At 44.5% G+C, this 61,024-nt stretch overlaps 1 protein-coding gene, 1 long non-coding RNA gene and 1 pseudogene across 2 annotated transcripts; 1 reads left to right on the top strand and 2 right to left on the bottom strand.

Moving 5' to 3' along the window:
• Positions 1-12,789: 12,789 nt before the first annotated feature.
• Positions 12,790-44,276, bottom strand: LOC145823797 (uncharacterized). The gene is made up of 6 exons (XM_082923318.1): positions 44,250-44,276; positions 43,547-43,708; positions 42,866-43,453; positions 42,691-42,784; positions 13,614-14,278; positions 12,790-13,522 (listed from the first exon to the last, which is right to left on the bottom strand). Exons 1-6 carry the CDS (start codon positions 44,274-44,276, stop codon positions 12,899-12,901), a joined length of 2,160 nt encoding a protein of 719 aa, XP_082779444.1. The 3' UTR covers positions 12,790-12,898.
• Positions 44,277-53,844: 9,568 nt separating this feature from the next.
• On the top strand, positions 53,845-54,636 carry LOC114301209 (class V chitinase CHIT5a pseudogene; annotated as a pseudogene).
• A 1,220-nt stretch (positions 54,637-55,856) lies between these two features.
• LOC114255754 (uncharacterized) lies at positions 55,857-58,576 on the bottom strand. The gene is made up of 5 exons (XR_014366629.1): positions 58,543-58,576; positions 58,175-58,349; positions 57,042-57,946; positions 56,212-56,450; positions 55,857-56,117 (listed from the first exon to the last, which is right to left on the bottom strand). It is a non-coding gene; the product is annotated as an uncharacterized LOC114255754 (long non-coding RNA).
• Positions 58,577-61,024: the final 2,448 nt, after the last annotated feature.

Below are 61,024 nucleotides of genomic sequence, written 5' to 3'. Positions count from 1 at the left end.
TCATTTGCATGCATGTGAAGCTTGTTTGAGAGTGCATTCAATAGACTTTGCTATGTGTTTGTAGGACTTGGACTCTTACTTTGACCCCGACGCTTGAAGAACTATGTGAGTGGTATCTTTGATAAAACTATGTTATAATGTTTTGATAAGCCTTGTTTTGCTTTGTTTTGAAAAGTATTTAATCAAGCATGAATGATTATCCCTATTTTGTGTGCCAAGTATAAGTTTTGTTTTGAATGACAACCTTTGAAAGTCCGTACGTGCCAGGAGACTATAAGCACTTGTGGCACTAGTCCATACGTGCTAGGGGACTATAAGCATTTGTAGCACAACCTTTGGAAGTCTGTACGTGCCAGGGGACTATAAGCATTTGTGGCATTAGTCCGTACGTGCTAGGGGACTATAAGCATTTGTAGCACAAGTCCTTACGTGCTAGAGGACTCTAAGCTTTTGTAGCACCTTTGTTAATGTCACCCCTTGAAACTTGAGAGCCTTGAAAGACTTTTGTTGATGAAGCTTGAAAGACTTGTTAGATGAACTTGTTTTGTCTTTGATTTTGTGCAAGATATAATGTGTGTCGCTTTGATAAAGATCTCGGATATTATTCATACAAACCCTTTATTACTTGTACCATTCACTGAGTATCCAAGCTCACCCTCTCTATATATATGTAGGTGATGAGCAGGACGGCGGTGACGCCTAGATGTGCTTTGCAACTTGTTTTGGACTCGCATTTTGTAGCATCTTGAAGATCATGCTTCTTAGCTTGTAGTTCATTGTGTTTTGTATATGATGGCTTGAGGAGCCTTTTGGTCAAGATGTATTTTGTATTTCATTTTATTGTATCCCAGTTGTAAGACCTTGATAAGATGCATGACATTTCATTCGATCTATGCACAGCTCTTATGGACTAATTAGATTTAAATTTATTGCTTCCGCACATGTTAGCCCCATATGTATACTCTGATTGTGTGTGAATCCTTGTAAGTTGGCCTTTGGTAATCTCGGATTACTGGCCATCATGGCACCATTCTAATAGGGGCGGAATGGGGTCGTGATAGATTGGTATCAGAGCACAAGTTTCCTTATAGTACGTTTATTCACACACTTTGAGTCCTACAGAGCATAGGATGTCCCTTAGAATGATGTTAGGATTGCATCATATTGCTTGCTACTTGACAAGGTGTGCATCATCTCGGCATAATGGTTTGTTACTTGCATACATGTTTATTTGCTCATTTTGTTTTAAAGCCATATTTTGCATACTCCTAGCATCATGAGAAGGGGTAGACCTCCAGTTGGCCGAGATCATTCTGAAGACAGATTAGACAGACTAGAAAGGTTGGTCGAAGGCTTGGTCCGCGAGTTGAGACAACCTAGACCACAGGATGCTAGTACTATCTCTACCCAAGCCGAGTAGACAAACGGCCGACAGCAAGCTTTATATGGAGACGGTACCATAGCCTTGATCAGAGAGTTCAAAAAGATGAAACCGCCGAGGTTCCAAGGGGGTATAGAGCCGATAAAGGCCGAGGCATGGGTTTTGGAAATGGAGAAGTTATTCAAGATTTTTCCCAGCACCGACGCCCAGAAGGTGTCATTGGCAGCATTTACGTTAGATGACGATGCACGAAGATGGTGGATGATGACCCGAGAAAGCAATCCAAGTTTGACTTGGCCTAGATTTTTGGAGTTGTTCTACAACAAGCATTTTCCCCTTAGCCTATATTTTTGGAGTTGTTCTACAACAAGCATTTTCCCCTTAGTGTCAGAGACCGCAAGACCACAGAGTTCCAGACTTTGACACAAGGCAACAAGACAGTGGCAGAATATGACCGTGCTTTTACCGAGTTGGCGAGATATGCGCCTCACATGGTCGATGACGAATATAGAAAAGCTAGGAAGTTTGAAAATGGACTGTGTGGACCGATACAGGATCGAGTTAACATGCTCAACATGCCGACTTACGCCGGAGTGTTAGACAAGGCCATCCTGGCAGAAGCTAACTTAAACCGATACCAGAGTTCAGGAGAGAGCCAGAGGAAGAGGCAGAATTATGATAATCGCCGAGTCCCGTTCAATGCCAAGAAGAAGCCGAATATGGGCGTTTCCAGCAACTCAAATCAGGGAGGAGATACTAAGCCGATGTGTGCAAGTTGTGGGAAATCGCATTCTGGAGTTTGTCGTTGGGCGTCAGGGGCTTGCTTCCAGTGTGGCGAGATGGGTCATCGTGTGAAAGACTGTCCGAAGACAAAGGCTCATGATGGTAAGAAGGATGGGAGCACTTCAGGCTCTGCACAGAGAAATAATGTCGGAAGGGCACAGGCGAGGCAGGGCAGAGTTTTTGCATTAGTGCCAGAAGACACCCAGAGTGCCGAGACAGTAGTGTCAGGTACTCTTCCAGTTTGCTCTCAAGATGCATATATATTGATTGATTCGGGTTCTACGCATTCATTTGTATCTGCTAAATTTGCCGAGAAGTTAAATAGAGAACTAGAACCCCTTGATTATGTGTTATCTGTATCTACTCCATCTGGGAGAACCATGACTGTTTCATCCGTTTATAAGGCATGTGTTGTCGTGATTGAAGATGTAGAATTATTTGTTGATTTAATGCCATTGAACATAACCCACTTTGATGTCATATTGGGAATGGATTGGCTAGTAGGGAATCATGCATCCATTAACTGCGTCTCCAAAAGTGTCACATTGAGACCCCCAAACCAAGCCGAGGTTACGTTTCAGGGTAAAGGAGTAGTATCCCCACCTTACTTGGTCTCATCCATGAAGGCCTATAAATTGATTCAAAAAGGGTGTCAAGGTTATTTGTGTAGTATACTAAACAATCTGAGTGGAAATGTTGAATTGGCCGGCATCCCGATTGTTAAGGAATTCCCCGACGTCTTTCCAAATGACTTGTCTGGCTGCTTTGTCGATAGAGAAATAGAGTTCACTGTCGACGTCATTTCGGGAACCCAGCCTATCTCTAAAACACCTTATAGAATGGCCCCAGCCGAGCTTAAGGAGTTGAAGCTACAGTTACAAGAGTTGCTAGATAAGGGCTTCATTAGGCTGAGCACTTCACCTTGGGGAGCACCAGTCCTATTTGTTAAGAAAAAGGATGGTACACTTCGTCTTTGTATCGATTACCGAGAACTGAACAAGGTGACCATTAAGAACAAGTATCCATTGCCGAGGATTGATGATCTGCTTGATCAATTACAAGGAGCGCGAGTTTTTTCAAAAATTGATCTCAGGTCGGGCTACCATCAGCTGAAGGTTAAGGCCGAGCACGTTGAGAAAACTGTTTTTCGGACAAGATATGGGCACTATGAATTTTTGGTTATGCCCTTTGGAGTAACTAATGCTCCTGCAGCATTTATGGATCTGATGAATAGGGTCTTCAAACCGTACCTAGACGAGTTCGTGGTTGTTTTCATCGACGATATATTGATCTATTCCAGGAGTGAAGTTGAACACGAGAAGCATCTGAGACTTGCCTTACAGATTTTGAGAGATAGGAAGTTGTATGCCAAGCTTAGCAAGTGTGACTTTTGGCTTTCCAGCATTTTATTTTTGGGGCATGTGATTAATGAAGAGGGTATCTCAGTTGATCCCAGTAAGATCGAAGCTATTGTGAATTGGCCGACGCCGACCACCGTGTCCGAGGTTCGTAGCTTTCTAGGTTTGGCAGGATATTACAGAAAGTTTGTGAAGGACTTTTCAAGAATTGCAGTGCCATTGACACAATTGACTCAGAAAGAAGTGGCATACGAATGGACCGAGGATAGGGAATCAACCTTTCAAGAGCTAAAGACGAGGTTAGTCACAGCACCAGTTCTTGTACTGCCAACAAGTAATGAGGAATTTCAGATTTATAGTGATGCTTCTTATAAGGGTTTGGGATGTGTGTTAATGTAAGGGGGTAAAGTCATAGCATATGCATCGCGTCAATTGAAACCTCATGAAAAGAATTATCCTACCCATGATTTAGAACTAGCAGCCGTAGTGTTTGCTTTGAAGATTTGGCGTTATTACTTGTATGGGGCTTCTTGCCAAGTTTTTACAGACCACAAGAGTTTGAAGTACTTGTTCACCCAGAAGGAATTAAATATGAGTCAGAGAAGGTGGCTTGAATTATTGAAAGATTACGACATGCAAATTCAGTATCATCTAGGTAAAGCAAACTCAGTGGCCGACACGTTAAGCAGGAAGTTAGTGGGGAATTCAGCTTATTTGTCAATGATTTCAGTGGAGACGACTATCATTGAGGAAGTGACGACCAGACAGATGGAAGACAGATTCCTCAGAAAGGTGATTGATGAGATTGTCACTAAGCCGAGGTTAGGGTATACCATTAAGTAGGGGTGTGCGCGGTGCGGGTCGGTGCGGTTTGAGAGAAAAATAGAAACCGTATGGCGGGTGGCGGATTGATAAAAGTGTCACTAGAATTTGCCATTTTCCTTATCAAAAACCGGCAATTCGGTTGGCAAATAATGGCGGATTTGCCTTGGCGGTTCGAGCGGATTGGCGGTTTATAAAAAATATAATTCAAATTACAAAACTTAAATCAAAGAGTAAAAAAAAGACCAGAGATACCGTAATGTTAAGCATCTTGCGAAGCTTTCTTCTGATGCAGCAAGTGTAGCAACAACATGATAATATCAACGACTATGCCATCAGTTCATTACAAGCATCTGTGGAAGCTATAATGATCATATACAATACATATAATTAATATCATTCAGGGTTTACAATATATTGAAAATATTTACTGTTGAAAAGTATTTAGATTGAAAAGTGAGCTGATGCAAGTTTGCAACATGGCCAGAAAAAAAAAAAAAAGATTGAAAAGTGAATTGCAATCCAACTTTATTTTGGATTACTGACATCTTGAATTCCCCTCGAGCAGTAATGTAATACTATATTCTAAGGTATAGAACAACAAGCAAACTTAAGCAAAAAAGAATTTTTAGAATCTTATAAAACATGATTTAATAGCGGGGTGGGTCGGTGCGATTTGGAAGAAAAATAGAAACCGGCGGATTGATAAAAGTGTCACTAGAATTTGCCATTTTTTTTACCAAAAACCGGCGGTTCGATTGGCAAATAATAACGAATTTGCCGTGGCGGTGTGGTTCGGGGCGGTTTCGGCGGTATTATGCACACCCCTACCATTGAGAATCAGGTACTCAAGTTTGAAGGAAGATTGTGCGTAGCCGACGTACCAGAGTTGAAAAAGAAGATTTTACAGGAGGCCCATGGTTCCAAGTTTGTCGTTCATCCAGGAAATACCAAGATGTACCAAGACGTGAAACAAACCTTCTGGTGGCCAAGAATGAAAAGAGAAATAGTCGAGTTCGTATCTCAATGCCTATATTGTCAACAAGTGAAAGCAGAACATCAGAGACCAGCAGGACTTCTTCAACCTTTGTCAATTCCTGAGTGGAATGCCGAGGACGCAAAAGGTTATGGATTCGATTTAGATTATAGTTGATAGATTAACCAAGTCAGCACACTTTTTGCCTGTTAAGACTACATTTAATGCCGATCGACTTGCTTCATTGTATATGAACGAGATTGTTAGACTTCACGGAGTGCCAATATCCATTGTTTCAGACCGAGATCCGAAGTTCGTTTCCAGATTATGGCAGAGTCTACAAGTAGCTTTGGGAACCGAATTGAGGTTTAGCACAGCTTTTCACCCCTAGACCGATGGGCAAACAGAGAGGACAATTCAGACGCTTGAAGATATGCTCAAACTATGTGTGTTGGACTTCAAGGGAAGTTGGGAAGTGCATCTCCCATTGGTAGAATTTGCTTACAACAACAGTTATCAAGCTAGCACTGGCATGGCGCCGTATGAAGCTCTGTATGGAAGGAAGTGCAGATCGCCGATATGTTGGACCGAAGTAGGAGACAAAGCTTTAATCGGTCCCGAACTAATTCAAGAGACAACTGAGAAGATTAAACTTATCCGACAAAGAATTAGGACTGCTCAGAGTCGACAAAAGAGTTACACCGACCAGAGGAGAAGAGAGTTAGAATTTGAAGTTGGGGATCATGTATTTCTGAAAATTTTGCCGACGAAAGGAGTTTCAAGGTTTGGGAAGAAAGGTAAGTTAGCACCTCGTTATATTGGACCGTTTGAAATCCTTAAAAGAGTTAACTTAGTTGCTGAGAGGGTGCAGAAAAGTCTAGCGCGCAAGACAGCACTTACAAACCCTCACGTCCGGCGACGACGTCGAGGTACTCTTATTCTGCTCAGTCAGAGGATCTACGGGCAGTGTTAAGGGAGCGGGCTCGCCGGCGCGAAGCTCAGAGAATACCTGCTTTCCAGCGGCTCTCCTACGGGGTTCACGGCAGCGAGGAGGTCGGAATGCCTCCACCCCGCCCAGCAATGCCAATATTCGAAGATACAGACTTGGCAAGGCTGAGTGCCACTCCTTTTTCCCTGGAAATAGAAACAACGCCACTTCCGGCAGGCTTCCACCAGCCTAAGTTCACACTTTACGACGGAAAAACCGATCCGTACATGCATGTGAGCCACTTCCGACAGGTTATGGCCGGACATCGGCGCAACGACGGACTTATGTGCCTAATCTTCCCGTCAAGTTTAGGCGAGCTGGGCCTAAAGTGGTTCGAGAGGTTGCCGGAAGGGAGCATACAAAGGTGGCATCAGTTGGCCGAGGCGTTTGTTACGCGCTTCAAAACCAACACAAAAACACCAAAGGAAGTCGATCACTTGTTAAGTGTCAAGATGGAACCGTGCGACACACTGAAGGCGTACAATTCAAGGTACTGGGAAACCTTCAACGAGATCTTAGACTGCCCGGTCAACCTTGCTATCACGCAATATAAGCGCGGTCTCCCGGTCGGACATAGACTGCGGGACTCGCTTACCATGCACCAACCGACCTCCATGGGCCAGCTCATGCAGCACATCAATGAGCACATCCGAGTAGAGGATGATGCGTCGGCTTCCACCGTGAAGGCCACTCCGGTCGGAATAGACAAGAAGACAGCAGGCAAAGTGCACGCAGTTGGGCAAGAGTCCAGCCGCTCAAATGACCGAGCAGAGGAATCAGACCGAGGTTCAAATCGTAAAAACCGGGGTAGAGGACGTCGGAATGACCGGGATGACTACCCCCGTGATGACGTTGAGGACGCAAACAGGAGAATGAAGGCAAGGACTGGCATAACCACGGTCTTCAAGATTCCAATCTATCGCATACTTAGCGAAATCCGAGACGAGGAGTATGTCCGGTTTCCTGCTAAGTTGGGCGATGGACAAAAGGGGTACAATCCGCGGTATCGTTGTACGTTTCACCGGGAGAGGGGCCACCGGACTGAGGATTGTTTGCCTTTGCGACAACATTTGGAGGAATTGGTTGCGGCCGGGCATCTGGACCTTTACATTGATGGCGGCGTGAAACCAAATCAGGCTCCGGCCGATCCCAGGGGACAGGATGACCGAGATGCGCCACCACAAGGAGTTATTAATGTCATCCACGGTATCGTGGAACCGGAGCGCGTTTGTGAACTCCGGGGCATGATCAAGAAGGCAGAGCATATGAGGGAAGTTTTGTCAGTGCAACCTGCCATCAAGAGGGGGAAGACAGAAGAAAAAGACGTGATAAGTTTCACCTCAAGAGATTTAGAGCGTATCCAGACGCCGCACAACGATGCTCTTGTAGTAACACTACGCGTCAAAGAATTTGATGTTAGACGGATCTTGATCGATCAGGGAAGCTCGGTCGAGATCATGTATTATGATGCGTTCAAACAGCTCAAACTCCGTGAGACAGACTTGGCTCCGGCCACTTCGCCACTGATTGGATTTAACTCGCAGCCGGAGTGGCCATTGGGAAAGATTATCCTGCCGGTCAAAGCGGGATCCGTGGTCAAGCAAGTGGAGTTTTGGGTGCTACAAGTCCCTTCAACGTACAACCTTATCCTTGGAAGAGGATGGCTTCACGCCATGCAAGCCGTAGCATCGACCTACCACCAGGTGATGAGATTCCCCTCGGCTACGGGGGCAATCGAGGAGATTTGGGGTGATCAGGTCATGTCCAAGCAATGCTTCGTGGCGGTCAACGGGAGCCGGGCTGCCAAAGGATTCGTTCAAATGATCGAGGGACCGGAGGACCAGAGTGTCCTGGATGATGTTGGCACCAAAGCCGAGGACAAGGCTGTTGAAGAATTGGTTGAGATGCGGATTGATGCCGAGCAGCCGGACAGATTCTTCTTGCTCGGTTCAAGTCTCTCGGCCATGGAGAGAACCGAGATGATTGAGTTTTTGATGGCAAATATCGAAGTCTTTGCATGGTCGCCCTACGACATGCCCGGCCTTGACCCAAGTTTTATCTGCCATCACCTCAATGTCTTCCCTGGCGCAAAGCCAGTCATCCAGCGAACAAGGAGGTCGGCGCTGCATCACGCCGAGGTAGTAGCAGAGGAGGTAAAAAACTTGCTTGAAGCACGAGCAATACAGGAAGTGCACTACCCTCGGTGGATTTCCAACACGGTGGTGGTGCCCAAGAAGAATGGAAAGTGGCGAGTTTGTGTTGACTACAAGACAGTCAACCGAGCTTGTCCAAAAGACAGCTTCCCTTTGCCGCGCATTGACCAGCTAGTGGATTTGACGGCTGGACACAATCGGCTCAGTTTCTTGGATGCGTACCGCGGCTATCACCAGATTGCCATGCATGGGCCTGACCAAGAGATCACCTCCTTCACGACTCCAAGGGGACTCTTTTGCTATCGAGTTATGCCCTTTGGTTTGAAAAACGCCGGGGCAACCTTTCAGAGGATGGTGACCAAAATGTTCGCTCCTTTGCTCGGCCGGACAATGGAAGCTTACATCGATGATATGGTGGTAAAGAGCCGACATGAGGCACACCATTTGTCTGACTTAGCCGAGATGTTCGCCATTCTAAAGAAGCACAAGCTGCGCTTGAACGCCTCGAAGTGTGCCTTCGGAGTGGGATCCGGGAAATTTTTGGGATTCTTAGTCACGAACCGAGGCATCGAAGCAGACCCTACTCAGATCAGAGCCGTGCAAGAATTGAAACAACCCAGCTCGGCTAAGGACGTGCAGCATCTGGCTGGGATGGCCGCCGCGCTTAATCGATTCATAAGCCGGTCATCAGATCGCTGCCGCCCTTTCTTTCAAGCCTTGAAGTCAAAGTTCTCATGGGATGACGAGTGTGACCAAGCTTTGACCGAGCTCAAGAATTATTTGTCTTCTCCGCCACTGTTGGTTACACCAGAGCCCGGTGAGGAACTCTACCTTTACCTTGCCGTCTCCCAGCACGCAGTAAGTGCGGTGTTAGTCCGGGCTGAAGGGATCAAGCACCTCCCAATTTTTTACGTCAGTAAGACCTTGCTGCCGGCTGAGACGAGGTACTTGCCTTTGGAAAAGCTTGCGTTGGCACTAATGATGGCTTCGAGGAAATTGGCACATTATTTTCACGCCCATACCATAGTCGTACTGACCGAGTTCCCCCTCAAGGCCTTGTTTGAGCGCGCAGACTTTTCCAGCCGAATATTAAAATGGGCGGTCGAGTTGGGACAGTTCGATGTGAAGTTCCAGCCGCGCACCGCAATCAAAGCCCAAACCTTGGCCGATTTTGTTGCCGAGTTCTCACCTGGCACTCATCCGGTATGCCCGGTCGACATTGCCGGGGCAGATGATGAGACGCCCACAATGCCAACCGAGGAACTACCCGCTGCAGAAGGTCGCGCCGCGGAGTTAGCGCGCACCATCGAAATTCCCTCAGTTTGCACGGTACTACCTCCCGGTGCTGCGATGACGGAGTTGTGTATCACCAACAAATCCTCTCTGTCCGGTACCGCATCGCCAAGGGGGGAAGGAATGTTTCCACACAGCTCAGAACTTGATGATTCGCCTACGGACTTGGGCATTCTGAACCAACTTGCCGAGTCCGGTGCCGAATCCTCAAGGGGGGAAGGAATGGTTCCAGGCATCTCAGAACCTGCGGCCGGCTTCACACCGCAACCTGGTGTTTCGCCTACGGACTTGGGCATTACGGACCAACTTGCTGAGTCCGGTGTCGAATCACCAAGGGGCACTGACTTTGAACCGGTCAACACCAAACAGCCGAGCAGTTGTGATCCCATTGCCCTTCGCAACTCTCAAGACCCATCTGACTGCTGGAAGCTTTTTGTGGGAGACATGTGGAAGCTTTTTGTTGATGGAGCGTCCAACCGCCATGGTGCCGGCCTAGGTATTGTTCTTATATCCCCGGACGGCCTAACCATTGAGCATTCTATCACACTTGGCTTCCCGGCGTCTAACAACGAGGCTGAATACGAGGCGCTTCTTGCTGGGCTCAAGAGCGCAATTCAAATGAAGGCTGCCGAGCTTCTGGTATATAGTGATTCCCAGCTTGTGGTTAACCAAGTTTCAGGGATTTATGAAGCAAAGGACGACAGGATGGCGAAGTACCAAGCTCTGGTCAGAGACCATATCAAGCAGTTTGAGGCAATCAGAGTCCAACGGATTGACCGAGAAGAAAACAGCCGGGCTGATGAACTCGCCGGCCTCGCTTCCATGATCGATAGTACGTCTCCAAACCCTCTGTTGATTGACTTTCTTCCGCGGCCGAGCATTGAAAACGCCGGGCAGACGGATGTACTCTGCGCCGAGCTAGGTCCTTCATGGATGGACCCCTTGATCTTGTTCCTCCGAGACCGGATTCTTCCAGCGGCCAAGAAAGAAGCACACAAAATCCGGGTGAAGTCAGAGCGGTTTTGGCTCTCTCCATCAGGGGCGTTGTATAAGAAGTCCTTCACCGGTCCGTATCTCAAGTGCGTGCACCCGAACAGTGTGGAGGCCTTCTTGTTTGAAATTCATGAAGGCATTTGTGGCAGCCACATCGGGGGCAGGTCCTTGGCATACCGAGCTATTTCGCAGGGATACTGGTGGCCGTGCATGCAGGCTGACGCGCAAAAATATGTCCGCAAGTGCGAGAAATGCCAGAAATTCGCCCATCAGATCCACCAGCCTGCCAGGGAACTTCTTCCCCTCACCAGTCCTTGGCCTTTCGCCATGTGGGGGCTAGATATAGTGGGACCATTGCCAACAGCACCGGGCAACCGGAAATTCTTCATCGCGGCCACAGATTACTTCACAAAGTGGGTTGAAGCTGAGCCCTTGGCAACCATCAAAGAAAAAGACGTGAAGCGATTTGTCTGGCAGAACATTGTCACGCGATTTGGCGTCCCCAAGATTTTGATCTCTGACAACGGCACCCAGTTTGACGGTCGCCTATTTAGAGGATTTTGTGAAGATCTGAAGATAGAATTCTACAACTCCACCCCGGCCTACCCGCAGTCCAATGGTCAAGCCGAAGCATCAAACAAGACTATATTGGATGGGTTGAAGAAACGGTTGGAAAAGGCTAAGGGCAAGTGGGCTGAAGAATTACCGAGCGTCCTTTGGGCATACCGAACAACCCCGCGACGTTCGACCGGGGAAACTCCATTTGCTTTGGCTTATGGCATGGAGGCGGTCATACCCTTGGAAGTTGAAATGCCCACCCTCAGAACTGAGAGTTTTGAGCCCGAGCTAAATGCCGAGGCTATTGCCTTGGAGTTGGATCTAGCGGAAGAGCGCCGGGAGAAAGCCCTCATCCATGTTGCCGCTTACCAACAAGAGCTCTCCAAGAAGTATAACAAGACAGTGCACCCCAGACCGTTCAAAGTTGGGGATTGGGTTTTGAGGAAGATTCTGGGCAACACCCTAGTGCCAGGAGAAGGCAAACTAGGGGCAAATTGGGAAGGACCCTACAAGATCACTGGTCTGGCAGGCAAGGGGGCTTACCACTTGGAGGATCTAGAGGGAAGAGCCATACCCCGGCCATGGAATGCGGCCAACTTGAAATTGTATTATTTTTAAGCTTTTTACTTTCCTCTTTTTGTAAAGCAATTTTTTGGCTTGAAAAGCAGAACGTAATTCTTTTTGTCAAATTATAGAAGTCATTTTGCATTAGCACTTGGATTGTTCTTTCAATGTTTAAAACCGAGATGATGTACTCCGGTTGGAAGAGTTGGTGTTTTGTCCAACTTCGGATCCCCAACCGAGATGATTTACTCCGGTTGGAAGAGTTGGTGTTCTGTCCAGCTTAGGATTCCCAACCGAGATGGTGTACTCCGGTTGGAAGAGTTGGTGTCTTGTCCAACTTTGGCTTCCCAACCGAGATGGTGTATTCCGGTTGGAAGAGTTGGTGTCTTGTCCAACTTAGGCTTCCCAACCGAGATGGTGTACTCCGGCTGGAAGAGTTGGTGTTCTGTCCAACTTTGGATCCCCAACCGGGATGATGTACTCCGGTTGGAAGAGTTGGTGATGTATCCAACTTAAAATTCCCAACCGAGATGGTGTATTCCGGTTGGAAGAGTTGGTGTTTTGTCCAACTTAGGATCCCCAACCGAGATGATGTACTCCGGTTGGAAGAGTTGGTGATTTGTCCAACTTAAAATTCCCAACCGAGATGGTGTATTCCGGTTGGAAGAGTAGTTGTTCTGTCCAACTTGGGATTCCCAACCGTGATGAAGTACTCCGGTTGGAAGAGTTGGCGTCTTGTCCAACATGGTATCTTGTCCAAACTTAGCAACAACCGAGATGGGTATTTCGGTGCATGAATTTGTTTTGTTATGCTCAAGTGCTTCGACCATGTTATGGACTCCGGTCGACCAAGTGTTCAAATGATAAGTCATACCGAGATAGTTTGCTGAAGACAGAATTAATTACTACCGGGCAAACACTTGGCGAAAATTCAAAATTTTTCATTGATAAAGAAATTCATTACAAGAGGTGGGGACAGAGCCCGGTTACATCTAAAGTATTGAAAGCAAAAATGCAAAGAAAAGAAAACTAAATCAGGGGGGATAGATTGGTGAATTCATCCTCGGCAGTCTCAAGGTTGGTGGTTGGGCTCGCTTCTTGGGCACCGGGCTCAACTTGACCGGGCTGCACTTCCACTACGGCGTCTTCAGCCTCCGAATCTGTCTCATCACTCCCTTCTTCAAGCCCCTCCTCGGCCTCCGCTTGAAGCGCACTGAATACATCATTTGCATATGGCACGAGGTAGACCGGTAGTGAAGCTTTGGGAGGATTGGCAAAAACGTCGGTGTCAGAGCCCTGGCCGAGCTGTTCGCAAGCGGATTTCCAGCCAGCCTTGTAGTATATGTCTTGTGTTGCAAAGACTTGCTTCTTGTAATTCATCTCGGCCTCGTTGAAACCCGCATTGTTGGCAGCCCGGCAAGCCTTCTTCTTCGCCTTCTTCAAAGTGTCAACCTCGGCCTGGAGCTCGATTTGTTTTTTCTCGGCTGCATTCAGTTGACCGAGCAGCCTATTATTGTCATGGTTGGCCATCTCGAGAGAAGCTTTAGCCCGGCCGAGCTCGGCTTGAAGGCTTTCAACATGGCTGGCAGTGTCGTTGGCTTTCTGCCTAAGCCGGTGGATGCGCTCCAAGACCAAATGTTGTTTTTGAATGGCCTGCACAAAGAAGCAAAGTACATCAGAAAGGGGACCGAGCAAGAAGGACCGAGCAAACACTTGTTAAATGTTAAAAAGAACGCCGACTTACCCTGGCCATCGACTTCACGGAAGATTTTACCAGCCGGGTGTCAGGGACGTGGTCACTGCCTACCACGTCGCCCGGTAGGAGAAACGCTTTGGAGAGATCGAAGGCAAGCAAATGTTCTTTGTCTGCCTTGATCGATGCAGTCGCCGGGATGTCCTGCCCCCGGTGCTTCAGCTGAGGACGCCAAGCGGGCACGGGAGCCGGAGTTTCAGCAGGATGTTCGGTTGTCAGCTCGGTGACAAGCTCGGCGGAGGGATCTGCCCTTGGTCTTTTTCCAGCCCGGCGCGCTTCTCTGGCGGATTGCACGGCAGCTGGAGCTGGAGAAGCAAGGGCTACGACGGCTGCACTCGATTGACCGGCAGCCGGGGAACGGGTGGTGACGCTCGGTATCTCGGCTGAGGTTGCGGTTAGAAGGTTTTTGATCCGAGATCTTTTGGCCATTTCTTGCTCGTCGGTTAACCGGATTAATGGGACGTCTGGTAGGGTTGGATCTGGAGGTGGCGAAGGAGCTCTGAGGAAGTCAGTTACTCTACTCCGGCGCGGAGCAGAATATCTGTAAGTCGGTGTGTAGCCGAGCAATTCGTTGCAGTCTCGGTGACGGTACCTAAGCACGGCCCGAATTGCCTCGACGTTGGGGAATTGGTAGTTGGCTTGCAAGGTTTGGATAGCTGCAAAAGAAACAGGGAAACCGGTTAGTAAAACTAAAGAATAAAGTTAACCGAGCAAGTTTGAGTGGCTTACATGAAGAACCGAAGTCCTTGCTTATGAACCAGCCCGCCACCTCGGCTGTTTCGTAGTTGCCGGACACCCAGAAGAAATCATCATCGTGCATATCTTTGTCCGGGGTGCCGGTTACGATTTTTTCCTTGCCCAGTCTTATTTTCAAGTAGTAAGCCAGGCCGTCACCGGTGTGGCCCATTGTGTATTGCCTTAATATCTCGGCTAGGCCTAAGTTGGTGCCTAGCCGTTGGTTCAATTCGTGTACGCCGTTGATTATTCTATATGTGTTGGTGGACACCTGTGTGGGTGCCAGCCCGGTTCGGCGGAGGAACTCGGTTATGAGAGGGTTGAGTGGGAAACGAAGACCCCCTTCAACGATGGATAGCACGGTGAAGGGGCATTCCTCCCTACCCCAAGGCGTGGTCTCTTCTTCGGCCAGCTCGAGATGGACGTCGGCCGGGACGCCGTAGTCCTCTCTGAAAGCGGCTAGCGCGGCCGGAGTATCCACAAGGAAGCGGAACTTCCCCATTTGTGGCCGACTTACTATAGCCCGGTTGATGGGTTGGGCACGGTGATAAATTGCTGCAGCTCGGTCCTGAGAGGTTCAGGAATGACAGGGGTCCCCTTGGACTCTGCAGGAAAAGGATGGTAAGTGTAAGTGTGTGGTTTCGCTAAGAGAGCTAGACTTCAGCTCGGTCGGTAAGGGGGCCAAACTACCTCGGTTGTCTGATTAAGGAGCTCGGTCGCCCAAGCAGACCTGATGTTAGCCCGGTTAAGCGACCAAGTCCTTTGGTTATCTCGGTTTTTGCCATGATTGGAACAAACACGTTGTTTGCCCGGTTTGGCTAACTTTTCGGATCAAAAGAAGGCCCAGAGCCCGGTTCACCCCAGTTCTTCGATGTTCTTCAGGAAGACGAAGAACACCAAGAACAGTGGGAGGTTTAGGACGTTTTCTATGGTCTAAGCCCTAAAAGCTACGTTTTTGGGTCCTAATGTGTGCAAAATAAGAGCAAATAGCAACATAAGAGAGATTAGGTATCTTACCTGTGAAGGGCTGAAGGTGTTCTTCCCAAACACGAAGAATGGCAGGATGGCAGTCGAGCTTGGGCTTGAGAATCGACAGAGATGGAGGCAGCAGTAGGGAAAAAATGGAACGATGGAGGGCGAGTTTGTACAGGCGAAAGAGACCGCCCAAATTTAAAATCTGACAAGAACGGCGGGTTGCTTCTCGATAACCAATGGGAGCACGCCACGTGTCCCCATTTATGGCTTTGGCAGGACTGAAGCGACGGGTTGAAAAGACGAAGAGCCAACCGAGCTACTTTCAATAAGAATAGGTCAGCCGAGGAATATAACCGGTCAAATCTGCGGACGATTACGTCAACTAGCTCGGTCGAGTCTTGGCATCTTGACGACCGGAGAAACGTTATCTCGGACGAGGTGAATAATCCCAGTCACGCTTCCGCGGACGGAATTAAGGGGCAATTGAGAGGGTGATTTATGCTCCGGCGTTGGGCCGAGGTATAAACCGAACAGGTTGAGGGCCCAGCAGAGCATTGGGCCGAGATGATCGACTGTTCACCCGGAGATGGGCTACCAGAACTTGGGCTGGGCAGAGTTTGGACTGTGTGCTGCCCCGAACCGTGCAGAAGATGCTCGGCCAGGAAGTGACCGGTCAGACCGGGATGCTCGGTCCGAGGATTGTCGAGACCAGACAGACCGAGAGGCAGGCGCTCGGAAAGGCGCGGTCAGCCGAGGTAGTTGACTGACCGGCGAGAAGACCGACCAAAGGAGGAGCCCGGGCTAAGCTTTGCCGAGATGCCGCCTAGCCCGGTCCTTCATTCTGTTATCCGGTCAGGCGCTTAAGGTATGAAGCATGGTATGACCGAGGTAGGGCAGCTCGGCTGCCGAGCTCCAGCTATGCTGGCAGGCAGTTGAGAGCAGGTGATGAACAGCATGGTTTATGCTGACAGATGGGATAGCAGAGCCACGTGTCAGGAGATGACAGGGAGTGGATATGGGGCACAGAAGGTATATAAGCATGTCTGCGCCCCCCATACGCGACACACGAACATCTCTGTAAGAAATTCTTACACTCAAACACTCTCCCCCTTCTCTATATTCCTTCTAAGGTGTGTGCTAACTTGATCGTCGAAGGGTTTTTCCGGCCACACACCGCCGGGTAGCTCACCCCTATTGGCTCGCAGGTGATCGGATATCGACGGAACTCGGAAGAAAGGAATACGGGCACGCCGGAATATTTGCTCCCCGTACAGTTGCTTATAGACTTGCCCTGCCGCCAGAACTAAGTCAAGTCCACAATGTGTTTCACATTTCGATGTTGAGGAGGTATATACGGGATCCATTGCATGTGATTGATCATTCCGGGATTAGGGTTAATGAAGATTTAGGCTACGAGGAGAAGCCAATAAGAATTATTGATAGACAAGTGAAACAGCTGAGGAACAAGTCGATACCAATGGTGAAAATCGAATGGAAAGAGCATTACGGTAAGGATGCTACATGGGAGATGGAAGAAGAGATGAAAGTCCGATATCCGGAATTGTTTTCGAATCAAGGTAACTCAAGTTTGGGGACCAAACTTCTTTAAGGGCGGTAGGATGTAACAACCCTCACTTCATCTTAGTCATGCTCTCATGCATTTATATGATTTTGCCTTGTTAAGCTTGCATTTCAAATCTTGTTTTTTCATCTTGCTTAAGTGTTACTGCATGCTTTGCTCCTTGCTTGGTGTGAGTTTAGCCGAGGTCATCCTAAGCCTGGGTCGCACCTTTGAATCTCTTCTACCTAGGACTATCTTGGAATCTTTTGGTTAACCTCCACTCGCACCTTGGCATATTGGCGAGGTGTGTATCATCTAGGCCGAGATATTACACTTGCACCTAGTGATCTTGTTCCTGGATTGGTATGACCTAGACCGAGGTGTGGCACATCTAGGCCGAGGTGTGGCACAGCTAAGTCAAGTGTTGTCCTTCCTAGCCGAGATCATTAAGACCTTACTTGCCGAAGCCTTGTCCTTAGCCGAGATCATCACTTCCCGGAGTGCCTATGCCATCTTGCTTGTTGAACACACTTTGTCATAGTCTTGTCTTTTCACTCAGTCACCTTTTTGAGAAGAGCCAACCAGCCGATACCACGTGTCCCAACAGAGGGTTATGTCAGTGAACTGTTGAGAAACACATCATTTTGTATCGTATCCTTGTCTTTTTAGAGAGAGAGGCTCTAGGAAGAAGGAGGAGTTCTTAGAAAGGGAATATATTTCCAAGCTTGATCTTCACACCTTGAGCCGTTAGATTCGTGTTTTGAGATTAGAATCTTGATCTACTCTTGTTGTTCTTATTGTTCATCTAGCTGCATTGTATGATCAAGCACGATTTGTAAGCCATGCATTGATTTAAAGTCTGGTTTTAGAAAGAGAAAGTGATATTCATGTGTTCTTAAATAAAAGCCTTGTTCGATCCGAAAGCTTGCATCAAGATTCATGTTTTTGTGTTCGTTTTCATAAAATCTTCGAGAATGGGTACCCAGGTCCATGTTTTTGAATTCATAAGCATGAAATCTCAGATTTTGTAATGATAAGTTATGATCTTTGCATTCATGTTCTTCATGTTCTTCAGCAGAGGGAAACCCAGATTTTCCCGACTTCATTTCCTTGAATGTGGCCATCAGGACCACACCTCAGCAAGGAGGTGTGGGACCTTGGCCAAGACCTGGTTGGTGCCCATTATGTTCTCCCGAGATGAGAAACAGTGTTTTGTTTTGGTCCGATTTAGTTTTGAAGGAATGCCGAGATCATTTACATTCATGTGAAGCTTGTTTGAGAATACATTCAATAGACTTTGTCATGTGTTTGTAGGACTTGGACTCTTACTTTGACCCCGACGCTTGAAGAACTATGTGAGTGGTATCTTTAATAAAGCTTTGTTATAATGTTTTGATAAGCCTTGCTTTGCTTTGTTTTGAAAAGTATTTAATCAAGCATGAATGATTATCCCTGTTTTGTGTGCCAAGTATAAGTTTTGTTTTGAATGACAACCTTTGAAAGTCCGTACGTGCCAGGGGACTATAAGCATTTGTGGCACTAGTCCGTACGTGCTAGGGGACTATAAGCATTTGTAGCACAACCTTTGGAAGTCCGTACGTGCTAGGGGACTATAAGCATTTGTAGCACAACCTTTGGAAGTCCGTACGTGCCAGGGGACTATAAGCATTTGTGCCACTAGTCCGTACGTGCTAGGGAACTATAAGCATTTGTAGCACAAGTCCTTACGTGCTAGAGGACTCTAAGCTTTTGTAGCACCTTTGTTAATGTCACCCCTTGAAACTTGAGAGTCTTGAAAGACTTTTGTTGATGAAGCTTGAAAGACTTGTTAGATGAACTTGTTTTGTCTTTGATTTTGTGCAAGATATAATGTGTGTCGCTTTGATAAAGATCTCGGATATTATTCATGCAAACCCTTTATTACTTGTACCATTCACTGAGTATCCAAGCTCACCCTCTCTATATATATGTAGGTGATAAGCAGGACATCGGTGATGCCTAGATGTGCTTTGCAACTTGTTTTGGACTCGCATTTTGTAGCATCTTGAAGATCATGCTTCTTAGCTTGTAATTCATTGTGTTTTGTATATGATGGCTTGAGAAGCCTTTTGGTCAAGATGTATTTTGTATTTCATTTTATTGTATCCGAGTTGTAAGACCTTGATAAGATGTATGACATTTCATTTGATCTATGCACAGCTCTTATGGACTAATTAGATTTAAATTTATTACTTCCGCACATGTTAGCCCCATATGTATACTCTGATTGTGTGTGAATCCTTGTAAGTTGGCTTTTGGTAATCTCGGATTGCTGGCCATCATGGTACCATTCTACTAGGGGCGAAATGGGGTCGTGACAGATGTAATTCGACAAGTTTGAATTACTTGTGATGTTATTATTGCAAATTTATGATATTAAGCCTATTAGAGTACATATGTGGAAATTGTTGATGAGTTTTGTAGAACTAAAAATATGATGTAATGACGTTAACAATAACTAACCGAATAACACTACCTAAAAAATTGCTATAATGGATTTCTTAGCACCAGACACGAAGGTAGTGGGGCTTTTATTAATAAATACATGTAAGCCCCGTTGCCTTGGTGTATGGCAAGAAAATTGGTAAGCAATCCATTTATGTATAGCATTACTCTTTACAGAAATGCATCTTGATCTTGTGAATCATGATCAACATCTCAATTATAATGTTATCCAATGATTTGATTTGTGATGTTTGTACTTGATTTTTCATCAGACCCGTAATGATTATAAGGTGATTAACATGGATCGATGAACAAGCTTTCTGCGGTTTTGCAGTCAGGTATCCCGATTTTTCAGTTTTACCACTTATTGTACTTTGCGCTTTTGTTTATTTCTGTTGTTCAGACTATTGTACAATCATTTTTGTATCTATTTTGGTAGGTAGATCTATATATTGAGCTCTTTCGCTGAAAAGCAACAATACATAACCAAAATTTTTGTCTAGAATTTCATTCAAAATCAATTTCATTCTAGATTTAGTCCCCCATTACTCTATTAGAATCTGAGCCACTTTTATTTTGGGTAATATTATGGACGAAGTTTCTGGGTATGTTAGCTTTTCTTTCACTTCGCTGAAAGTACCACTCATTAGTAACCTTTTGTGCGACATGATATGGCACTGGCATTAATATTTTATTTGTGCACGTTTGTTTGCCACTCTTTTAGGGGTGTAAGAAAAGCCAATGTAACTGAATCGACTGCTAATTTTGGATTTCGGTCTGTCTTTCATAACGTATGGTTTGTTTCGGTTTTGAATTTTTTTCCACCGATACAAACCGAACCAACTAAAATATTATATTTAAATTTTTTATATTTTAATTCTTTGGGCATTACAAGATAAGTGACCAATATAGTACATGTTTTTTGTGATATAGGGAGCTATACATTTATAGAGTTACATTCATTCTTTTTCTTTATTTATTCTCAATGACCTCATGTAAATCCCTCTTCGATGCCAAACTGACAAAACTGACCCATATGATATAGCTTGTGTCGGTTCCTCAATTGTCAAAACTGAGAGGTTCAGTTAGGTGCTAAACTTTCCCTCAACTTTGACCGAACCGAACCATTTATCTACACTTGTTTGCAATTTCTCTAGCTTGAAATTTTAAAACACATGCTTTAGTACTTGCACTAAAAAAGTTAGGGTACTTTTTTTTTTAGCTAGCTTTTCTTAAAAGTGGAAACAAACAGGCTCTTTGACTTCATTAGATGTATTATTTCTATTATTTTGAGCTAGTTTCAGTTGTATTTATGAAGAGTTCTTTCCTCTTACTCTTTCCTGTTTATTGAAGATAAGCTTTCCAGACCTTAAAAATTATGATACAACCCAAGCTTGGCCATTAATCTTTGATGATTTCATCGAGTGGATGAGAGAAGAAAAGTTAGCCACAGCAGAATCTTAATACCCTTTCTATAGATTATAGTGCTAATTAGACAAGGTAATCATAAAATCCCCATTTCCAATTTTTTTTTTCTTTTCCTTCTTTTCCACATCATTTAGCAATTAAAGTTAATTTACATGTGCTCAACCTGACAATCAAAAGATTTGTATGGTTTGAACAGGATTAACTAATTGTAACCGACTTTGTTGTGATTGACCTGTTTTCCCTTTGCAGGACTCTACCTAAACCTTTCAAATGGACGTTTTTGTGAAGCCTACTCGACTGGAGCTCTCTCTTGTATGCCAAACTACTTAAAAATTTCTCATATAGTTTGTTTTAACAGTATCAACTCATTGGACAATTAATTGGTACCCTCCCATTTCGGTTTTACTATTTAAGGGAATTGATTTATTTTAAGGTACAGATGAATAAACATTAATAGAAAGAAGTAATTGAATTACACACACACAAAATTCAGAGTTTGACTGTTGTAACAAAATAATTTTTGAGTTTTTAATTTTATCAATTTAAATTCTAAAATTTTGATTTGTTTTTATAACCTCAACCATTTGTATATTTCCATTGAGTAAAATCGATGGGAAAATAAGTATTTTAATCATTAAACTCAATGAAAATGGATATTTTAGACATTTTATGTATACCTAAATTGATTTTAATAGCTAAATTACTCTTTTTCTATTGATTTTTCTAAGCAAAAATAGGCGAATCATTTAGATTGAAAACAAATTAAAAGATTAGGATTTAAATTGATAAAATTAAAAACTCAAGATTTGTTTTGTTACAAAGCTCAAACATTGGCGATTTTTTTTTCCCATTATTGTCCCTATATATATATATTTTTTTGTCAGCTAAAAAGAGGATAGGAGGAGGTAGGGATGTAATTAGTTTGGTACGGTCAGTATTTAAATGAAATCTTTCACCGAACCGATAATGTCAGTTTTATTATTTTGAGCACTGATACAGACTGTTTTTTCTATCAAATGGCACCGAACCGAACCAATTGAAATAGTTTGGTTCGATGCGGTTTAATCGGTCTAGAACCTTTCAAATTTGAGTCACTTTTTAAGCTATGTTTGGTTGGGAGATTTGGAAAGGGATTTAGAAAATGAATTGAAAAATATATGTGAAATTAGGTGAAATGTAAATATATATTTTTTCACATTTCACCTACCTTTTCTTTTTTTCCTTTCCTAATTCCCCAACCAAACACAATGTTGGTATAGTCACTAATTTATGTAAAAAGCATTGAATTAGTTATTTGTCCACCACTTCAAACATATCTAATCCATCCATTTAATAAATACTTTTCAATTTCTAGATTAATAAAAATGCAAAAAAAATAAAATAAAATAAAAACAAATACTAAGGTTTCATAATGAGTAAGAGTTAAGATTATATATAATAAGAGTTTACTAACTTAAATTATAGAGATGATAAGGTTAATAATTTATTATACTTATTAACATCATTATATTATTAGATTATATATATATGTATTTATATATATATATATATATTATAAATACAATATATGTTAAAACAGATGGTTTCGGTTTAGTTCAGTACAAAAGGTGTTTGAACTGATACTGAAGTAAAAATCGAAAAAAATTTAATTAAAAAATTGCAGAGACCGATTCTTATTAAAAAACAGACCAAATATAACCGTTTCAGTTCAATTGATTTGGTCAATTTTTTTGATTTTTCTTACATCTCTAAGAGGAGGTGACCAACTTGTGGCAACCTTTCTTGGGTGGAAAGAATATCCTTCCCATTGGGGTACCGAACATACAGGGTCTAGACAAGCCTAAACATGAGTCTCAAGTGCTTCTTCTGCGTTCGATTCCTTTAGAAGTGAGGGTTATCTAGAGTTTGGTAGAGTGATACAAAACAACATTATTTTATACAAAATGATGTCGTTTTGTTTAATATAAAAAAGAAAAGAAAAGAAAAGAAGAGTTGAATGAAAAGAGAGAGATATTGCAGGTGTTGGTTTTTCATCAATAACCTCTCTCGAAGGCAGTAGCCACCTCTTTCTCCACCATGTCGACCATTTCCAATCTCTACCACACCCACCTTCTTTTACCCATCGAATCCCCTCCACCCCTTCCCCCCTCCCCTACCTCCTTCCTTAAAAAAAAAAAAAAAAAAAAAAATGAAGTGAGAGATTGCCTAGATCTACAGTTTTTCTCTCTCTTTTCTTTTTTTTCTTTTTTTGTTTTTGGGATTCGGTGGGTGACCGGTGGAGAGTGGGGTAAAGGCTGGTAGCGGTTGATGGGGTAGGGGAAGAGGAGGCTGCTATCGGTGAGAAAGGTTGGTGATAAAGAACCGGCATTGACAGTCTTTTTCTCTCTTTCCGTTCGTTCGCTTTGTGCTTTTTTTTCTTTCTTTTTTCTTTTTGAGAAATAAACAAAACGATATTGTTTTGTATAAAACAATGCTATTTTGTATCACTCTATCAAACTTTAGATAACTCTCACTCTAGAGGTTCTGGACACACTTCTTTTAGGCAAATTAAACCATAAATTGACCCAATCCTCATCGAAGGGGCATATAATGGTGAGGAGCCAGTGGCTCTAGAGTCTCATGCTCCCAACGACCACTAATGAGATTCAAACCCATTACTTTATGTCCACCAAATAATTTAGAAGAGCATCTTCAATAGGAGAGGCATTTAATGAATTTTAAACATTTTGTCTAGTATCGTTATAAAATGGAGCTCCAACAAGGCAAGCAATACAATAAATATTTTGTCTCATCATCTATTATATGTAGAGAGCCGTGGAGGGTATGCTCTCAATTTTAGAAGCATAAGAGTTACTAAAGTACACACTAAGCTCCCTTATTTTTCTATAATCAATTTTTTTAGTTTATTTAAATTATTTTTGTTTTACAAGTTGTAAGCAAAAATTACATCAATCACTTTAACGCAAAATATAATAAAATAAAATAAAACTAATTTCATAACCTGCACCTTGTTAGGTGGCTTGGTCTTTTCCCCCCCATTTTTTGGTACAAGACTTGGTCTTTGATGTTTAGCTACTTAACATATCTCAACATAATTTGGTATAAAATTCCTTGATAGCTGATTTGGACACCCGATCATACAAAAAGATAGCAAAAATTGTGCTATTATTCTTATAAGTGATTGTACTTCCAAAAATTTTCCTTTAGACTTGTATTTGTATGCTTCTTGTAGGGTGGAGTTACTATTTGATGATTTTGGAGTATTGTTCCACACAATTTATTACTTGATATTTGTTAAGCTGTCTCTTAAAATTCTAGCAAAAAGTACTGGGTCCTATTACTTTAACCAATAAATATTAAGTTGCGGCACCATATGAACTGTGATGACCGGGTCTTTCCTTTCTTCCTTCCCTCCTCTTTTCTTTCTTTCTTCGCCCCGTCTTTCTTTTATATTTTATTTTTTTTTGGGCTTGAAACATTCGAAAAAATTTCTTGAATTAGAATCCTTGTTCTCGTGGTGTTCGTCGTTGGATCTCACTAGTTCCGGGAAATACGGGATCAGGACCGGAGTGCCCGAGAGCAAAGCAAAAATCTTTTGGGCTGCTGGTCCAGGGTCACACTTGTGAGATAAGGGCCACACGTGCGAGATGGGAGTCGCACGTGCGGGAGTGGATGACTTGGGTGAGTTGTACACTACCTAAAAGGCAGGTGCGGGCTGAGGTACGGCGGAGCCACCGCACGTGCGGGGGTGAGGGCCGCATGTGCGGGAAGGGCGCTCCACACGTGTGGGGATGGGCACCTCACGTGCGGCAAACTAGGCAAATTTGGGGCTCTGTTTTCCTTTCTCTTTTAGGGCTGATTCCATCTCTTTTGTTTACACTTCTCTCTTCTAAAAACACATTTACTCTCCCTTGTCTCTAGAAACTCTCACCAAAGCCCTAAAACACCTTGATTCTTGTCAATTTTGGGTCTAAATCACCAACATTTCTTACCAATCTTGAAGATCCAAGTTGGGTTTTCTCTTAGGGTTGTGGAACATTGAAGAATCCTCCATTGAAGCTAGGGTTTCATTATCTTCTTCATCGAAACCTTGAGGTAGGGAAGTTTCCTTGAGTTATATATATATTTATGTTAGATTTGGTAGATTTAAAGGTTCCGTTAATGATTTTGAAATGTTTGGTCTTGACTCATAAATGCTAGGGTTTTTAAAAATGGGTTTGATTTTCCCTCTCCTCCTAAACTAATTTCTTAAAGATTTTTAGGTCACATAATAGGTGGTGTGTTATCTTGATAGAAAACCCTTTCAAAAGAGAGGAGAGGTGTTTGTTTTGATTTTGACATAAAACCCTAGAAATTTTGGGGATTTTTGAAAGATGTAAACATGTTTAAAGGCATCTTGTTGTTTTAAAATTAGAGAGTGAAACTTCATCACATTGTTTAGCATGAATGGTAATTTACTTAGTGTATGAGAAAAGAGTTATTTATCTTAACATTATTGTTGAGCATTGAAAAGTGTATTGTTGTAAAATAACAAATGGTTGTGCACCTAGGTTAGAGAAAATTATAAACATTGGAATTGATGATTGAAAGGCATCACATGTAGTCTTGAAGAGGGCCAATTTGTAGTGAATTGAGCATGAAAAGATGTTGTTATTGCTATGAATTGATGGCATGGTCATTGTGAAATAATATTGAGTAGAAGAAATGGGTAATGTAGTAAATTGATGCTGTTATAGAAATGTTTTGAAATGGAAGGATATTTGAGATATTTTGTATTGCATCATGTCACCATTTGATTTACCATTATCATTGCACATTCTCATCATGTTTATTTTGAGAAGGATTATATTATAATGTGAACTACGAATCTGCGTATGGGGTAAATACGGTGGTAAGTCCAGTTAGGGGGTGTAGATGAATTTGATAAGTTGGCCTGAGTGTCCAAGGTGAAAGACCAGAAAACCGCGCGGATAGGTGTCGAGCCTTCCGGTTAATACCGGTAAAAATGACAGTGTAGACACCCCATTTTTGACCGACCTTAAGACTCAGACGTCACCAGTTGAGCGCTTGGTGATGTTGCATAATGTGCTCGTTCAGAAGTTTCAGAGTCGCGGCCGTGAGCCCTGCCTCCGGATTTCCGAACCCTCTTCTGTGCCTTGTCTCGGTTTGCGAACCAGACTTGGTTTTCTCTGTTTCTTTTCCTGAGGGGAGGGAGAGGTCCCGTAGACCATCTCTCAGTGGCCGTGGGCTACATTTTGTGGCCGCAGGCCATTTTGCCCATTTCGATGTCCGGTTTCCGGTTTTTCGGGACCGTTGGCCGTGTGCCTCGGTTCGGGACCGCCTAACCATCTCCGTTTGTTCTGATTTTTGGCATACTTCCTTTTTACTCCCATTTGAGGGACACTGGGGTCTGAGAAACCCACTTCGTGGCCGAATGCCACTTTCGGTGCTTAACAGCCCGTTTTCGGGACCCCGAACTGCGTGTTTTGGTCCCCGAGCATTCGTTTTGCATCGGTTTTTGTTCATTTTTGGCAGGTACCTCTGTTTTATCACCGGGAAGGCCGTAGAAGGGTGGGAGGCCAGCAATTGTTTCAACAACCAGTTTTTGCTCCTCCGGCGCCCTCCGACGCCCGTTTTTCTCACTTCCGAGCTGATGTTGAACAACCTGGGCCCTTTTTCTTGAACTTTGAACCACATATTTGTGATGTACACACATGGGAGGACCCTAAAAGTTGGTGGTCGGCCACTAATGTTGCTTGACCCTTTTGAACCCCTCCTTCCGAGCCAATGTTGAACACCCTTGGGCCACTTTCTTGAACTTTGAACCACATATTTGTGATGTACACACTTGGGAGGATCTTAAAAGTTGGTGGCCGGCCACTAATGTCACCTGACCCTTTTGACCCCCCCTAGAAGTGGCTTGTTCTCTCTCCTGTTTTAGAATTTCCAAATTCGAACCACAGGGTTGTGATGAGGGAACCTGGAAGGCCATCTTTTTGTGGTGGCCGGCCACTAACTCAATTTGACCTTTTTGACCCCTAGCCGGCCGGCTAGGGGGGGTGGCCGGCCGGCCACCTGCAGCTCCAAAAGGTGGCCGGCCTGGTTCCTTGCAACACACACTTACAGCTGTATAGCTGTATCCCCCAGAAAATATCTCAATCCGGGGGATATTTTTTTGGGGGAAAACTTACCTCCTTTTCCCCCACCTTTTCCCCACCTTTACACCCTCTTTTTGTTCCTTATAACCAGCTGCAAGCATTTGTATTAGGGGTTAGAAAAAAATCCTTTGAGCCTCTTGCATTATATCCCCTCTCCTTCTCTCATTTTCTACCCTAAAACACCCAAGTTTCATCCCCTTTTCTTCACTACCACCTAACACCATCACCACCACTCCATTCCCAGAATCAAGGAGGGTTTCTCAGAGGCAAAAGGTGCTGCAACTTGGTCCAAGAAGCAACCAAAGAGTGGTCTACAAGGGTGAGTTGCCATTTCCCCCTTTTTGAGCTTATTTTTGCAACATTTCTTAGCCATATATGTTTTTTGCTTTGAGCTCCGGCCATAACTGAAAGTGGCCTTATTTTGAGCTCTTTTTGACTTTCTCTTAAGGGCTCAACCCTGTTTGAGCCCCCCATCTTGCACTTGCTTCAATATCTTCCTTAAATGCTATTTTCTTGCATGCTTTGGCAGCCTATTGTGCTTTGGTTTTTAGTCTTTTTACAGTACTAAAAATAGTCTTATTTTGGTCCATTATTCATGTTTTATTAAGGGCCTTTCATGGTTTGGGACCTCCATATGCTACTTCATGGTGTATCCCTCCTTGGTCCCCTTTTCTTGCATGCTTTGGCAGCCCATTATGCTTCCATTTTTGGGCATTTTACAGAACTAAAAACAGGCTTATTTTGAGCCCCTCTTCAACATTGAAGAAGGGCTCAACACTGTTTGGGACCTCCATGCTATACTTGCCTTTATATTCTCTTTTGGTCCCCATTTTTGCATGTCTTGGCAGCCTATTGTGCTTCGGTTTCTAGTCTTTTTACAGTACTAAAAATAGTCTTATTTTGGTCCATTATTCATGTTTTATTAAGGGCCTTTCATGGTTTGGGACCTCCATATGCTACTTCATGTTGTATCCCTCCTTGGTCCCCTTTTCTTGCATGTCTTGGCAGCCTAGTATGCTTTGGTTTTTAGTCATTTTACAGAACTAAAAATAGTCTTATTTTGGCCCATTCATCATGTTTCATCAAGGGTCTTTGGCTGTTTGTTGAATATTTTGCATACTTTGTGTTATAGCCATTTTTGAGCCTCATTTTGCATTACATTTCTAGCATGTTTGTATACTGATTTTGGGGCTGCCATAAACTGTAAATGTGCATATTTTTTGTCCCTATTCAGTGTTTTAGAAGGGAATTTTTCAGTTTGAGCTTTGTATATACCACTTGTTTCATTGCCCTCTCTTGGCCCCTATTTTTGCATGCCATTGTTGCCCTATCTTTGCTTGATGTTTGGCCATGATTTGTACTGATAAAATGCTTATTTTGGGGCTGCCTTGCTACTGTCTATTCATTGCATGTCCATATTGTGCATGTTTGGTATAGCTATAGGCCATTTTGGGTGCCAAAATCCATGTTTCGGGACTATTCCATGCATCGGGTGCACTTTCGCCTCATTTCGGGGCTGTTTTCCCCCACATTTCAGTGCTGAAATTCCCTTAACATGTGCCCATATCATATTTTCATCTCATTTGCATTGCGTATGCCATTGCCTCGGTTTGCGTGCCCGTGTGCACGCATTTCGAGGCACTTCATTTTCATCCATCGGCATCCTATGTGAGTGTGGTTGAGGCTCTCTCATGTTGGTATAAGCCCATATCATATTTTCATGTCATTTGCATTGCGTATGGCATTGCCTCAGTTTGCGTGCTCGTGTGCACGCATTTCGAGGCACTTCATTTTCATCCATCGGCCTCTTATGTGAGTGTGGCTGAGGCTCTCTCATGTTAGTATAAGTCCATGTTGCATTCTATATGCCATTTTAGCCATATTGCATTGCGTATGCCATTGCCTCGGTTTGCGTGCCCATGTGCACGCATTTCGAGGCACCTCATTTTCATGACATTGTGTATGTTAGGATTGTATCTTAGTCGCATTTCATGCATGTCATGCATATTGCATCGTGTTCGGGATAGGAGTTAGCCCGGGCACGGGAAACGAGGTGCATTTCGTACTCCGAGTGACGGAATGTATCTCAATTCCCTAGTCACCGACACTCCGGGTCATCCATGATGGAGTTAGGTCTCGTTGTGTTTTCATGTGCATTCATCCCATATTAAATTGTGCAATTCGACTCCTCGGCCATCATGTCTCGATATGCGTGATTGGTGGCACGAGGATCGATGCATGCATATATCTGTGAAAATACATTGCTATGCCCCTTTCCTGCTCTCTGTTGCAGCAAAATGAAGAATCAGCAACTTTTCGGAGTTTGCCACGCTTTCCAAGAATAACTGCTAAACAGAGGCTAATTGGGGCATCCCGGTGGATTTTCGCGCAAGGCAGCCCAGACATGCATCATTCATCAGAAGCAAGGCAGTCCCTGGCTTGCATGCCAGTTTTACAGTTTTCTTAGTTAATTTGTTAATTAATTAGGAATTTGTATATTATTCGGACTGTAATATTTGGACTGTAATATTCTTTTATTCGGGACTGTATATTTATTCGGACCCTCTGCGCGAGGGCGCAACTGTAATAAGTGTGCGTGAGTGTGATGTATGTCTTCCAACCCCACGTCTTTCTTCCCTTTTATTTATCCGCTTATGATGGTTAGATTAGGGCATATTTCAATTAGCATACAGTATGACAGCATGTTTGCATCATTCATCCGTTTTGCATGCACCGGGCTCGGCGCATCATACTAACTGCATTGTATTTTCAATTCCAAATTGAATATATGTTAGCTGTAGCATTCCATATGCCATGTTTAGAATAGCCGAGCCTATTATAGGTTGCATTTTTGCATGTGTTGCATTAGGCATTTCTGTATATTTAGGGTCATGCATGATTTCTAATGTGATTTCCATTTTGGCTTGGAGTACACGGTAAGTTTTATGCTTTAGCATCCTTGCATGCGTGTGAGTGACTGCCATGATAGCATGCTTACCATGAGGCTATTTGCTTATGTGATATAACTGCCTGAATGCCTGTGGGTGAAGGTTGGGTTACTTGGATTGGAATAAATCATCAACTGTTAGTTTTAAGCCCACTAGATAGTGGCAAAACCATTGTTTTCTAAGCCCACCTGCGGGTGGCAAAATCTGCATTTTAAGCCTACTTGCGAATAGCAAACCATTTTTCAAATAAACAAACATGAAATGTTTTGTTCCAATTCAGGCGATCCAGTCTATACTTGTATGCTGTGCGCATCACATAGTAACCTAGGCTAATAACCGGAATAAGGATACACAAAGTTTTCAAAAATAGATATCATGGTTAGTAGAGGCCGATCTTTGATCGGGCGAGCGGGGGTGCTCACGAAGTGACCTTCCCCAATCGTACCCAAGTTCCCGAGCGGAGGCAACTTTGGTGATGACGGACACGTGGCCTTAGGCAACGAGTCAGGGTTTCCTAAATTTCCCAAAAATAAAATATTTAGGTGGCGACTCTGTATCTGGAAAAGCAGTCCATGTTTGGCACTTCTTTCAAAATCTGTTTTCTCAAAACGATTTGCCGGATTTGGACTCTTTGGTTCAGACTTAGAACCGTGACAAATTTGAGAGTCCTGAGCTGTGGTGACCCCATTATGAACGGAACGGGAGCTCGTTCCTCCCGGGGCGTTCGGGGACGTCTACAGTTTCTGGCGACTCTGCTGGGGATTTAGAGAACTTGACTCGAACTCGTGATATCTGTTTTTGACTACACTTGTGTGATTCTTTGCATTGCATTTGCATTGGTGCGCCTAGGACACCGTGTTTGCCATCTGCTATTCCTGAACGGTTTGCCGGAGGCTTGTCTTGTCAAGGCATGACCATAAGGCTGACCGGTTGTGGGCTCTGCCAGTATGGGAACACAAACCCCGGTTTTACCGGGGCACCCTCTTTGACCATTCGACCTAGCGCATATTCGGATCCATAGTGACCATTCCAAACTAGGACAGGTTGCTTACCCGTTTATAGGTTGTTTGAAACCGCTGTGTGCGTAGTGAAACCCTAGCTCCTGACAAAATAGGACAGGGAAACCCTACCCCAACATAGGGGTGTTTTGGCTCTCACTTATCTGTTATGTGCTTTAGAGTGCGTCTCTACAGGAATGCATGTATCAGTATATGAGTTTGGGCATCAGGCCTACGGGCATCAGTTCAGTATTGTCAGTATCAGGCCTACGGGCATCAGTTCAGTATATGAGTTTGGGCATCAGGCCTGCGGGCATCAGTTCAGTATTATGGGTATCAGGCCTGCAGGCATCAGCCAGTATTTGAGAATTAGTTATCTGCGGGTATCAGATTCTGTTTTAGGGGACAGTGATACAGGGATAATAATCAGTGTTTGAGGACAGTGTGTATTCAGCTTATTGACTGTGTGTTGTTATGCCCGGCTGTGTGTCATGCATTTTATTTTAAGCTGTTATGCTGTCCGTTTATCTGTTTATTTATTTCCTTTTCGCTTTATTTATCTTTTGCTAGGTCAGTTCTAGCACAATTGCTTCCAACCCAGCAGGCATTCCCCAAGCACTTTGGACACGAGGTCGTCGACTCAATCGATCTGAGGATCTAATCGACGGACAGCCAGTGTTCCATTCTCTACCCCCCGTTACCAAAAGAAAGCTGAAAAAGCGCAGTGTGTCAAAATAGAGGTTGTCAGAGCAGTGGGTTACTTCATTAGAGGACTATAGGACTGAGGTCTCAATTACTGCTGTAGAAATAGACATACCAGTTAGACAGATGGATCAGCAAAATACATCAGGGATGGAGGCTCTAATGCGCCAGATGCAGGAGAGCATGAGACAGATGCATGATGATGCCGCCCGTCAAGCGGAGTTCTCCAAACAGCAGGCCGCGATCATGGCCCAACAGGCCGAACTAATCACCAGACTGCAACAGCAGAATGCGGCATCTGCTTCACACCAAATTCCTCCTCCGGCAGGGGCTCCATTACCTGAGCAAACACCCAGAACGCTCCGCCAAACACCCAGAACGCTGTGCCAAATCTCCAAAACTTACAAGAGGACACGAATCTTCCAACGGGGCCAGCTCCGCCCCCGCTTCCGCCATAACTGTCCAAAGTCCATACACCCAATCACCCGGACTCTCCCTTCGAGTTCGAGGTTGATCATACAGCTCTGAAATTGAGCAAGCTTGAGAAGCTCTTCAAGAAATCCCAGGGGGTCAAGGCTATCCCGGATATCGAGGATGGATATACCGACGTGGCCGTAACATTGCCCGATAGGTTCAAAATGCCTCAAATTGACCGCTTTGACGAGTCCGGGGACCCCATGGTCCATCTCCGACTGTTCTCATACATCTTGCGGCCAATGGGCCTAACGCGACCACAGAAGCTTTCATTATTCGGCCGAACCCTGTCGGGTGTGGCCGCCCACTGGTACGCAAAATTAGAGGATGAAGTGAAGAAGAATTGGGATGAAATGGCTGAGGCCTTTGTCGCGCAATATTCGTACAACACTCAGATCGAGATTACAACTCGTGATCTCGAAACGACAAGGCAAGAGCCCAAGGAAACTTTCTCGGACTTTGTAATCCGATGGAGGGCAAAGGCGTCAATGATGACTCTAAGGCCCACGGATAAGGACCAAATCCGGATGATTGTGCGCAATCTCCACCCAAAGTTGATGCAGAGAATGATTGTAATCCCCTTTCCTACTTTCTCAGATTTACACGAGATGGGGGTGCAAATCGAAGATGCAATGAAACAAGGTCTGTTTGACCACGACAGGGAACAACCGAGGAGGACTTTCAACCGTAACAACAATGCGGGCCCGAGTGGCGCTGCAAATACAAGAGCCTCGGAAGTCAGTATGGTCACCACCACTCCCCCTCCCCCTCCAAGGCCCATGGCTGCCACACCCTTCTCCGGCGCGTCCGGAAGCAACACACAAACCACCAGATTCCAACCTCGAGGCCAAAGAACCTTCACCCCATTATATATGCCCCTGTCCAAAGCTCTATGGGTATTGATCAGGAAAAAGCATTTGAAACCCCTGGAGCCGAAGCCACTACCGAATCCACTCCCTCCCTCTCATGACCCAGCAAAGTACTGCGCGTATCACCAACAACACGGTCACGACACCGACCGTTGTTTCAGATTGCGTCATGAGATCCAAGATCTTATCGACAAACAGGTGATCGCGCCTCCCGATAAACCCAATGTCACAACCAACCCTCTCCCACCACATAACCAAGCTCCCCCTCCCAACAGAATCAATTCTATCCAAACTGGGGTCGCATCTTACGATCCCAGTATCTATATCACCCCATCCCACCTACCCAAGCCGGAGGTGTTCCTCCCCGATTGCACTGACTTCTTGTGCATGGTGGACATCTCCAAAACCCAACCAGAACCGACGGTGGTGACCGTCGAAGATGGGGCAGGGCAGATTTCGGGAGAGAATGAGATTGTTGAATCTGGGACTGGACAGAGTTTTGCTGGGGGAGCCTATGATCCAAGCGAGTACATCCTATCAACGAGCCGAATTGGGCTAGGTATAGAATTGCCAGAGACAGGAGAGCTGTGCATGATCCGGGGGGATGGATCTGGGCTAGGGGTAGATGATCTGACAGCCGTAGAGGAGGACTTTGCCAACCTGCAATTTTTCGATGACCAGGAACCGGGGGATGCGTCAATCAACTGGTTCAACTATGAGGAATCGGCGGAGGCCACTGGATGGCTCGAGGATCAACCAGATGAAGTGGGGGAAGCCCAACCAGAACAGAGCCCGGCAGGGGCAGGAGTATCAGCTGTGGCCGGAATGGCCGGAAGTCAAGTTGTATCGCCGGAGAGCGCCGGTGCTAAGAATTCCGCTCGAGACTTGGGCATTATGGATACGGGAATTGTTGAACAACCAGCTGTACTGATGCAGCTGGAACGAGAAAAGTTTGAGGATGCCGAGAGAATTAGGAAAGCTAAGGGCCCTGAGGGGACTGAAAGTGCTGTGTGCACGAAGATAGAGAATGCTGCGAGCATGTGGATAGGGAGTACTGCGAGTACAACTAAACCGGAGCCAGACAGGTGTCTGTTGGCTGCCGACGGAATATGGTGGGAAGACGATGACTTATGTCTTGCCCACACGGATGAAGACTGGGGAAATAATCAACCGGATGACACTTGGTACCTCGATGAGGTTGACCATATGACGAGAAGTGGGTGGTACTTCAAACCCCCACACCTGGACCAACCCGAGGCATCCGGGAAGGATAGAGAAGCGGAGAAACAGAAGGAGAAGCAGATTGAAGAGGAAGCTGTGCTGAAACAGTTAAAAAAGATACAAGCAGACATCTCCATCTGGGGACTGCTAATGGCATCACGAGTACATAGGGAAGCTGTCCTGTCTGCTATGGACAAGTCCAAACTCTCCATAGACACCACACCTGAACAGCTGGTTGGGCTGGTTTTTCCGGGAGGAGGTTCCCCGGTATTAACCTTTTCGGACAAGGAACTACCGCCTGAGGGCACAAATCATAACAAACCTCTCTATATTTCTGTGGAATGTAGAGATAAGTGGATACCGGTGGTACTTGTTGATACCGGGTCTGCGATTAATGTCTGCCCGACCAGAACGGCATATGCAATCGGGTTGAAGCACGTGGACTTCGTCCCAACTACTCAAGTGATCAGAGCATACGACAATACCAGCAGAGAAGTGATGGGGACTGTTAAAATTCAAACCAAGGTTGGTCCAGGACAACACAGCATTGAATTTCATATCTTGGACGTTCCCACAACCTTTAACCTACTTTTAGGGCGACCGTGGTTGCACCAGGTCAAAGCAGTCTCTTCCACTCTACATCAGATGCTAAAGTACCCTCACGGGAAAGGGGTAGCGATCGTTTTTGGGAATTCATCAATCCATCCGCCGCCGGAAGTGTCCACACCTGTCTTGGAGATCAAGCACGGCACGAAGGATGTGTTTTTATCGGGGTTCACTTTGGCCGAGGCTCAAGTGGTGCAGAATGTCATGGCTGTGAATGAAGGTATGTACGTCAGTGCTCAATCTGTCTACCTCATGAACAAGCTACAACATATCCCCGGAATGGGATTAGGAAGAAGCGGCCGGAAAGGCGTTGCGGCATCGGCCGAAGTGCCACACAACCCTCACACCTTTGGATTGGGTTATCTGCCCACCAAAGAGGACTGGGTGAGGAAGGGGAAAGAAATGGCCAGAAGAGCCAGAGCAAAGAAGGCTGGGAAGCCATTTGAGTTAATGCATAGGCCCATCTGGGGTACCCTAAACGGACGCTTCGTCCGGGAGGGGGAAGACTTTCCATTCTGCGGCTTCCCAGAACCATGGCTGAACGCGGAGAGGAAGCGCGTGCCTGGTTTCGAAATCTTCTTCGACTTACAATTACCTGGGGATGACGTTGCCGAAGCGCAGACAGACCCACCAATTGAGGTTGAGCAGTGTAAAGCAGTAGATTCTGGGAGCACCGAGCTTGAAATGGGGGTAGCACTGGCTTGTCTACTTTCAGATCCTCCGATCGACCAAATGGGGGTAGCACTGGCTTGTCTACTTTCAGATCCTCCGATCGACCAAGAGTGCTTGGGGGATAACTCTTCGGTTTCCATGATTGGAGATGAAATAGCTGCGGGCTTTCCAGCGCCGATCTTGGATGCATCTATCGCACCTTCTCTCACCTGGCAATATGAAGAAGGCTTTTTATCTAGCAGCACTGGGTCAGGTAGTGAGCCGGAATCTGATTCCACCGAATCTTGTGCGTCGGAATCAGGTTCCAGCTCGACTGAGTCTGAGTTCGGTATTCCTGGGGGTGATAACCCGGATGCCACAGTCCTGTCTAGGTCGTCATTTTCATTTTCTTTTGAGTCTGTTGTAACAGAGGAATCTGACGGCTTGGAAATATTTAATGAGAATGATGTGGATGTGGTTTCTGAGTATTTTTCTGTGCCTTTGATTTATTGCTTAAATCAGGATTTTCAAAATTTTGATGAAAACAACGAGGGAGAAATTCCTCCAGTTTTGCAACGGTTAATTGATCAAGAGCAGGAAAGATTTGTTAAACCCTTAATGGATGAAATCACTACCGTGAATGTTGGTACTGAGAAGGACCCGCGGCTGGTCCAGATCTGGTCCACGTTGTCTTCAGAGGAACGCGAGCGCTTAGTCGCTTTATTAAAAGATTTCAAAGATGTTTTCGCGTGGTCCTACGAAGACATGCCTGGAATCGATCCTGAGATTGTACAGCACCGGATCCCTCTTGATCCCAAGGCCCGCCCTGTCAAACAGAAACTCAGAAGGATCCGCCCGGACTGGGCTCTCAAAATTAAGGAAGAAGTCACCAAGCAAATTGACGCAGGTTTCCTGCTGGTATCCGAATACCCAACTTGGTTGGCCAACATTGTTCCGGTGCCAAAGAAGGATGGCAGAATTCGGGTCTGTGTAGACTTCAGAGATTTGAACAGGGCCAGTCCGAAGGACGACTTTCCCTTGCCACACATTGATGAATTGGTGGATTTCACGGCAGGACACGCCTTGCTTTCATTTATGGATGGTTTCTCAGGCTATAATCAGATAGTAATGGCACCCGAAGACCGGGAGAAGACTGCATTCACTACCCCGTAGGGTACATATTGTTATAGAGTGATGCCATTCGGGTTGAAAAACGCTGGAGCTACTTATCAACGGGCAGCAACTACAATATTGCATGATATGATCCATAAAGAGGTCGAGGTGTATGTGGACGACATGATTGTCAAGTCCAAAGAAAGAGAAGGCCACTACACCGCCTTACAAAAATTCTTTCAAAGGATCAGAGAGTTTCGACTGCGATTGAATCCCCAGAAGTGCACGTTTGGTGTTACAGCGGGAAAAATGCTAGGGTTTCTGATTACACAAAGGGGCATCGAGGTCGACCCTTCCAAAATCAAGGCCATCTTAGAAATGCCACCACCAAGGACTGAAAAGGAGGTGCGAGGCTTTTTGGGTAAAGTGCAATTCATAAGACGGTTTATTTCTAAATTAACCTTGACTTGTGAACCACTTTTTGGTCTCCTGAAGAAAGGAAAGAAATTCCAATGGGACGGCCGATGTCAAGCAGCTTTTGAACAGATCAAAGAATATCTACAGAACCCGCCCGTGTTGTCACCACCAGAGCCGGGGAGACCGTTGATATTGTACCTTTCGGTAACTGAGACTACCATGGGCTGCATGCTCGCGCAGGAGTAAGAAGACAAAGTGGAAAGGGCCATCTACTATCTGAGCAAAAAGATGCTGGATTACGAGACCCGCTATACACCGCTGGAGAAGGCTTGTTTGGCCTTGGTATGGGCTACCAGGAAGCTGCGACACTACCTGTTAGCTCACTCTATAATGTTGGTTTCACGTTTGGATCCCATCAAATATCTTTTCGAGAAACCAGCACTTACGGGTAGGCTAGCTCGTTGGCTGCTGTTGCTCTCCGAATTTGATTTGAAGTATGTAACGCGCAAGTCAGTAAAAGGAAGAGCGGTAGCAGAGTTCCTTGCCGACCACCCGGTTGAGGGGGATGAAGCGGTTGAGTACCTATTCCCAGATGAAGCCATTCTACACATCGAAGATGAAACTTGGACGATGTACTTTGACGGAGCGTCAAACCAGTATGGGTATGGGATAGGGGTGTTGCTGATAGTGCCTGACGATTCCCGTATCCCTTTAGCATTCAAGCTCCGGTTCAAAGTCTCGAACAATGAAGCAGAGTATGAGGCATGTATTGCTGGCCTGGAAGCAGCCCTAGAACTAGGGGCAAGACGGTTGGACGTTATTGGGGACTCAAACCTTGTTGTGTCTCAAGCAAAAGGAGATTGGAAAGTCAAGGAGGAAAGGATGATAATTTACCACCAAACCTTGGATTTGTTAATTCCTCGGTTTGAGAAGCTAAATTTCACCCACCTCGTAAGAGAGAACAACAGGTTCGCAGATTCACTAGCAACTCTATCTTCCATGATAGACATCCCGTCCGGAGCCCGGATGCGTCCAGTCATTATTGATCAAAAGTTTGCGCCAGCATACGAGTCGATTTCCGCCATAGATGAGGCTCAAGACGGCAACCCCTGGTATTACGACATCTGTAACTTCTTGGAAAAGGAGACGTACCCACTAGGGGCAAATGCCAAGGATAAGAGGGCCATCAGAAGAATGGCTGTTCAATTCATCATCTGCGGGGGTAAGCTATACAAAAGGGGTCATCTGGGAATGCATAAGCTCTGTGTAGAAGCTGAAGAGTCGAAACGCCTGATGGAGGCCATCCATGGAGGGGAGTGCGGTGCACATATGAATGGAGTAATGCTGGCCAGAAAGATCCTCAGATAGGGCTACTACTGGTCAACCATGGAGGAGGATTGTGTTAGTTTTGTTCGGCGATGCCACAAGTGTCAAATTCATGCAAACTGCATGAACATCCCGCCGTCAAAGCTGTACAACATGACTTCGCCATGGCCTTTTTCAGTTTGGAGAATTGATGTGATCGGAGCTGTTACCCCGAAGGGGTCAAACGGGCATGAGTTTATCCTGGTGGCGATAGATTATTTCACAAAGTGGGTCGAGGCCCAATCATACGCGGTGTTGAAGGCGTCGCACGTCTCAAAGTTCATCAGAAACAACATCATCTGTCGCTACAGGGTGCCAAACGAGATAATTTCAGATAATGGTTCCCACTTCAAGAAAGAAGTGATAGACTTGTTGGAAAAATACAACGTGGCTTTCCATAAGTCATCTACATACCGACCGCAAACCAACGGAGCGGTCGAGGCCGCCAACAAGAATATCAAACATATACTGCAGAAGATGGTGGGAACCTACCGGGATCGGCCAGACAAGCTGCCATTTGCTCTGTGGGGCTACAGGACTTCAATCAGAACTTCTACTGGAGCGACTCCGTATTCATTGGTCTATGGAATGGAGGCTGTTCTACCCATCGAGATTGAGGTTCCGTCGTTACGAGTATTGGCTGAGTGCCAAATAGCCGAAGCAGATTGGCAGCAGAGCAGATTTGAAGAACTCATGCTCTTTGATGAAAGAAGACTGAAAGCACTGTACCACATCCAAGGCTATCAACGCAGAATTGCCCGGGCTTTCAACAAGAAGGTTAAGTTCAGGAATCTGAAAGAAGGAGATTTGGTGCTCAAAGACAACCGAGCTCCCATCCACGACCCAAGGGGCAAGTTCAAACCCAATTGGACTGGTCCTTACATCATCAAAGCTATCTGGTCAGGTGGAGCTGTGGTTTTGATGGATCTAGATGGCTTGGAGTTCTCACAACCGATCAATATGGACAAGTTGAAGAAATATTATCCTTGAGAGGCTCGCTAGGCCGAAAACCCGAAAGGGCGACCTAGGCAAAAGTCAGTGCACAAAAAAATTAGAAAATATAAAAACTGAGCTCGCAAGGTTGAAAACCCGCAAAGGGCGGCCTTGGCAAAAGTTAGAGCGCAAAAGGAGAGTGAAAATACTCGAGTGAACCTGGGCCTGAACTACGTAAGGCTTGATTCCCATCTTTGGGATACGTAGGCAGCTTCACATTGAAGTTCAGCCATAAACTTTTCCCCGATCAACTCTGTCCATTTTGATCATCTCAGTCATCTTTATCCATCAACATTTATCGCGATCTCCGGTACAGTGATATTCAGACTAGGGGCAACTTTCCGTTGCCATGCAGTGCCGCATTGTTCTTCAGACTAGGGGCAACTTTCCAGTTGCAGGGATCTGAGGTTGTGCATCTCAGTGACAGATCTTCGGCGTGTCCAGTTCTGATCCACATCGAAAATAGTTTTGAAAAGTTTTAATAAAAGTCGACTTTGTTCAAATTAATCTTTTTACGACTAAAGACCATTTTTGGACCAAAGCGGAAAATTTTCAGTACCACAACCTTCAATTTCATTGATTTCAAAACAGAGTTCTCCTGCTCTTGCATACAATCGAGGTCGCCTTTTTATTACATTCATAAAGAAAACTTGAAAATACTAATAAAGCAATAAATTTGGGGCATAGTCGAGTCAAGTATCTCTGCGCCCCCTTCCAGAGCTAGACGAAGCATCTGATGCCAAGCTAGGCCCAACCTGCGCCTCCTCGTTGAGCCAATCCAAGCACTCGTCAGACAAAGTGCAACTGAAAGTGGGAGCAGGAGCCAGGAGCTCTCTAGTCCTCCATGCTGTGGCATATCGGGCAAGCTGTGCACCTCGGATCGGGAAAGCAGCTGGGTACTCAATCCCCTCCGGTGGGCAGATCTGATCGTGACCAAACTGGCGCAGGAACCGGAACGGAAAATAGAATACGCAGTGGCTTAGACCAATCAACTGGATCCCAATCAGCCGGGACATACTATAGCTCATTGCCGGGAGGTTGAGCCAAGAACAACGCCAAGCAATGCGGTCTGCAGACAAATTGCACATCCAATCAAACCACCACCTTTCGTCAAGAGCATTGACTAGGCGCTGCCGAAAGAAGTAGCCTCGAGCTGAATAGGCCGGGCAAGAGTCCACAACCTGCAACTTGTCCATTAACCATACCTGGGGGAGGGATGGAAAATGAGAGAATAAAGAACAGAGAGATGTACGATGAGAGAAAAGTAAGACAAGGGTTTTGTGAGAAAAACCGAGCCTGAGGGTCGAGTGATGTGAGCAAATATAAATGTAAGGTTGGGTGGGAAACATTACCTGCAGCAGCAGTGGACTCCCAGCAAACCTAGTCGCCTCCCGGCGATAGACAGAATCTAAACCCATCAACGTCTCGGCCAAGGTCATAGCGATGCAGCTCTTTCCCTCTCTCAAGCCTTGGGCAACTTCAATCAGGCGAATGCTAGCCCCGCCGAAGCCCGAGGAAAGCAGAAAGTGAGACAACAAACACAAGCAGAGGGCGTGTTGCCGGAAACCCTGCCAATAATGGTTGCTGCGGTCACCGGCGTCGGAAAAACGATGGATCAAGCCGAGGATGTCCAGTTCCCCACTGCAGATCAGAGATCGAGCATCATGCGCCGTGAGCCCACACATCCGCCCTAAAGCCTGGGCATGGCCAAAACGGAGCTGGGGCAAGATCACTTCAGACCATTCAGACTCCATCAAAACCTGAAAATCTTCGAAAGTGGGACATACCTCTTGGCCGCTGAAGCTAAAAACGTGCGTCACTGGGTTCCAGAACCTTGCCGCGGCATGGAGAAAAGGGAGATGTAGCGGAGTACGGCTCAGCGTGAATAGTGCATTCAAACCGAAACCCCGGAAGTTCAGCTTTTCCGAGCCATCTAGAGAAGAGATCCAAGATGTGAGATTTTCTGCGAGAAACGCCTCCATCTTTGTGTAAAACTAAGATGAAATGAATGTTCCCGAAGTTGAGGCTTTTATAGAGGGAAAAACACTATTCACGGGGACACGTGTCAAAAACTAGGTGGCTGCAGGAATAAGTGGCCGGCCGGCCACCTTTTCTGGCTGGCCGGCCATTTGTTTTTTACAAAACTGGCCAGCCGGCTCCCCCTCTCCATAAAATTGGCTGGCCGGCTCCCAAAGGTGGCCGGCAATGCTCCAGTGTATCTCCTTGGCTTTGTTTTACCCTTCGAGGGAAAGTTTCGAGCATTTCCATGCAACAGATGTGTCAAGAGCCTTCGTTTCCCTCCGTTTTGGATGCATTCCATCGCCCAGATCGTCCGGAGTACGCTTTGTGTTGTCGAGTTTTGATTATCGAGTTGATTGTTTTGCTTATCGAGTTGTTTGTCGAGCGGACGTGTTTCACGTTTTTGAGTCATTGCTCTCTGTTTAAGCAATCTTTGTTTAAGTCTTGTTTATTTACGTTGTCAACACTGTTGTATTTTGCTTATTGAGTTGTAAACTTCCTAAGGTTCTGTTATATCTTAGTAAGTTAAGTTGCTTAGTTTGTTGCGTCGGTTCACTACCTGACTTGGTGATTACACAATGCACATTCCCATTCAATTTTATTTTTGTGCGAAATAAAATAATGCGATACGATGCTAAAAGTTTAAAATACAAACACCTTTTCGAAAGCTGTTTCATTCCATCATGTTTTACAATGAACAAAGGTACAAGTTTTACAAAAAATAAAAATACCTAACAATGTGCAAAGTGCTACAAACTACTAGCAAAAAGAAAAATAAAGCAGGAAACAGCAGCATCAATGTCCTCGGGAGCGGGAATGAGAAGCACTCCTCATCCTCTTCTGCGGGACAACCTCTGCACCATCATCATCATCCGGGTCGGAGTTGTCGTCCTCAGGATCCCCCTCAGCCTCGCCTCTGTTCCCCGAACCAAGACCGGAGCCCCCCTCCTCAGCAGATGTCTCTAACTGGCGGTCGGTAACCTCCTCCTCCTCCTCCTCCTCGGGCTCCGCCTCTACAACGTGTGCCCTACGTCTGCGGGAGGACCCTCCTCAAGCTCCTCGGAAAGGCCTGGATGGCCCAGCTCCCTGAGAAGGCCCAGATGGCCCAACTCCTCGGAAAGGCCCAGATGGCCCAGCTCCCCAAGGAGGCCCAGGTGGCCCGGCCCGCGGCTGAGCATATACAGGAGGCATCTGAAAATGAAAAGTTCAATACATCAGTTCAAATATGAAAATCAGATACGAGTACAGTATGTGAGTGGGGTGTGTGTCGGATGTGCTCTACAATACAGAAGAATGCTCAAAACCAGTGTGTCATCAGAAGTGTGATAAATACAAGAAAAATGAACGGTACCTGCACACCCATAACGGATAGGTGTGTCTCTCTCGACCATGCCCTCAAGTGCGGCTATCACCCCGAGAATCTCGTCCACATACTCAACCGGAGGCTGCAGATACAAAGGCAAAACTATCAGTAAATGAATGAATGTCCAAGTACCCGACTGATAAATCAAAGCTATAAATCATACCGGTGGTGAATCAGGATCCCTGACATATCTATGGTCAGGAAGTGGAGGCTCTAGCGGAATCGGGTAAGGAGTCCCAAAACGCCATCCCGTCAACTCGGACGGCATGTCCGGCCATCCAGGATGAGGATAAGTCGGAGGAGTCGGAGGAACCGATCTACCCCCACCTCTCGATGTACCAGCCCTACTAGTAGAAGGGGCGTCTGCAGCCCGAGCCCGGGCCTGGCTCGAAGATGACGTACCAGCAGACCTCGTCATCGGGGTGCGAGCCCCCGCCAGTGGAGGCATCAAATATGTATGACGGTAAGTGGCATAGTCCCCCTCCTCGAGGTGCAACAGGGCATCACTACCCAGCATACCGCCGACTATCTCCTGGTGAGAGAGCCTATCAGCAGTCCGCATACTGACTGGGGGTGCTGCGGGAGGGTCCTGAGAAGTATACCCCCATACCTGATGCAGAAAGCGTTCCCCCAGAAACCATGCTCTACCAACAGGTCCTTCGAGCAGGAACCTGTACTGGGAGGTGCCCGATCCTCCGGGATACTGAAATCGGAGACCATCGCCCAAGGGTGCCCAAGGCTGCCATGTAATCTGCGGATAACAAGTGAATAAACCAATCAAAAATCAGGAACGTGCAGGGCAAATCAGAGATAAAAATGGGAAGAACTGAGGATTTTGAAGTACCTTCGATGGGCGCACAGTGTCAAAATACTGTCGCAGATAAATGAGAGTCTCTCGGGGTCTCGGCCGGTGCGGGCCCTCGAACACCAGTGAATATGGGGTCATGGGGGGCCCTGCCGCCTCCAACTCTGGGGCTAATACTGGGAAGTATACGTAAACCCATAACTGAGAAAAGCAGTGTAGAATGTAAGTACAAAGTGCTGAGAGCAAAATACAGACTGTAAAGTGCGCTGTGTGTGCAATATACAAGTAATGAAAAGCAGAAATGTAAATCAAGGGGACAGAAAAGTACCTCCCAGGCTCTCCAATAACCGCCAAGTAAGTCTCCCCGCCAGCGGGAGGTGGCGCTCATATAGTAGTAAAGGGTAGCCAGGCCGGCGCCACCCCAGTCGTATCGACTGACCTGTGATAGGTCAACCAGAGCGCTCAACAGATATAGCCCGACCGTGTTCCCTCTATCGGCAAACAGAGTAGTCCCGAAGAGGAACATAAGGAAACCGCGGGCATACTGCTCTGTCTCCTCAGGAGTCTCGGGCTCCATCTCCGCCCGCCGGAAGTGAGAAGAGAACCAAGTATATCGAACTCTCCCGGAGACTCTGTCGACAGGCGGGCGAGCTCCCAGTAGATATATCCAAGCGGCCTCCCACTCGCCCATGTCCTCGTCATAAGGAATGGACCAACCTCCTATGTCCAGGCCGGTCAATACCGCAAAATCCAGAGGGGTCATAGTCATGTCCCCAGTGGCAGAGAAATAAAAGGAGTTGGTGGTGTCCCACCATCTCTCTACCAAAGCCGCCATCAGTGTCCTCCTAGCAGGACAACATGACAATCCAATGCAGAAGGCCCCGAACCTTGCCAAGTCTACTAAATCCCGGACAGCCTCCGGGAGCTCAACGTACCAATCCCGCGCGGCGGTGGAGCCATACCCCCGTACACTGCAAGAACCAACCTGCATTCAGAATGAATACATGTGTCAGTATGAAATGAATATATGTGTCAGTATAAAATGAATGAGCTGTGTGCCAATGAAATGAATGAACTGCGTGTTCAACTTTCAACTAGTGTGGGCTGCGTGTTCACTATCAATCTGGGCTGCGTGTTCAGGAAATTAGTTTGGGCTGCGTGTTCAACTTTCAACCAGTGTGGGCTGTGTGTTCACTATCAATCTGGGCTGCGTGTTCAGGAAATTAGTTTGGGCTGCGTGTTCAACTTTCAACTAGTGTGGGCTGTGTGTTCACTATCAATCTGGGCTGCGTGTTCAGGAAATTAAAGTTTGGGCCGCGTGTTCAACTTTCTACTAGTGTGGGCTGCGTGTTCACTATCAATCTGGGCTGCGTGTTCAACTCTCAATCAATCTGGGCTGCGTGTTCAGGAAATTTAAGTTTGGGCTGCGTGTTCAACTTTCAACTAGTGTGGGCTGCGTGTTCACTATCAATCTGGGCTGCGTGTTCAGGAAATTTAAGTTTGGGCTGCGTGTTCAACTTTCAACTAGTGTGGGCTGCGTGTTCACTATCAATCTGGGCTGCGTATTCAGGAAATTAGTTTGGGCTGCGTGTTCAACTTTCAACTAGTGTGGGCTGCGTGTTCACTATCAATCTGGGCTGCGTGTTCAGGAAATTAGTTTGGGCTGCGTGTTCAACTTTCAACTAGTGTGGGCTGCGTGTTCACTATCAATCTGGGCTGCGTGTTCAGGAAATTAAAGTTTGGGCTGCGTGTTCAACTTTCAACTAGTATGGGCTACGTGTTCACTATCAATCTGGGCTGCGTGTTCAGGAAATTAAAGTTTGGGCTGCGTGTTCAACTCTCAATTAGTGTGGGCTGCGTGTTCACTATCAATCTGGGCTGCGTGTTCAGAAAATCGGAGTTTGGGCTGTGCGTTCTACTCTAAGTCAGTGAGTGCTATATGTTCACCATTTTAGTTCGGGCTGTGTGTTCGACAAATCAGAGTGTGAGCCGTGTGTTCATTTCTTAACTAATGTGTGCCGTGCATTCGCAATCAATTAATGAGCCGAGTGTTCAGAAATTCAAGTGTTTAAGCTACATATTCAAGATGCAAATAAAGTACTATGTCATAAGCTAAACTGTGTGTTCAAGCATGGCAAAGGCACGAAATGTACGAAAAATGCAGAAAATGAAGTAAATACCTCTCGGGCCTCATGGGAGAGGTGATGCTCTGGCTCTCGGAGAAGTAGATCCCCAGGTGCTCGCTCATCAAAATCAGTGAAATGACGAAAAACGGCACGAGGAAGGACATGTGCTGGTGGAGCGTACCTCCCGGGAATAAAAGGTCGGACCCTCGGGGGCAAAGTCATGGGATCAAAATCGTCCCCGGCACCCGGAAAGCCTCCACCATGGGGAGAATTACCCGCCATTTTCAGAAAATCTGCAAAAGGAGCAAAAATGAGCGAAAATGAGTCAAAATTGGAAAAAGTCAACAAAAGTCAACTCTCGGGAAATGAAAAAGTCAACAAAAGTCAACTCCCGAGAAAATCTTCCAAATATTGAGACAAACTTACCTCAAGCGGCGAAAATGAGAAAAGAAGCTCCGAAACCAAAATTTAATCAGTACAAAGTGCTTGAAACTGAATATTTTTGCGAAAACAACTTGCGTGGGGCGTTGGAAAACGCGTATGGAACTCAGATCTGGAGAAGAAAGTGGTGTAGGAGGCAAGAGAAGAGAAGATCTCGGCTGCATTTATAGGCTCAAAGTCTTTGGATGAGGGAGCATGAAGAAAGGAGGTGAAAGGACCAAAATGCCCTCGGATTTGGGCAGATGGCCGGCCGGCCACCTTTTCCAGCCGGCCAGCCATTTACTTTTTGGAAAACCAGCCGGCCAGCCATTCTCTTTTTGTAAAACCAGCCGGCCAGCTCTCATCCCTCATAAAACTAGCCGGCCATGTCCCTCACAGGCTCACCTAGCTCCCTGCAAATTTTGAGGAAGATTGGAGTTCCCGGGACCTGAAAAAGTTCAAGAAAAATACACTTCCGGTCGCGAAATTGCTCCGCCGGAACTTCAGCTTCAAGTTCTGACATGTGTCTCATCATTATTCATCAAAATCAAGATATATCCTTTTGAATATGTTGTAGTCTTTCCAGGAAATTGAATCGAAGGCCGTCATCAAAGTCGCCTTCGCCGAAACACGCGTTTCCTTGCTCGTCATTTCGTAACAAACGGGCACCATGATTTGTGCTCGTTTTGCACTATCATGCACATAACTTGCATTCTCATGAGCATACTTGCATTATTGTGCGCTTTTCTTGATATTACCATACCTCCGCGCTTGAGCATGCTTTGTCACTCACGTTCCTTTCTCGCATCGCGATGCATTCACTTGCCGACACTGCGTGTGTCGAACTTTCAGAATCACATTGAATATATGTTGTTAGCATATTGTGCTTGTTGAATTTCTCTTTTTTACAGGCACGATATTGTATGTACGGTTCATTTGAGGCTGGTGCGACCAGACGAATCGCACAGGTATCGTATCTTCTCCGTGTGAGACGTGGCGGGGATTGAATAATCCTCCGCATTCTTAACTGCATGAAATGTAGTTGTTGCTTTGCATTCTTGCTTAAAACTGTTGCATCTATTTGCGAATACTTGCTTCATTACAGCTTGCTGCATTTGCATGATCATTGAATTACTTCCGGCTCTGTGCATATCGTTTTGCATTTTGCCCCCTCGCCTGCGGGCATGCCTGCGGGCACATCTATGTTTATCTTGTACGTTTGTCTAAGTCTTCGGCCTTGTCAAAAATGGGTCGTCTCTGGGCTTTGACATTCACTCCCGTCACTTGTGACTTTCGAGTTCTGTCAAAGAGGGGCAACTGTAGACACCCCATTTTTGACCGACCTTAAGACTCAGACGTCACCAGTTGAGCGCTTGGTGATGTTGCATAATGTGCTCGTTCAGAAGTTTCAGAGTCGCGGCCGTGAGCCCTGCCTCCGGATTTCCGAACCCTCTTCTGTGCCTTGTCTCGGTTTGCGAACCAGACTCGGTTTTCTCTGTTTCTTTTCCTGAGGGGAGGGAGAGGTCCCGTAGACTATCTCTCAGTGGCCGTGGGCTACATTTTGTGGCCGCAGGCCATTTTGCCCATTTCGGTGTCCGGTTTCCGGTTTTTCGGGACCGTTGGCCGTGTGCCTCGGTTCGGGACCACCTAACCATCTCCGTTTGTTCTGATTTTTGGCATACTTCCTTTCTACTCCCTTTTGAGGGACACTGGGGTCTGAGAAACCCACTTTGTGGCAGAATGCCACTTTCGGTGCTTAACAGCCCGTTTTCGGGACCCCGAACTGCGTGTTTTGGTCCCCGAGCATTCGTTTTGCATCGGTTTTTGTTCATTTTTGGCAGGTACCTCTGTTTTATCACCGGGAAGGCCGTAGAAGGGTGGGAGGCCAGCAATTGTTTCAACAACCAGTTTTTGCTCCTCCGGCGCCCTCCGACGCTCGTTTTTCTCACTTCCGAGCTGATGTTGAACAACCTGGGCCCTTTTTCTTGAACTTTGAACCACATATTTGTGATGTACACACATGGGAGGACCCTAAAAGTTGGTGGTCGGCCACTAATGTTGCTTGACCCTTTTGAACCCCTCCTTCCGAGCCAATGTTGAACACCCTTGGGCCACTTTCTTGAACTTTGAACCACATATTTGTGATGTACACACTTGGGAGGATCTTAAAAGTTGGTGGCCGGCCACTAATGTCACCTGACCCTTTTGACCCCCCCTAGAAGTGGCTTGTTCTCTCTCCTGTTTTAGAATTTCCAAATTCGAACCACAGGGTTGTGATGAGGGAACCTGGAAGGCCATCTTTTTGTGGTGGCCGGCCACTAACTCAATTTGACCTTTTTGACCCCTAGCCGGCCGGCTAGGGGGGGTGGCCGGCCGGCTACCTGCAGCTCCAAAAGGTGGCCGGCCAGGTTCCTTGCAACACACACTTTACAGCTGTATAGCTGTATCCCCCAGAAAATATCTCAATCCGGGGGATATTTTTTTGGGGGAAAACTTACCTCCTTTTCCCCCACCTTTTCCCCACCTTTACACCCTCTTTTTGTTCCTTATAACCAACTGCAAGCATTTGTATTAGGGGTTAGAAAAAAATCCTTTGAGCCTCTTGCATTATATCCCCTCTCCTTCTCTCATTTTCTACCCTAAAACACCCAAGTTTCATCCCCTTTTCTTCACTACCACCTAACACCATCACCACCACTCCATTCCCAGAATCAAGGAGGGTTTCTCAGAGGCAAAAGGTGCTGCAACTTGGTCCAAGAAGCAACCAAAGAGTGGTCTATAAGGGTGAGTTGCCATTTCCACCTTTTTGAGCTTATTTTTGCAACATTTCTTAGCCATATATGCTTTTTGCTTTGAGCTCCGGCCATAACTGAAAGTGGCCTTATTTTGAGCTCTTTTTGACTTTCTCTTAAGGGCTCAACCCTGTTTGAGCCCCCCATCTTGCACTTGCTTCAATATCTTCCTTAAATGCTATTTTCTTGCATGCTTTGGCAGCCTATTGTGCTTCGGTTTTTAGTCTTTTTACAGTACTAAAAATAGTCTTATTTTGGTCCATTCTTCATGTTTTATTAAGGGCCTTTCATGGTTTGGGACCTCCATATGCTACTTCATGTTGTATCCCTCCTTGGTCCCCTTTTCTTGCATGCTTTGGCAGCCCATTATGCTTCCATTTTTGGGCGTTTTACAGAACTAAAAACAGGCTTATTTTGAGCCCCTCTTCAACATTGAAGAAGGGCTCAACACTGTTTGGGACCTCCATGCTATACTTGCCTTTATATTCTCTTTTGGTCCCCATTTTTGCATGTCTTGGCAGCCTATTGTGCTTCGGTTTCTAGTCTTTTTACAGTACTAAAAATAGTCTTATTTTGGTCCATTATTCATGTTTTATTAAGGGCCTTTCATGGTTTGGGACCTCCATATGCTACTTCATGTTGTATCCCTCCTTGGTCCCCTTTTCTTGCATGTCTTGGCAGCCTAGTATGCTTTGGTTTTTAGTCATTTTACAGAACTAAAAATAGTCTTATTTTGTCCCATTCATCATGTTTCATCAAGGGTCTTTGGCTGTTTGTTGAATATTTTGCATACTTTGTGTTATAGCCATTTTTGAGCCTCATTTTGCATTACATTTCTAGCATGTTTGTATACTGATTTTGGGGCTGCCATAAACTGTAAATGTGCATATTTTTGGTCCCTATTCAGTGTTTTAGAAGGGAATTTTTCAGTTTGAGCTTTGTATATACCACTTGTTTCATTGCCCTCTCTTGGCCCCTATTTTTGCATGCCATTGTTGCCCTATCTTTGCTTGATGTTTGGCCATGATTTGTACTGGTAAAATGCTTATTTTGGGGCTGCCTTGCTACTGTCTATTCATTGCATGTCCATATTGTGCATGTTTGGTATAGCTATAGGCCATTTTGGGTGCCAAAATCCATGTTTCGGGACTATTCCATGCATCGGGTGCACTTTCGCCTCATTTCGGGGCTGTTTTCCCCCACATTTCAGTGCTGAAATTCCCTTAACATGTGCCCATATCATATTTTCATCTCATTTGCATTGCGTATGCCATTGCCTCGGTTTGCGTGCCCGTGTGCACGCATTTCGAGGCACTTCATTTTCATCCATCGGCATCCTATGTGAGTGTGGTTGAGGCTCTCTCATGTTGGTATAAGCCCATATCATATTTTCATGTCATTTGCATTGCGTATGGCATTGCCTCAGTTTGCGTGCTCGTGTGCACGCATTTCAAGGCACTTCATTTTCATCCATCGGCCTCTTATGTGAGTGTGGCTGAGGCTCTCTCATGTTAGTATAAGTCCATGTTGCATTCTATATGCCATTTTAGCCATATTGCATTGCGTATGCCATTGCCTCGGTTTGCGTGCCCATGTGCACGCATTTCGAGGCACCTCATTTTCATGACATTGTGTATGTTAGGATTGTATCTTAGTCGCATTTCATGCATGTCATGCATATTGCATCGTGTTCGGGATAGGAGTTAGCCCGGGCACGGGAAACGAGGTGCATTTCGTACTCCGAGTGACGGAATGTATCTCAATTCCCCAGTCACCGATACTCCGGGTCATCCATGATGGAGTTAGGTCTCGTTGTGTTTTCATGTGCATTCATCCCATATTAAATTGTGCAATTCGACTCCTCGGCCATCATGCCTCGATATGCGTGATTGGTGGCACGAGGATCGATGCATGCATATATCTGTGAAAATACATTGCTATGCCCCTTTCCTGCTCTCTGTTGCAGCAAAATGAAGAATCAGTAACTTTTCGGAGTTTGCCACGCTTTCCAAGAATAACTGCTAAACAGAGGCTAATTGGGGCATCCCGGTGGATTTTCGCGCAAGGCAGCCCAGACATGCATCATTCATCAGAAGCAAGGCAGTCCCTGGCTTGCATGCCAGTTTTACAGTTTTCTTAGTTAATTTGTTAATTAATTAGGAATTTGTATATTATTCGGACTGTAATATTTGGACTGTAATATTCTTTTATTCGGGACTGTATATTTATTCGGACCCTCTGCGCGAGGGCGCAACTGTAATAAGTGTGCGTGAGTGTGATGTATGTCTTCCAACCCCACGTCTTTCTTCCCTTTTATTTATCCGCTTATGATGGTTAGATTAGGGCATATTTCAATTAGCATACAGTATGACAGCATGTTTGCATCATTCATCCGTTTTGCATGCACCGGGCTCGGCGCATCATACTAACTGCATTGTATTTTCAATTCCAAATTGAATATATGTTAGCTGTAGCATTCCATATGCCATGTTTAGAATAGCCGAGCCTATTATAGGTTGCATTTTTGCATGTGTTGCATTAGGCATTTCTGTATATTTAGGGTCATGCATGATTTCTAATGTGATTTCCATTTTGGCTTGGAGTACACGGTAAGTTTTATGCTTTAGCATCCTTGCATGCGTGTGAGTGACTGCCATGATAGCATGCTTACCATGAGGCTATTTGCTTATGTGATATAACTGCCTGAATGCCTGTGGGTGAAGGTTGGGTTACTTGGATTGGAATAAATCATCAACTGTTAGTTTTAAGCCCACTAGATAGTGGCAAAACCATTGTTTTCTAAGCCCACCTGCGGGTGGCAAAATCTGCATTTTAAGCCTACTTGCGAATAGCAAACCATTTTTCAAATAAACAAACATGAAATGTTTTGTTCCAATTCAGGCGATCCAGTCTATACTTGTATGCTGTGCGCATCACATAGTAACCTAGGCTAATAACCGGAATAAGGATACACAAAGTTTTCAAAAATAGATATCATGGTTAGTAGAGGCCGATCTTTGATCGGGCGAGCGGGGGTGCTCACGAAGTGACCTTCCCCAATCGTACCCAAGTTCCCGAGCCGAGGCAATTTTGGTGATGACGGACACGTGGCCTTAGGCAACGAGTCAGGGTTTCCTAAATTTCCCAAAATAAAATATTTAGGTGACGACTCTGTATCTGGCAAAGCAGTCCATGTTTGGCACTTCTTTCAAAATCTGTTTTCTCAAAACGATTTGCCGGATTTGGACTCTTTGGTTCAGACTTAGAACCGTGACAAATTTGAGAGTCCTGAGCTGTAGTGACCCCAATATGAACGGAACGGGAGCTCGTTCCTCCCGGGGCGTTCGGGGACGTCTACAGACAGCTTGGTAGTACTCGTAGAATCTACTTGCAGACACCAGCCTAGGGATTACCAGTGACGTATTTATCGCCCCTTGTTATTAAAAAGTTAAAATTTGGAAATTGATGAGATCGTAATTGTAAATGAAATGTATGGTGTTTCTCAAGAAAGACATGAATAATATCTTGAAAGGAGTATTGTACTGTATCTGCACTTGCATTCAATTTTGGCCATCTAACATAAATGTATATACTTTGTTTGGTATTTCTCTATTGGGTTTTATGCTAACCCCTATGGGATTTGGTGTAGGCAAAGACGTAGTGATCCCGCCAAGTTGAGGGCGCGGATAATTGTAAAGAGCACATGGCTCCTCTTTTGTTGTGATTTCTTTTTGTAAAGCCAAGAGCTAACGTGTATGAGTCCGAAAGACCACTTCTGTGTAACCGGGCTATTGCCTTGGAAGATGTAAGCCCTTAAGGGCATTTTATTGTTTTGAGATTAGGTGCTTCACATGCTATAGATTCATGTGTATTTTGATCATTGAATGTATATCCGCATGTGGAACTTTTGTATAAACTCTCATATCTAATATTTAGAGAGGGAAGGATTACTGTCTTTGTTTAGTGAATGCTTATTAATGTGGGTAGTTCATGTTGAATTATTTTGGGGCGTGACATGAACTACATAATTTACCAATTTTAAAAAATAACTTTTTTTTGGGACTAATTTAAAAAAACAAATCATTTTAAAATAACTTGAGATCTGAAAAATAACTTGAGATTTGATGATTTGGTGCGATCATAAGAATAATGTGTTAATGATATTTTTGAGAATAAAAATCATTTTAATAAATTTTTAATTTTAAAACGAGAGGACTTAAGGCTGCTACATAGTTTTATTCTAATTTAAATTTTATGATTTTTTATCGTTTGTATAGCTCTAGTCATAAGAATAATAATAATAATGATAATAATAATAATAAGTAGGGTAAATTATAATAATGTTACAAACTTGGAAAAATTTTAAGAAGAAAAAGAAAAGAGAAAAAAAGTCCAGAATGCAACTCTTCATGGTTGAGCATATGGGTTTTACTTAGAGCGAATTGATTGCTTTAGTAATTTTTTTTTTTTAAATTATGAAAAGCATATAAAAAATAGAGAGAATGATTTAATATGTAATGACTTTTTGATTAAGATCCTTTACTTCCCAAACAAGTCCTCAGAATCAATGCAACATAATTTCCACAATGTTATTTTTATTTTATTTTATTCTATTTTTTAGTCGGTCTACTTATTGCAATAGATAGGTCCAACATTGATGACTAGAAAAACATGTCCCAATCCAAAATTGACAAAGTCAGTTCGAAAACAGGAAAGCTGACCAAAATAAATAAATATACACTAATATTAATATTAAACACAACATTTGCTAAATCCAAACACAAATCCCCAAACATATTTTGACGAAACAACATAGAATTTTGATACAAACATGGTCTTTAATCCAATCAGCATCGTTGTATATAGGTAAATTCTCTATTCTTGCAATGAACAACTTGAGAAAAATCTTATGATGGCCGAAAAGAGATTTCTGTTATTCTTTCTGGCCATCATTGGCGTTGTAGGCAACGGAATTGCCTTGTGTTATGCATCAATACCGATGTCATCTCCACCCTATACTTCTAAACCACCCAAAATTATACCACCATCAATGCCTTCATTTTCTCTTTCACCAGCTCCATACGCACCAGGACCGGCCCCTGCTCGTGTACTGCCCTCTGATGGCATCAAGGATGGATATTGGCCTTCATCGATAGCTGAAAGGTTCACTCCATCAACAATCCCTACTAAATACTTCACTCACCTCTTCTATGCCTTCGTTTTGCCCGATGCCACAAGTTACCAACTCTTTGTCACCCCACTTGACGATCAGTGGATGGGAATTTCACCGCCACCCTCCATGCCCAAAATCGGAGGAGGAAATTCAAACTCTTCAACTTTCTCCAACATGGCAAGCAGCCACGACACTCGTGTTGCCTTCATCAAGTCAGCCATCGATGTGGCTAGAAAGTATGGTTTTGATGGACTTGACCTCGATTGGGAATTCCCACAAAACCCACAGGACATGACACGCTTCTCAATGCTCTTCTACGAGTGGTGTACTGCCTAGTACAAGTAATCGCTCGCTTCTGGTAAGCCGCGACTCCTTTTGTCTGCAGCGGTCTACTTTTCCTCCGACTTCTTCTTAGCGAAGATTCCACGAACATACCCTGGCGGTGCCATTAAAAACTTCCTGGATTTTGTGAACCCAATGTGCTATGATTACCATGGTTCTTGGGACACCTCGGTCACTGGTGCTCAAGCGTTGGTATTCAACAAGTCCAGCAATGTTAGCACTAGCTATGGTATTTCGATATGGGTTGAAAATGGCGTGCTGCCGGAGAACTGGTGATGGGGCTACCCATGTATGGTAGGACATGGAAATTGAAGGACCCAAATCAGAATGGAATCGGAGCTCCTGCAAATGGGACAGGACCTGGCTATTTAGGGGTCATGAAGTATAGTGATATTGTGGATTTTGATTTGGCAAACAATGCCTCTGTTGTGTTTGATGAGGAGACCGTGTCGACATACTCGTATGCAAGAACCAATTGGATTGGGTATGATGACATGGAATCGATCAGCAACAAGGTGAACTTCACTCGAGCGAATGGCCTTGGTGGATATTTGTTCTAGGCAGTTGGATTTGACAAGAACTAGACCATCTCTAAAGCAGAGGTTCGTTGCATAATATATTTTAAGGTTGGTAACTAGCGTATTAGAGGACTAACCATAGGCATAAGTAACGTTAACTAATTGATAAGTTAAAAGCCCCACATCATTTTCTGTTAGATTGTGTTTTGTTTATGTGAAATACCGTGAACCCTTTGAAAAAAAAAGTTTGGTGACATTTGAAAGTGCCACAAAACTATTCTTCTAATGACATATTTTAGCCTTGTGGCATTTTAAACAAGTGTCATTTATACTCGTGCCACGGTAGATACTAGTGGCACCTCAGTGACACGTGCCACTACACTATCATGACTAAAGACTTTCAATGACACTTTGATGTCATGATAGGCACTATTTGTGACACTATCAAACGCCATTAAAAAAAGATTTAGTGGCACTTCAATGACACTTGTAAGTGCCATTACACCATCAAGACTAAAGACTTTCAGTGACACTTTAATGTCATGGTAAACACTATTCGTGATACTATCAAGTGCCATTAAAAAAATCTTACAATCTAAAAAATGCCACTATAAATTTTTAATGACGCTTGTTATGCCACAATTAATATTTTTAACAACTTCATAAATGTCACTAAATCCAATTCATTTGTGCCATTAAATAGATATAAGTGTCATTGGAGCTTATTCTAGTGACACTTTGTAAAGCTACTACCACTATTACGAAATGCCACCTATATGTTCTTTTCATTGACATTTTTAGAAGTCACAACTAAACATGCATAAATGCTTGTAAAAATTGAATGAATTTTATAAAAAAATAAATATTTATTGCCACATCCTATATTAATTTGACATCCATTCATCATGTAATATTTTCATAATAATAAACAAATATTACCACCATAGGATCATCACATTAAAAACAAAAACAAAAAAATTCAAACCACAATCATTTTTTTATCTAAAAATATAAATTTATGTATATTGCAATACAAATCAAAATTATAAAATATTCTACCACACTAACAAAGTTAAAGCAAAAAAAAAATTTAAAAGAAAATTATTCCAACCATAAATTCTGAAAAGCCATAGTGATATCCATATTCCGAAGAGACAAATTATCAAAACAAATTCAATTTCCAAGTTCTCAACCTCATTTGTATAAATATTCTCAGCTAGCATCCATAACTTGCGAAATCTGCATCCAAAAGATAAACATATAAAGGTAATTGAAACTATATTAAGTTAATATAAATTTGTTAATTAAATTAGTATTTACAAAAGAAATATACCACAAATGGAGTTGGCTAAGCAACATGAGCTCCAATAGCTTGTCTAATTGTTCTGACAAGTCCATATGATCGGATCAAGCTCTCATTAGGTTTGACTGACACTTGAACATGTACCTCCCAATAGTCAGGTCCTAGTTCTTCCCCTTCTACTTTTTTAGATAGTCTATGCTTTTAAGTGCTCCGATTGCAACTATTTCTGTTGGTCTAATGATAATTTTTAGAACAACTATATCTCCCACCTGTAAATCAAGATTTAACTATTTAAGTAATTATATATTTACAATTAATAAATAATATTTAAAAAATAAACTAGTACAAAGCGCCAGAGTGAAGATGATCACAACTTAAAGTGATATGCATTTCTCTAGTAAATAAGCAAGCCACATGATTTAATCACTTAATTGGGACTTTTAGAAATACCATGTTTACGAATGCCAATTTTTTTTTTTACATAGATGGGGTTTTAGAATCTTTCTTGAAGTAATGGTGTGAAAATAGATTAGTATTATTTTGTTATCTTATTCATCCTTACAAACAGAAAAAGGGTATAAAAATAAAAATAAAAACAGAGCAAAATAATACAAAATTCTACTGAAGCATTTAAACAAACACTTGCAAGATATTATATAAAATCACAACATAAATACAATAATAGTAAATCACAACTAACCTTTTATATTAAAAGATGAGAATTAATAAATTCATGAGTTAAAAGATTAGATTTTCCAATTGTATCAAGTTTTATGCCTAAAACAAGAAGATCATAAATAAGTGACGAAGATAGAGGTATTGTGTGTGTTTGATGAGAGTGAGAAAGAGAGAAAGAATACCTAATGAACTCTGATCGTAGAAGATGAAAACACAACAAATTTGTGGTGTAGATGGTAGATAAGGATGGCATGAAAGATAAAGAATGAAAAACCCTTCATTATTTGGCTCCCGCCTCTTTGTCCCGCCAAAATCAAATTTGCTTCACCAATTTCAGAATTGTTGGACTTTCGCCTCTGTCTCTATCTTGATCTGCTTGGATTTTGCCTCATCAAATTTGGTTTGTGTCACACCCAAAATTTGGACAATTAAATATTAAATTAGAACTAAACCCCAATTAATATTTCATCATCCAAATCCTAAGGGTGAAACAAAAATCAAAATGTTTTCGACCTAATCTATTTAAGTAAATTTCAATGCTAAAAAAAAATACAAGGGATAAAAAAAAAAAACAAATGTCAACCAAACCATCCATCATAAATTCATGACTATCCAATACCTCCCAACATTAAAGTAGTAACAAATAGTCAAAACAACTTAAATAATGTAAAGTTAGAAAATAACCCACAATACCAAACTATCAAAATACCAAAGTCATAAAAAAAATAATAAATAAATAAACTAAATAACGACCCTAAACTCCAGAAAATAAAAGAAGTTCAAAAGAGTTTCTCTTCTCGAAGTTCATAGATTCAATGAGAGAGAGAGAGAGAGAGAGAGGGGGGGGGGTGTTACCTCACAAAGCAATAATAAGTTTCTACTTGCAGTGGAGGCCAAACAAAATGGGGAGAGCAACAAAAATTGAGCCATTTATAGTTTATGCTACAAACATCACCGAGTCACTCACCTGTGCAGATGAACCAAAACTCTTAGAGCCCTGCCAGACAACCTCAAGGCTCTTCTCATTTTTTCACTTATTTCTGTCTTGGTAGTCAATTTGGCCGAAGAAAAAAGAGTCAAATCCAACCTAAATGAACAAAAGAACTCAAATTCAATCAACTTGCAGTGTGTAATATGGTAAACTTGTGTGGATCAAATTAACTTCTTTTTTTTCAATTTTTTGGAGATTGTACAATTTTTTTTTTTATTTCCTTCATGATAATAATATTCTTTAGTGTCTTGATGGTTAGTGACAAAACCATACATAAACAACAATTACCTATGCTAAGGACTAACAATACTGACACAGTCATACCTTTGCCCCCAAAAGGTAAGCCTGCACTGCAGAATGACCAAAGGGATCAATCTGCAAACCAACTCTTGGAGTCACAGTGAACTTCTCTTTGATAAACCAGTGCCCAAGTGTAGTCTGATCTATCTTGTCAATATAATGTGAGGCCGCCTCATCATCCATGCAGCAACCACCATTTCTGCACCCATTCAAAAAACAGAAGGAAAAAAATTTGAATTAGTCCACTGCCTTAAAATAGCCACTCTTGTGAGCAACGTGCTCAATCAAAACCATATTGGTCTCATTTTCCATCTTTGCGAACTTAAAAAATAAAGCAAATAAAGAGACCAAGTTTTAGGTATAAAATTAAATGGGCATATGCAATTGTATACATCAACTCTAGTTGATCTGTGCTGACAAACTGCTTGGTTATTGTAAGAGGGGCTAATTTGAGCCCACTAAATTATTTAGGCCCAATAGCCCAAGATTAGTGGGCCCGAATTTATCGCAAGTCCAAGAATCGGTGGGCCCAGATTTATCGCCATCAAACGGATTGAATCGCTCTAAGCCTCGAAAGGGTTCGGATCCACGAACCTAGAGACTTACTCGGGCCCGGACTCGAAAAGGTATTAAGCAAGCCTAGAGATCCGAGGCACTCGGACTCGAAAGGATTCGGATCCACGAATCTAGAGATCCGAAGTACTTGGCTTCGAACGGATTCAAACGCAATCTAGAAGTCGCTCCGTTAATGAGTCCCAGAACACTTGCGGGCTCGGAGCTTTCCGGGATCTACGCACCAGAACCATGGGCGTAATGGAGTTCGAACAAAGGACCCGATCCCGAGGACGGTGAGTGGAGATAAATTCACTCTTCGGTTAAACTAGCCTATACCCGGGTCGAGGTGGCACGACCCCGGGGGGTCCATGAGACTCGGCAATATTTTGCGGCAGGACGTCCTCTGGGACTACCCCTGACCCTTTGGGATGATTGGGGATCATTGGTTAGGTGTGGCTAAGAAGAAGGGTTCGCCGAGGGATTGATCTCCTCTTCGGGGTTTTCTCATCCTCGGAGAAGTCACCTCCTCGGAGAGGTCACCTCCTCGGACAAGGTGGTTAGAGAGAATATCCCCCATGTGCCTTGCACATGGGCTCCATCCTACATCATGAGGTGCCTATAAATAGCACCCACCCATAGCTTTACAAGGAATGGATTTTGGAGATTTTTAACTCTTGGGAAAGAACTAATTTCCCTTCTCCATTATCAACCTTGAGAGTGAAAGTGGGAGATCCATGGGAGAGCCTTGCCATTATTCTATTCTCTAGCCATTTTGCCTTCTTCTTCACCCAATCTCTTATCTCCATCATCTCCTTTGTTGTCGTGTTCCTAAGTTGAGATTATTGAAGAATCTAAGCCTCTCATCATATTCTAGAGAATTCGAAATTGTTCTTCAAGGATCTTCGAAGATCTTCGAATTTTCCAACTCCTTTCTTGAACCCTCTCCTACATTTTGGCGACTCTGCTGGGGAGGCGGATTGGTTAATGGTCTCAACGAGATCTGGAATCCACACAACTCCAACAAGGATGGCGGGAGAAGATGAAGTTCACCAACAAGGATCCTCTAATGGTGGTGATGACAGAACCATGACTCCAGATCAACCACTTTTGCTTGAAGCCATTCAAGGACTTCAGAATACTCAGCAAGAGATTCTTACCACTCTTCAGAATCTCACTCACACCATGTTGGTGATGAGTTCTAACTTTGCACCGGCGCCAAACGGGAATCAAACTGGTGGTGGAGTTATTCCCGCCGGAGCGCAAAATCAAATCCAAGGAGAAGTAGGCCCCAATCAGCCTATGGCTCATGGCAACACGGCCACAGTAACACATGCTCAAACCACAGTAGGCGGCGGCAGTTTGCCCATACCCGGGCTCCATGACGTGCCAAACCAAGATCCAATGGTGACTAGGGGAGTTTCTAGTGTAATGAATGGTGCTCCGGCGACTGTTGGTGTCCAGGAAAACATAAGGAGCATGATGGCGCAAAAGGGAGCTCTGCCCGTACCTAATCTTGTCACGCCACCAGTAAATGTTACCCAAGCACCAAGCGGGCCTCCTTTGGTGCCGACAATAAATCTGCAAGCACAACCCGGTATAGCGGCGCCGTGCGGTGGACTCTATGGGCCTCAATTCAATATCCCATCACCAACTGGCTTGTCTATAGGCGCTGATGGCCAGTATCGTCAAATGTCCTCACCAATGATGAATTCGCAGCACCAGAATGGCCAAGACGCCCCTAGCTCAGTCTTCGGGTACATAAGCCAAGTCCCGGGAATACCACCATCAAACTCTCTCCCTCAACAGTTTCTCACTCTCGCCGATGTGCAGGCCATGTTCGATCTCGAACGGGGCAAGAGGACCTTACCCTCTTTGCCTGATCCAGACGTCAAGCCGCCTTACCCCATTGAGATGCTGAGTTATCCATACCCTGAGGGGTATACAGTGCCGAAGTTCATCAAGTTCGACGGCAAACAAGGAAATGCCCGAGAACATGTTGTGCGATTCATCGAGACTCTAGGTATTCATGGTTCAAACCACGTCCTCCGACTGAGAGAATTCTCTAAGTCCCTCACCGACCGAGCATATAGTTGGTATGTTAATTTGGCCCCAAACTCTGTCCGAAGTTGGGAGGAAATGGTTAACAAATTCCACTCCAAGTTCTTTCAAGTGGCGGAGAAGGTGACCACACTTACATTGTGTAAAGAGAAGCAACAAGAAAGTGAAGACATCCTTGACTACGTCAAAAGGTTTCAGGACAAGGCCGTGGATTGTCATGAAGCAGTTGAGGAGAGTTATCTGGTTTAAATTTGTCTAGAA

Source organism: Camellia sinensis, chromosome 4 (assembly GCF_055761805.1).
Source record: "Camellia sinensis isolate YWXY chromosome 4, ASM5576180v1, whole genome shotgun sequence".
Classification (NCBI taxonomy): domain Eukaryota; kingdom Viridiplantae; phylum Streptophyta; class Magnoliopsida; order Ericales; family Theaceae; genus Camellia; species Camellia sinensis.
The sequence above is the reverse complement of the archived record's forward strand: the minus strand, read 5'-3'. Positions and strand labels throughout refer to the sequence as shown.

Excerpts from the sequence above, each read along its gene's own strand:
- LOC145823797 (XM_082923318.1), bottom strand. The coding sequence starts at position 44,276 with ATGACTATGACCCCTCTGGATTTTGCG. Across the intron at positions 43,709-44,249 it reads TGACCCCTCTGGATTTTGCG|TTATGGGTTTACGTATACTT; the intron begins GTATTGACCGGC and ends TGCTTTTCTCAG. Across the intron at positions 13,523-13,613 it reads CCGTGAAGTCGATGGCCAGG|GCCATTCAAAAACAACATTT; the intron begins GTAAGTCGGCGT and ends TTCTTTGTGCAG.